This window comes from Hibiscus syriacus, unplaced genomic scaffold, assembly GCF_006381635.1.
Source record: "Hibiscus syriacus cultivar Baekdansim isolate YM2019G1 unplaced genomic scaffold, ASM638163v2 tig00112000_pilon, whole genome shotgun sequence".
Classification (NCBI taxonomy): Eukaryota; Viridiplantae; Streptophyta; class Magnoliopsida; order Malvales; family Malvaceae; genus Hibiscus; species Hibiscus syriacus.
This window is the reverse complement of record NW_024063235.1, coordinates 3265317-3337405: the sequence shown is the minus strand read 5'-3', so window position 1 is coordinate 3337405 and position 72089 is coordinate 3265317. Positions and strand designations below refer to the sequence as shown.

At 35.4% G+C, this 72089-nt stretch overlaps 1 pseudogene; it reads left to right on the top strand.

Annotated features, from left to right (window-relative positions):
• The first annotated feature begins 39125 nt into the window (after window positions 1–39125).
• Window positions 39126–40253, top strand: LOC120174079 (annotated as a pseudogene).
• The last annotated feature ends 31836 nt before the right edge of the window (window positions 40254–72089 follow it).

Sequence of the window (72089 nt, the reverse complement as noted above, 5' to 3'; positions counted from 1 at the left end):
AGAACGGAAGGGCCATCATTTCTTTTATTGTTTGTTTGAACCCTATTGAAAATCAGGCAGCGGTAGAGTTACATCGACACATGATTGAAAAGGTGGAGAGCGATGACTAAGGGGTTGATAGGCGAAGAAGATAGAAAATAGAAAATTTTAGGTGGGGCGTAAGTCACGTGTGAAAGAAATAAAAAGAAAGGGATTGAGTGTTTTGGAGATTTGGTTAAGTTTTAAAAATTGACAAAGGACAGAAGTGGAGCCCAGGGAAATTAAAAAATGGATAGGAGGGTGGTCGGTCAAACTTGTAGGGAATTTTAGGGAAATGTTTGGTTTTATAGAATGGAAATAAGACCAACGCTGCTGTATGAATCAGAATGTTGGGCAATCAAGAAGGATCATGTAAGGAGGATGGAGGCCGCAGAAATGAGAATGCTTCGATGGGCATGTGGTAGGACTCTGTGGGACATGACACCAAACTATGCTATTAGGATGTCCTTGGGGGTGGTGCATGTATCCAAAAAGTTGAGGGAGGGAAGACTACGGTGGTTTGGGCATGTCCTTAGGCGACAACCGTCGAATGCGGTCAGGAGGGTAGAGTCGATTACAGTCGACGGTGCCACAAGGAGATGACGGCCAAGGGCGAAAGTGGGAAGACTGCTTGAGATCTAATTTGAAAGATTTAGCCCTTACCGAAGACATGACCTCTGATAGGAAAGTATAGAGACTTAAGACTTGGGTAGCCGAGTAGTGAGGGTCATAGACATAGGGTGTAACATCTCTGTCTTCCTTTTAATGCATTTGTAATAATTTCCATGACTTCTACTTTATATACGTTTGTCATTAGAATTTATGAAGGCTTAGAACTAGGGTAGCAGAGTAGTGTTGCCTTAATTTAGGTTTTAACCCATTTGACTTTATTCCTTCTCCTAGCTTGCTATTGTTAACTTATGTGTATCCTTCTCTTTAGGTTTCCTCTTTTTAAATTTAGTCGGGCTTTACGTTTCTGTCTATATGCAGAGATTCTTTTGCAGGGATTTATTTACATGGATTACTTCCCATTACAGACGCACATATGAAGACTGCATATGAAGACTGTTCAACTATGTATTTATTTATTTATGGATACATGCATTGCATTTTATCTTTATTTTTAATTTTCTGACTGCTGGAGGTCTTCCACGGAAGCTGCTCTCAGTCCTGGCATTGGGGTAGCCTACTACCCTACCTCCCCCTTACCCTATTACATATGGGAATAGAGTTTCGTTGTTGTTGTTATTGTTGTTGTTGTTTGGTTTTGGGCAGCAATTGATGAAACAAAATTGGTGGGGAATTCTAACATGCGCCACTCTTATTTGGAGGTGTACTAACATGAGCCGTTTTGTTAAACGACACACTTTAATGCTGTAAGTAAAGTTGCACGACTGTTGTTAGAATTTGGTCTGAAAATTGGCTCTTTTTGGCTGAAATATTTGCTCTCGACTCCGTTCTAAGTTCAATAAAATGCATCACGTACCTGAAAATAAAAACAAAAAATTAGTATAAGTGAAACAATGAATAAAACTAAAGAACAAAGTTTAAATCGCAAGAAAATTAAAGAAATATAATAAATAATGGGTTGGCTCCCACAAGTACTTTGTTTAACGTCTTTTAAGCTCGACGACCTTTTTTTAAGCTCTCAGTTTCTCCAAATGAATTTCTTCAATTAATTTAACTGATGCATTCTCATAAAAAGGTTTAAGTCTTTGTCCATTTACTTTCAATCAAGCACCGAAATTATCTTCTACTTCTACAGGTTAATGAAGAAAAACATCAATCACTATCAAGGGTCCTAGCCATTTCGACTTAAGGTTTTCTACAAAAATTTTGAACTTTGAATTAAACAAAAGAACTTTCTGTCCACTCTTATTTGGAGGTGTACTAACATGAGCCGTTTTGTTAAACGACACTTTAATGCTGTAAGTAAAGTTGCACGACTGTTGTTAGAATTTGGTCTGAAAATTGGCTCTTTTTGGCTGAAATATTTGCTCTCGACTCCGTTCTAAGTTCAATAAAATGCATCACGTACCTGAAAATAAAAACAAAAAATTAGTATAAGTGAAACAATGAATAAACCTAAAGAACAAAGTTTAAATCGCAAGAAAATTAAAGAAATATAATAAATAATGGGTTGGCTCCCACAAGTACTTTGTTTAACGTCTTTTAAGCTCGACGACCTTTTTTTAAGCTCTCAGTTTCTCCAAATGAATTTCTTCAATTAATTTAACTGATGCATTCTCATAAAAAGGTTTAAGTCTTTGTCCATTTACTTTCAATCAAGCACCGAAATTATCTTCTACTTCTACAGGTTAATGAAGAAAAACATCAATCACTATCAAGGGTCCTAGCCATTTCGACTTAAGGTTTTCTACAAAAATTTTGAACTTTGAATTAAACAAAAGAACTTTCTGTCCAATTGAAAAAGACCTAAATGAAAATTTTCGTTCATAAAACATTTTTGTTTTTTCTTTAAAGATCAGTGCTCTATCATAAACATTTCTATAAATTTGTTCGAGCTTTTGGTGTGCAATTTTCATGCTTCACCCACCGCATCCATTTCCATGTTACATTCCTTTGCGGCCCAGTACGCCTTGTACTCAAGATCTACCGACAAGTGGCAAGGCTTTATGAAAACAAGCCGATAAGGTGACATCCCAATAGGTAATTTATACGCCGTGCGGTAGGCCCATAAAGCGTCGACTAACTTTAAGCTCCAATCCTTCCAATTTGGTTTGACAATTTTTTCAAGTATTGTCTTTATCTCTTCATTTGACACGTCCTCTTGTTTGTTTGTTTGTTGATGGTAGGCCATGGTAGCTTTTGCATCATTGTTTCGGGTAGTTTTTGCCTTTACCCATTTAGAGACATAATCGATTGTGAATATAATGTATAAATTTTTGAAAGACGAGGTGAAAGGCCCCATGTAGTCGAGTCCGCAAACGTCGAATATCTCGCAAATATGGATCGAATTGAGCGGCGTTTTGTTCCTTTGCTCAAATTGCCCCATGTTGGTATATGTCACATGCTTTAAAAAAAACGTAAGCATATCAAAATAAATTAGGCCAAAAAATCCGTACTAAAGAATTTTGTGGGCAGTTCGTTTAGGCAAAAAATGACCTCTGCAATAGTAAGAGTGACAAAAGGAAATGATTGATTTTACCTCGATTTCACTGACAAATATTCTAATTAATTGGTTCAAACAATGTTTCCAGAGATATGGGTCATCTCAAATGTAAAAGCGAGTTTAATCTTAGATCTTGGTAAATTAACTGGTAACTTACCCATGGACAAGAAATTAGCCATATCAACGAACCAAGGAAATGAAGCATGCCTCCATTAAGCTTTTATCCGAGAATTACTTTCAGATGGTGGTTCGATTGTGGGTTCGACAATCTGATGAGATAATCTGCCACCAAGTTTTCGCTTCCTTTTTTATCTTTAATTTCAAGATCGAATTCCTAGAGTAAAAGAATCTAGTGAATTAATCTTGTTTTCACTTCGTTCTTATTCATCAAATACTACAGTGTTGCATGATCAAAGAAAATGTAAAATTTTAGTGCCGAGTAAATACGAGTGAAAATTTTATAACGTAAAAACAATAACAAACAATTGTTTTTCTGTTGTTGAATAGTTGCGTTGAGTCGAGTCAAGAGTTTTTTATGCATAGGCAATGATGTGAGGTTCTTTTCTATTTCTTTGGTCGAAAACAACCCTGACACTTAAATCCGATGCATTATACATGATTTCAAATGGTAAATTTCAGTTCGGTGGTTGTACAATTGGCATGGAAACAAGCTTCATCTTTAGTATGACGAATGAATCTTTACAAGCTTGGTCTATATCAAAGACAACATCTTTTTGCAGCAATCTACATAAAGGTTGTGCCACTTTGGAAAACACCGAATAGAAACTTGCATGACCAAGGAAAGATCAAAATTACCTCACCAAAGTGGGGTATGAAAATGAGCAAATTACATCAATCTTCACTTTGTTAACATCGATTCCATAAGACAAAACAACATGTCCAAGAATCAAACCTTTGCTTACCATGAAATGGCATTTCTTATAATTAAGAACCAACTTAAATTCAATGCATTATTCAAGAACATAAGAAAGGTTAGAAAGGCATTGAGTGAAGGAGTTACCATAGACAGTAAAGTCATTCGTAAATACTTCAATACCTCTTTCGATGTGGTTGAAAAAAATACTTAACATGCACCTTTGAAATGTTGCATAACCATTGCAAAGTCTGAAGGGCATTCTATGATAGGCGAATATTTCAAATGAGTAGGTAAATTTCATATTCTTCTGGTCATCCGGTGCCATCGGAATTTGAAAAATCCATAAAAACCATCAAGACAATAGTAGTGAGACTTTCCCGCTAGTCTTTCCACCATTTGATCAATAAAAGGTAAGTGGAATGGTCTTTTCGAGTTAGATAATTAAGCTTCCTGTAGTCGATACAAACTCTCCAATCGTTCTATATTCCTGTCTGAACCATCTCGCCTTCTAAATTTTTTTTATCACCGTAACTTCAGTCTTCTTTGGAACAACGTGGACTAGACTTACCCAATTGCTATTGGATAAAGGGTTAATAATATCATCATCAAGTGATTTTCAGATTTCGTCCTTCATGACTTCCATCATCGGCGGGTTCAAATGGCGTTGGCCTTCTCTCATATGTTTTGCGTCTTCCTCCGTCTTGATTTTATGCATGCACGTGGATGGACTCAAGCCTTTAATATAGGCTATGGTCTATCCAATTGCTTCCTTATTTATGCGCAAAACAAAAATTAAATCATGCACCTCTTCCTTTGAAAGCTCGCTTGAAATGATAATAGGCAAGGTATAATCTTCGCCCAAAAATGAGAATTTAAGGCGCGACAACAGCTGCTTTAATTCTAGTTTTGATGCCTGTAAAATCGAAGGAAGAGATTTAGTTTTTGAAGGCATTAAACATAAATTAGAATAAGAGGAAATAGAAGAAATAATTTCATCAAGCTCCCTATTGTGGAATTCCTCTTTTTCCAATTCCCTAAAAAATAAAATAAAATTAGTTTCTAAAAACTCAGTAGCTAATGGATCAACTACATCAACAAAATTCAAGCTTGCCACATTATCTTGGAATTTCATGGCCTTGTACATGTCAAATTTGATGATTTCTCCATCAAATTCCATAGTCAAAATGCCACTGCGGACATCAATCTTTGTATGCATTGTGCTCAAGAAAGGTTGTCGAAGTAGTATCTCAACTCCAATATTGTTGTGATCATTCTCCATATCAGTTATGTAAAAATTAATAGGAAATATAATATCCTTAACCATCACTAAAAGATTTTTCTTCTTTTTTCTTTGATGATTCACCTTCTTTTTGCTTATCGAATTCTTCTCGGATTCTTTGGAAGTTTCAGGCGAGACGATAGTACCACTTTGAAGAGTGATCAAAGTTATATTTCCCTCGTATTTGTTTTGGTTTGTAAGGGTAATAAACCTTGAGACTCTAGGTGACCGATTGTTTGAGCTAATTGGCTTATTTGTTTATCAATTTCTTGAAAATGGATTTGTGTTTAAGTTTGGAATTTTTCTTGGGATATGGCCAATTTCTTGACAATTGTTTCAAGGGAAGTCTTTTGTGGCGTTTGAATAGGAAAAGGAGGTGGGTTCAGTTGATAAATAGAGTTTCTTTGGTTGTTTTCATAACTCAGATTTGGATGGTATCTCCAACCCAGATTGAAGGTATTATCGTATGGGTTATAAGGCCTTTCAGGAGGCTCCAAAATGTTACTTACGGTATTGAGTTATGCGATAGATTCATCTTGTAACAATGGGCATTAATTCGTCTGATGGTCCGGCATAGTGCAAAATCCATAGACCTTCGGGCTCCAATTTTACTTGTAACTATTGAATTGATAATGTTAGTCAATTTGTCTAATTTATTCTCAATTAAAATTGTACTTACTTCGTGAACCCGTCAACTAGGTTTACTCGATGATCTGAATTGCTGTGAGTTCGCGGCCATAGTAGAAATTAAATTTCTTGTGACTTCAGGTGTTATGTTGATGAGAGCGCCACCACTAGCGGCGTCCACCATTTTCCTATCAATCGAAAACATTCCTTTATAAAGATATTGAATGAGAGTATGCTTGGATAAGACATGATGCGAACAACTGGCACATGATTTCTTAAACCTGTCTTAGTAATCATAGAGATTTTCGCCATCTCTTTGTTGGAATCCTAAAATGTTTCCCCTTAGTTCACTCACTTTCGCCACTGGGAAAAACCTGTCAAGGAAAGCACATGATAGATCAGCCTAGGTAATAATTGAAATAGGCTAAAGATAAATAGATGTTTGCGTGTTGTGAGTACTATAAATTATACGCAAATAATGTGCAAGTATACACAATCGCGCAAGTAATATAATGATGAGTGAGTATCGTCTCCACAGGGATTGGGTGAAATTACAAAAGTCTAACCAAAGCAATGCACTATTCTATCTAAGTATAGTTAGTCTTGATATACACAAATGTCACGGCAATGTAAATGTGTATGCTGGTGGATATGGAGTGATGGTCTGATGGTGTAGCAAATGGAAATGCAATGGCAATGATGGATGTTTAATGTTGAGTATGGTGAAATCTCAAGGCAATGAAAAATGGTAAAAACAATAAATAAAAAGAAAATAGAATGTAAAGAAAATAATCCTCACATGACAAGTTTCCAATGGAATGAGTGGTAGGGATTGATCTAAGGATGCTAAACTTATTTCTCAAGTATATTTAAGCTACCTGGTCTTTACCTACTCGACAGAGCTTTCCTAAAGTGTTCAAAAGAACCTAACAGAATAGGATGCCAAGGCATCTGCTCTCACTCAACGATGTTGGCCAGCCTACCCTATTGATAAAGACACCCTTTATTGTCGTTGAAATCCTATCATAGTCTCTTCCGAGATCTAAGGGATTAAGTTATAATATTTCTAGGCCGGGTCAAAGCCCCTTGAAAACACTATAACCCATTGCTTATGAGGATCTTATCTTGCGTTTCTTCCGAATACTTACAAGTATTTTTAGTCTAGGATTCTTCCGAATACCTAACCTTCATCTAAGAAATGGACATTTCCATGCCTCTTACAAGCCTAGATGGTGAAGCATTCATAAGCAAAGCAAATAAAGAACCAAAATAAACTTAAATACACCATTAAAAATAAAGTTCAAACAACCATTAAATCAACCACCACCAAATAAGTTAGTTTATGGTGGGGTTCAAAATATCCAAACACAAGGTCATGAAAATATTTGTTCCAACAACCCACAAATAAATATAAAATAGCAGCAAAAAGGGAAGTTGAGAAAAAGCCTTCGACGCGCTACCAGAGGTCTCCTCTCGGCCACCGTGAACCACCTAGCGCGCTAGCTCCTTTCGGCGCCTAGCTTGTCACTCCTTGGAGCTTTATCAATGAAGGAATATCCCAAGGAAGAAGAAAGGAAAAAGAAAATAAAAATCTGATTTTTGATACAGTATGCGTGTTCGTGAATCCTCTCCTCCTCTCTCCCATGAGGTGTCATATATATAAAAAAAATATCTAGGGGCAATGATGATATTGTTGGGTGAAAAATACCACTCATACCCCTAGAATCACATGTTGAGCGTGAATCTTATCCTCCAAGTGGCAGTGGTCTTCTGGCGGCTCTGGTAGGCGGTTACAATAGTCCTTCACGTGCAGAGATAGCTGTCTAGTGCCAGCTGTCCTTGTGTATAAATATCTTTTTTTTCTTTTTCTGCGCCAGAAATGCCGAGGCATTTCATTCTGCTTTAGCAACGTGTGATGCCGCGGCATTGCTTCCCAAATAATCCTTTTTCTTGCTATTCCCTACACACCACGAACAAACTGCACCTTTCCCTCAAGCATCACTATTAAGAAATAAAATAACACTACCACCACAAATGCAACTATATGCAACTACATGATCCTAAAATGCCTAAAATGAGCTTTTAAACAAACAATAACTTAAGTGAAAAAGGCCTTAAAAGTAGCCTTTTTAGGAAGTTATCACACCCCCAAACTTAAACTATTGCTTATCCTCAAGCAATGGATAGCAATTACATAAGTAAAATGTCATGGCAATGTTCGATAGTAAGATAGTAGGATAAAATTGAATTTCAACCCTCAGAAAAAAAATAGGCTTCAACATGCTAGACTTATCAAGAATTCAAGTACTTTTCCCTAGGTCAAGATCCTTTGTGGTAGTGTGTGTGCGTGATTGTATCCAATCTATACTTAGCAAACTTAGATAATTTCTAATCTAGTCCTCTAGTTTTTGCCAAGGCATTTACTTATTCATTAATCACATTTTTACTCCCTTTTTTTTACTTGTTATTATGAAGGGAGTCAGCTCATCACACCTACTCTCCCACACTCTAGATAAAAGGGAGCATACATTCCACCCCTGAGCTAGTTAAGTAGAGTCATCCCGTGACTACTTTCATTCACTCATATGCACAAGGATGCCATTTATTAAAGAAAGTTCCAGGAAATGCCACGGCAAAGAGGAGTGACCCTCTACAGCTATGCCTAAGCATTTATTCACAGTTTCATTACCAAGGGAGTTGTTTTTGATTTTTTTCTTTTAAGCACAAAACTATATTTCAATGCCAAAACTAACTAGAGTTCTTTCATAAAAAATTTTCTAAATTTTCTAAGTATAAAAAGCATACAAATCGTGTAACATTTTCACAAAGCATCAAGCTCTAGAGTGAGTTCTATCATTCTCAACAGTCATTTACATTTAGAATCCAGTCTAACAAAAATCATCATCATCAGGTATCCTAAAAACATTCTATCTAACTATCCTACCATTTACTGATGCCATGTCATAATACTACGCTAATGCTATCATGCATATGACCTACCAAGAACAATACCTCCCCCAAACTTAAGGGAAGCACTGTCCTCAATGTTTATACTAAACTAAATATAAACTAAATGCCATGCAATAAAATGCAACTAAATTATAATGAATGCAAAGGAGGTACCTCAATGTTTACGTGGTGGTGGTGCCTTAGAGGTGCTAGCAGCTCCTTGCTTGGTGCGCTTGCGTATTGGTGCTGGGCTGGACTCGGAAGAAGTGGAGGAATGACGCGCAATGCGTCCAGCCATGGTCTTGGTGCATCGACCACTACGTGGTGCAGGAGAAGGATTGGGTGATGGGACAGGGTTGGGTGTTTCTTCGACAGTGACAGTGGGCGGATATTCAGGAGTTTCAGAACGGTGCAGAGCAGGAATCGGATCATCAGCGGGAGGATCGGCTGCATCTTGTGGAAAAACCACCGAGGCATTTACCGAACCAGGATGATGGGCAAATTTCTTCCACTTGAGCGGTGTCACAATGTCCATAACATCGAGTCCAAAACCACCATCGGTTTCCTCAGTAAAAATAAATCCTAACTCAAAAACGAGTTTTCGGTTCTTGAAGTTTTGGATCCGAGCCCTGGCCTCGTCATCTTCAAACTGTTGCCAAGCGGTAGTGTCGGTTGGAGCTGGTCTTGAACGTACCATTTTCGTATGTGTATGAAGCAAGAAAATGATAAAGGAAGAAAGTTTTGAAAGCTTTAAAAACTTGGATGTATTTTGGCTATTGAGAGAATAAGGGAAGAAGATGAGGAAAAGAAAGAGAAAAAGTAAAAGTTAAAATGAAAGAGAAAAATTAATAAAGAAAGAGAAAATAAAAAGTTAAAAATTTAAGAGGGAAAAGGTGTGATAGGACAGTTAAGAGAGTATTGAGTGGGTGGAGGGGGTTATGCGTGTATGGGGAAGGAAAAAAAACTGTCAAAAGGTAATGATGGTGATAGGACAAGTCTGTGGAAAGAGAAAAGAAATGTCAGAAATTAAATTAAATAAAAAGAAACAAATCAAAAGAATATCTCTCCAATTAATGCATTGTCCTTTCCTCCCTTTGGTAACCGCTCCTTGCACGGTTTGCAGCACTGTGGTCCCTACAAATCATATAAAAAATTAATTACAAAATGAAATAAAAATAAAAATAAAGAAAAACTTAAATTTTAAATTTTTATTTATGCACAGACACAAATTCCATGCCGTGGCATCGAATTTTGGTTCTCCTCTGGGCACGTTTCAGTATTGTGCAGACGTAACATGTCCTTGTTGTGTGGTGGTGGAACTCCATTGTAGGCTTTCAGATGCTGGCCATTAACCTTGAAGATCGTCCCATTGTCTATTCTCTTGTTGTCAACAGCTCCATGGGGATAGACATAATGCACCTCAAATGGTCCTGACCATCGAGATTTGAGTTTCCCAGGAAAGAGTTTGAGTCTGGAGTTGTAAAGCCAGACTTGTTGTCCCTCATGAAAATGCCATGGCATCAGTTTCTGGTCATGCCACTTCTTGGTTTTCTCATTGTATATCCGAGCATTCTCATATTCTTGTGCTCTAAACTCTTCCATTTCGTCAAGTTCAAGTAATCTCTGCTCCCCAGCTAGTTGAGCATCGAAATTCAATCGCTTGATGGCCCAATAAGCTTTGTGTTCAAGCTCAACCGGGAGATGACAAGCTTTACCATACACCAACTTAAAGAGTGACATCCCCAAAAGAGTCTTGAATGCAGTTCTGTACACCCAAAGTGCTTCATCCAACTTTGGCGACCAATCCTTACGCCTTGGGTTGACCACTTTCTCTAAAATCTACTTAATCTCTTGATTAGATATCTCTGCTTGGTCATTTGTCTGCGGATGATATGCCGTGGAAATCTTATGTCGAACTCCATATCTCTTCAATGCCTTAGCAATCAACTTGTTATCAAAGTGGGTTCCCTCATCACTAATGATAGCACGAGGTACTCCAAACCGAGTGAAAATATACTTGTGCAAAAACTTGAGTACGGTTTTGGAGTCATTCCTTGATGTTGCTATTGCTTCACCCATTTTGACACAAAATCCACAGAAAGCAAGATATATAATTTTTCTTCAAAAGATGGGAATGGTCCCATGAAATCAATGCCCCACACATCAAACAGTTCTATCTCCAAAATATTTTGCAGCGGCATTTCATGTCGTCTGGAGATGTTTCCAATCCGTTGGCATCGATCACATCCTTTGTAAAATGCTTGGGCATATTTAAACAGAGTTGGCCAGTAAAATCCTGATTTTAGGACCTTAGCAGCAGTCCTTGCTCCACCAAAATGGCCTCCAGTTGAGGCCGAATGACAATGGTACAAAATATCACTTTGCTCCTCTTCAGGTGCACATCGTCTAATGAGCTGATTGACACAATGGTTGAACAGATATGGCTCATCCCAAAAATAGTGTCTTGCATCGTGCTTGAACTTCTTTTTAGCCTGACTATTCAAATCAAAAGGCACAATTCCACTAACAAGAAAATTAACAAGGTCAGCGTACCACGGGATTGCCGTGGCATATAAAATTTTCTCATCAGGAAATTCCTCTTGGATATCTATAGTGTCATGGCATTCAGAATTGTTCTCTAGCCTAGATAAGTGATCAACAACTTGATTTTCAGTTCATTTTCTATCTACCACCTCTAAGTCAAATTCTTGCAAAAGTAAGATCCACCTAATAAGTCTAGGATTGGCATCCTTTTTGTTCACTAAGTATTTTATAGCAGAATGATCAGTGTGAATAATAACTTTAGTGCCTATTAGGTAAGGTCTAAATTTATCAAAAGCAAATACCATGGCAAGTAATTCTTTCTCAGTGGTAGTGTAGTTCAATTTTGCTTCAATTAAAGTGCGGCTAGAGTAATAAATAACATGAAACATTTTACATCGGCGTTGCCCCAGAACAGCTCCTACGACATAATCACTTGCATCAGACATCAGCTCAAATGGTGATGTTCAATCGGGAGGGACTACAATGGGTGCCGAGATCAGTTTTCGTTTCAGCTCAGTAAATGCGCAGAGGCATAATTCGTCAAACACAAAGGGTTGGTTTTGTTGAAGCAATGTGCACAAGGGCTTAGAAATCTTGGAGAAGTCTTTGATAAACCTTCTATAGAATCTAGCATGTCCAAGAAAACTTCTTATGCCCTTGACCAAAGTTGGTGGTGGCAACTTTTCAATCACTTCAATCTTCGCCTTATCAACCTCAATACCCTTGTGAGAAATTTTATGGCCTAATACAATGCCTTCAGTCACCATGAAGTGACATTTTTCCCAATTTAAGACCAACTCAGCCTCCTCGCATCTCTTGAGAACTTTTGTTAAATTTATGAGGCATCATTCAAAATCGTTCCCACAAACAGAAAAGTCGTCCATGAAAATCTCTAGAAAATCCTCAACCATGTCTGAAAATATGGATTGCATACAGTGCTGAAATGTTGTCGGGGCATTACAGAGTCCAAAAGGCATCCTCCTAAAGGAAAAAGTGCCATAGATACAAGTAAATGTAGTCTTCTCCTGGTCCTCTGGTGCGATGGCAATTTGATTGTACCCCGAGTATCCATTCAAAAAGCAATAGAATGCTTTGCCGGCTAATCGATCCAATATTTGGTCGATGAAAGGTAGAGGAAAATGGTCCTTTTTTGTAGCTTTATTGAGTTTTCGATAGTCCATGCATATCCTCCATCCGGTCACATTGCGAGTGGGTAATAGCTCATTATCCTCATTAGTAACCATCGTCGTGCCTCCTTTCTTCGGAACACATTGGACAGGGCTCACCCATGAGCTATTTGAGATAGGGTAGATCACTCCAGCATCAAGCCATTTCAGAATTTCTTTCATCACCACTTGCTTCATAATAGGGTTGAGTCTTCTTTGTGGTTCTATTGAATTGCCGTGGCAATCTTCAAGCAGAATCTTGTGCATGAAGATCGTGGGACTGATGCTTTTCAAATCGACCATAGTCCAACCAATTGTTTTTTATGCTGCATCAATACACTTAACAAACTTTGCTCTTGATTAGTAGTAAGGTTAGCGGAAATAATCACCGGTAAAGTCTCATCGCTACCTAAGTAAACATACTTAAGATGCCCTGGCAAAGTCTTAAGCTCTAGAGTGGGTAGATGCATTAATGAAGGCTTAGGAGGAATAAATTCATCAAAATTTAGAGGTTCAAAATTCATACCTGATCTATCTTGTAGTAAGCTAGATTTTTCCTCAAAAATTGGAAAGTTGTCGGACTCTACTAAGCTTTCATCATCCACCCAATATTCATTTTCTGCTAGCTGAATGAAATTGTTCTGGCAAAGATGTTCAGTCTCTTCTTCAATCACTGAGTTCAATTCAGAAATTCCTTGGCATTCTTCAATGTCATCAACATATTTGAGCATTCAAAAAACATTGACAGTCACACACTGATCAGCCACTCTCATGGTGAGTTCACCTTTTTCACAGTCTATCAAGATACGTCCAGTGGCTAGGAAAGGTCTTCCCAGAATGATTGGTGCCTTGGCATCAACTTCGCAGTCCAAAATTAAGAAGTCGGCTGGAAACACAAACTTATCCACCCTTACTATGACATCCTCGACTCTCCCTTCAGGTTTCACATGGGATCTGTCGGTAAGTTGTAAAATAACTGAGGTGGGTCTTGCATCTCCTATGCCAAGCTTCAAGAATATCGATTTCGGCATTAAGTTGAGACTTGAACCAAGATCACACAGTGTCTTTCCAACGAAATTAGCTCCAATTAAACAAGGAATAATGAAGCTGCCCGGATCATTTCTCTTTGGCGGCAACTTACTCAATGAAGAACAAAATTATATTGTTGTGGCAACAGTCTCTACTTTCCTCTTCTTGGTATAGATTTCCTTCAGAAATTTGGCATACATCGAAATCTGTTCAACAGCTTCCAAGAGAGGTATATTGATATGGAGCTGATCAAGAATGTCCACGAACTTCTTGAACTAAACTTCATCATTATGCTTCTTCAATCTTTGCGGGAAGGGTGGGGGAGATCTAGCTTCCTTAGCTGCAAGAATAGAATTTGCTTTTGCCTTGGCATCAGAATCTGGTATCTTAGTAGAATCCTCCTCCTTGTCCTTCTCAGTAACTCTATCATCATGTAATTCAACTTCAGTAGTGGGATTAGAATCATCATGTTGTGGCCCACTATCCTTGACTTGTCGATTGATTTGTGTTCCACTCCTAAGAGTTAACACATTGTAGTGCTCTTTTCTAGGTGTTATAATGACTTCAGTATCAATTGGAAAATGTCCTTGCTGACGCTCTTGCAATGCCGTAGTAATCTGACCAACTTGACCTTCCAAATCTTTCAGAGACGAGCTATGGCTTTGAAGTAAGGTGCCTTGACTATGAAGTAAAGCTCCTTGATTCTTAATTGAAGTAGAATGGTCTTGCAGCATTGTCTTCGTAGTGGATATGAACTCTTGAATTGTAGCTTCCAATGAACTCATGCTTGCTGAAGATGAAGCTCCTTTGTTAGCATTATGCCATGGCATAGCATTTTGGTAACCTTGAGGCTCATTGTGATTCTGCTGCCGAGTAGGTTGATTAACATTGTGGGCTCCTTGATTTCCCCATGAAAAATAGGGATGCTGACGCCATCCAGCATTATAAGTGTTAGAATAAGGATTGTTATTGCCTCGATTGTAATTACCTACAAAGTTGATGGACTCATGGTTGGTTGGGCATTCACTATCGTGATGATTGCCTTGGCATAACAGACATGCCAAGCTAGTTGCTTTCACTTCCTTCGCATCAGTGGAACGTTGTAAGTTCTTTAACATATTAGTGATGGCTCAGAGTTGAGCGGACACCGAATCCTTGGTATCTAACGCAAATGCTCCAGGTGTTCTCCTTCCACTCCCAAGCCTTGAGGAAGGAAACTGATAATCATTATTAGCAATTCTGTCCAAGATAGAAAATGCCTCAGTAGGTGATTTATCCAGCAATGTCCCATTTGCCGAGGCATCCAGTAACATCCTTGTGGGTGCATTGACTCCATTATAGAACATGACTACTTGAGTCCAATCATGAAAACCATGATTTGAACACTTTCGAAGCAAACTCTTTTAACAATCCCAACACTCATACATGGATTTGTCGTCGCCCTGGCGAAAAGATGATATTTCATTCCTTAGCTGCGTATTCATGTTTGGTGGGTTGTACCTCAATAAGAAACTCTTGCAAAGATCGGCCCATGATTCCATAGAACCGGCTGGTACACCACTCAACCAAGCCCTTTCTCAGTCACGCAATGAATACGGAAAAAGCTTTAATTTCAGAAAATCCTCATGCACTCCTTCTTGGCAAAAAGAATCACAAACTTCCAGAAAATTGCAAATGTGCTGCCTGGCATCTTCAGTTGGCATACCCCCAAACTGCCCAATAGAATTCAACATCTTGAACATGACTAGTTTCAGCTCGAAATGTGCAGCTTGAATTTCAGGTACCACAATCCCAGGATTCAGATCATCCAGAATCGGATTTAAGTGATCGCGAATAACGCGCGGCCTAACAACAGGAGCAACATTGTCTAATGCCGCGGCATTATGATTTCCGTCATCCTGACCAATGCCTTGGTTTCCAATCTGATACATATTTCTTTGAGTACGTCTTCTTCTTCTAAAGAGTCTTTCAATCTCAGGTTCTATTGGTTCCAAAGGCTCTTCAGAATTTCTTCTAGGCATACACTAGATAAACTTGAAAATAAAACAAAATATCAAGTAAACTATAAACAAATAAAAATGCAAAACAAAATAATATGCTCTGGCAAAACTAAATAACTTCAGGCTGCCAATCCCCGGCAACAGCGCCAAAAACTTATTCGCGTGTTGTGAGTACTATAAATTATACGCAAATAATGTGCAAGTATACACAATCGCTCAAGTAATATAATGATGAGTGAGTATCACCTCCACAGGGATTGGGTGAAATTACAAAAGTCTAACCAAAGCAATGCACTATTCTATCTAAGTATAGTTAGTCTTGATATATACAAATGTCACGGCAATGTAAATGTGTATGCTGGTGGATATGGAGTGATGGTCTGATGGTGTAGCAAATGGAAATGCAATGGCAATGATGGATGTTAATGTTGAGTATAGTGAAATGTCAAGGCAATGAAAAATGGTAAAAACAGTAAATAAAAAGAAAATATAATGTAAAGAAAATAATCCTCACGTGACAAGCTTCCAATGGAATGAGTGGTAGGGATTGATCTAAGGATGCTAAACTTATTTCTCAAGTATATTTAAGCTACCTGGTCTTTACTTACTCAACAGAGCTTTCCTAAAGTGTTCAAAAGAACCTAACAGAATAAGATGCCAAGGCATCTTCTCTCACTCAACGATTTTGGCCAGCCTACCCTATTGATAAAGACACCCTTTTTAGTCATTGAAATCTATCCTAGTCTCTTCCGAGATCTAAGGGATTAAGTTATAATATTCCTAGGCCCGTTCAAAGCCCCTTGAAAATACTATAACCCATTGCTTATGGAGGATCTTATCTTGCGTTTCTTCCGAATACTTACAAGTATTTTTAGTCTAGGATTCTTCCGAATACCTAACCTTCATCTAAGAAATGGACATTTTCATGCCTCTTACAAGCCTAGATGGTGAAGCATTCATAAGCAAAGAAAATAAAGAACCAAAATAAACTTAAATACACCATTAAAAATAAAGTTCAAACAACCATTAAATCAACCACCACCAAATAAGTTAGTTCATGGTGGGGTTCAAAATATCCAAACACAAAGTCATGAAAATATTTGTTCCAACAACCCACAAATAAATATAAAATAGCATCAAAAAGGGAAGTTGAGAAAAAGCCTTCGACGCGCCATTGGAGGTCTCCTCTCGGCCACCGTGAACCACCTAGCTCGCTAGCTCCTTTCGGCGCCTAGCTTGCCACTCCTTGGAGCTTTATCAATGGAGGAATATCCCAAGGAAGAAGAAAGGAAAAAGAAATTAAAAATATGATTTTTTCTACAGTATGTGTGCGCGTGAATCCTCTCATCCTCTCTCCCATGAGGTGTCATATATAATAAACAAATATCTAGGGGTAATGATGATATTGTTGGGTGCAAAATACCACTCATACCCCTAGAATCACATATTGAGCGTGAATCTTATCCTCCAAAAGGCAGTGGTAGTCCTTCACGTGCAGAGACAGCTGTCAAGTGCCAGCTGTCCTTGTACAGAAATATCTTTTTTGTCTTTTTCTGCGCCATAAATGCCGAGGCATTTCATTCTGCTTTAGCAACGTGTGATGCCGCGGCATTGCTTCCCAAAGAATCCTTTTTCTTGCTATTCCCTGCACACCACGAACAAACTGCACCTTTCCCTCAAGCAGTATCTTTAAGAAATAAAATAACACTACCACCACAAATGCAACTATATGCAACTACATGATCCTAAAATACCTAAAATGAGCTTTTAAACAAACAATAACTTAAGTGAAAAAGGCTTTAAAGGTAGCCTTTTTAGGAAGTTATCAATATCCATTCCTTAGCCGTTCTAACTAAGGAAAAAGGAAACGTGCTCAGTTTGATTTGATTCTCGAAAACTCCTTAAGGCTTCATACTACTGCACACCGTGAAATTCGGTGAGGTGTTTATGTGGACTCTCACTGGGATGACCTTTATAGTTAGGGAGGAGATAGATTAATCCCGTCTTGAGTTGAAAAGGGTTTTTCCATTAGGAAAGGCAATTCAAAGCAACTGTTGTATCGCGGGAGCTACAACTAGCTCTTTGATTGTCTAATTTACCATTGGTTCTGCTTCTGGCATGGATTTGAGATTGGTATACTTGGATTAAAGCCAGGTATTTACTCTTCTTGGGAATGAGCCTTTACTGAGGTCTTAGATGTAGACTCCAAATCTGATTATCACTCATTTTGCTCTCACTGTTACTTATTTTGTCGAAGCGTTTGTCTGTGGTTTATACGAGCACTTGCTTTGATTTTTGGGTTGAATTCTACTAAATTTATTAGGTTTCATGTGTCATAAAATAAAAAATTCAAAAAAAAATGATCAACAATTTGCCAAACTCCCCTGAAATGACGCCAATTTTGACAAGCTTCGTTTACTCATCAAAATAAAATAGTCCTCTTCAATAAAATAAATAATTAGTATAATAAAGAGGGTTGATCCATAGGAAATTTAAAATTTCTGATGCAAATGTATTTCGATTTCAGTCTAGTAAGGTGTAACAAAAATAAATAAAAATAAAAAAGGGAGGGTAGGCGAAATTGAGATGAAATAAATAAAAGAAGAATAGATTAAATTAGATAAAGTTAAGAAAATGAAAATAAAGTTGAAAAACAATAATGAGAAAAATCGCCTTGAGCTAGCTCTGTTTCAACTCCGTCGATCATTGAAATGGATTTTTGCTTTGGGATTCATGTCGGTTACAATCTACAAAGCCCAATCCATTGTAACTTACCCTTCTTTCACGTAACTAATCTTCCCAATTCTATCTTCTAAAGATGATTCTTGAGTGGACTAACCACAGCTATTACCGTTAAAATAGTCAGATTAAAAAATAGAAAAGCCCGACTCGGATTATGTTGTCTCGTCGAATTGAATCTGATTTCATTTTTCCTTAGCAGACCACCTCTAAGTGTGTTCACAGGAAGTCGAATTGCCACAGGTCGATCCTTCGTCCCAACTATATATTTAAAAAACGTCCAAATGAACGAGCTCTTTTTGATTTGAAAATGTTTAAAATTTGTAAGTAAGGCTGATTAACAAACCAAATAACAAGAAAAATGAGAATGTACCCCGAAGGGATTTAAGTGTTGTTCAATTTTCACGCATGGAATTGCTTCATTACTGGCTCTAAGGTTAAAAGAAGTTAGCTAAGCATGATATGATTGATCATACTTCATATATTTTTGCGAAATGATAAATACTTTGAAAAAAAGAAAGTGAAAAAGGAAATGAAACTTTAATTCAACAAAGTAAAAATTCAAGACAAAAGTTGATGATTCATCCCCCTAAGCCTTACTCATGAAGGGTATCTCTCCATATTTTTTGTTAACTGGACTCCTTACAGAATCTTCCAGGTTTAGTAAATGAAATTCATAAGATGTCTCTCTAGATTTTGTGTTGACTGGACTGCTTCCAGCGTCTTCTACAATCTACCACATTAGCTCCACTTCGTGCCCAACGTCATGCCCATGTCTTCAGCCACGACCAGAAAATAATAATAAAAAGTGCAGAATGTACCTTTTACTGTTAATTCCATCAAACAAGTCACTGCACAGAATATAAACGAAATGCATCCAAATTAACAGTGAAAAATTCACAAAGCAAGAGAATTAGCAAGCAAAAAGTGTCAATTTCAAGAACTCATCAATGATGTTCTATTTTTTCCACTAATACTTTTCCTCGTTACGACAAAAGTGAGTTTGTAGGAAAAAAAATACACTCACAAGGTGTTATAATATATGGAAAGTCAAAGGCAAAAGAAGAATGGATTTGGGATATTGATGACCTAATTTTTCCTTAAATAGGGAAACAATGTATTACCTTCTTCCCACTAAAAATGTCCCTTATTGATTTTTGAAAGTTAAAAACTTTAAGTTTTGAGAAAATTATTTTTAATTTTTAATTTTTTTATTAAGTATATATTTCAAAATTACTTGATTAAAGGTTTCTAAAATATTTTTTTATATTTTTATCAACAATAAATTTTAAATAATAATTAGTCGAAGTTGAAAACAATTGACCAAAAAAAAGTCAATACGGACATTTTAAATGGGATAAAGAGTATTATTTTTTGAACATTTATAATTTATGTCTATCGATCACAACGATCATGGAAGGAAATGTGTATAAAATCTAGAAATTATAAATAAAAATCATGATTCTTTCTGAAATGATTCTTTGAATGTAATAAGCATTGTTGTACGTTAGTCTCGGCTCAATCTACTTTATGATAATCCCTCGATAAAGTATGATAAATTGTTATACCACTAGAAATACTTCTTCATCAACAACAATTCTACCTGTTAAAGACTTTGGGGTTCCCAGTTAGTCACAATCTTTTGACAAGAGTAGGCCTATGAGATCTATTAAGGCCAAATATATCGTCGATCACTTGTAATTATTTATTTGCTATGTATACATACGAGTAGCAATCATGACCTTAGGTTTGACAAAAACTAAATAATGGTTAATATATAAACTCTTGTGTAAAATAGATAGGAGCTGAGCCTTCTAAATTGTTCATCTTCTTCATTACACTTATTTTTATTGAACTTCTTTGACTCTTGACACCAAAAAACTAGCAGTTGTAGCTCTTCGCCCAAATCAAAATGTATGAACCGCCTATAATCAACGTATAACATATAGGGATGGTTAAAATACCCAACCCTAATAGTTTTAGACCCGACATGACCATATAGGGACAATTTTTTAATTTGGGGGCTTAGGACAGGACGAGTCCGAGTTTAAGATTGAAAGATCACCATTCTGACCTGACTCGGTATTTTTTATATATTATATTTAATAGTTCAAAATTTTGTATTTTATATTATTTAAATATATTATTTAATTATTAAAATATAGAAATCATGATAAAATTTAATCGTTTAAAATATAATAAATAGTTATAAATATATTATTATAAACTATAATATTTTAACTATTTTAAAATATTAATATTTTCAAGTCAGGGTCGAGCGAAAAAAATCTCTCCACCTACCCCATGCCAAATACCTAATAACAAAATGTTACCATCAACAATGTTAAAAAGAATATTTTTATAGGCTTTGATCTCATTAGTTATAATGATATTATATTTTATAGGACACATTGACTTAATAAAGGTCAATATATTTATAGAGTGTGAGGGTGGTTCGTATTTGTAGAAAATGTTCGTTAATGATTCAAGGAGTTGAATTTCCAGTGAATATAATGGAGTTACCTTTCAAGGAATTTGAGATAATTCTGAGTATGGATTGGTTATTCCCCTCCTATGCCATAGTGGATTTTCACTTAAAGTGATTAATTTTGAAAGACTCAAAAGGTTCCGAGATCATAATGGTCAGCGAAGGGTAAATCCATTGCCTAATGTGATTTCAGTGGTGACTGGCAAAAAGTTATTGCTACAATGTTGTCAAGTTTTCTTAGCTAACGTGGTCGATACTCAAGCTTCAAAAGTTAAGTGGGAAGATATCCCAACTATCCGAGAGTATCCATATGTATTTACAAATTAGTTACCTGATTTACCTCCAGATTGAGAAGCAACATTTAAAATAGAGGTGCTACCAGGTACTACGCTTATATCTATGGCCCCATATAGAATGGCTCCGATGGAGCTCTAGGAATTAAAGACACTATGACAAGAATTGTTAGATTGGTGTTTTATAAGATCGAGCATGTCACCTTGGGGAGCCTTAGTGATTTTGTGAAAAAGAAAGATGGATCTATGAAATTATACATAGATTATCATCAGCTAAATAAGGTGATAGTGGAGAATAAGTATCCTCTCCCAAGGATCAATTATCTCTTTGATTAGTTAAAAGGTACATCAGTATTTTCTAAAATTGATCCTCGATCAGGATATCATCAGTTAATGATTAAGGAAGAATATATTCTTAAGAGAACTTTTAGGACTAGATATGGGAACTATGAATTCGTACTAATGCAATTTGGGTTAACCAATGCTCTTATGGTAGTTATGAATTTGATAAACTAAGTATTTCAGCCATAATTAGATCAGTTTGTGGTGGTATTTATCGATGATATTTTAGTCTATTCTAAGACTAAGGAAGAACTGATATTTATTTTTGTGTATTTCTTCAAACTCTACGTGAGAAAAAGTTATATGCTAAGGTGTTAAAATATGAATTATGGTTGTCTAAAATTACTTTCCTTAGCCATGTAGTTTAAGAAGAAGGGATAAGAGTGGATACCAAGAAAGTAAAAGCTATTATTGAATAGAAAACTTCAAAGAATGTTTTTGAGGTCTAATGCTTCTTGAGATTAGCTGCTATTATCGAAGGTTCATAAAAAACTTTTAGATGATCGCCTCTCTGTTTAAAAAGTTATTGAGAAATGATGTATTATTTATTTGAATTGATAAGTGCCAAGAAAGCTTTGAGATACTAAAGAATATATTAACAAAGGCCCCCGTATTAGTGCAACCAGACTATGGAAATGATTACGTTATTTATAGTGACGTGTCTCAAAATGGGTTGGGATGTGTATTAATGCAAGAAGAAAAAACGGTGTCTTATACTTCGAGGAATCTTAAGACACATGAGAGGAATTATCCTATTCATGATTTGGAATTGGCAGCAGTTGTATTTGCTTTGAAGATATGTCATCATTACCTATATGGTGAATGATGTTATATCTATACAGATCAATAGAGTCTAAAGTATTTGTTGACTAAAAAGGAGTTGAATTTATGGCAGAGAAGATGGAAATAACTTCTCAAAGACTATGATGTGGTTATCGATTACCATATAAGAAACGTTAATGTGGTAGTCGATGCATTAAGTCAAAAGATATTTTCTACCCTAGGAGCTTTGGATGTGTGATTATCAATGAAAGAAGATGGTTCTCTAATCGCAGAAATGAAATTAAAGCCTAAGCTATTGGATCAAATAAAAGATCTTCAAAGAAAGGATGAGAAATACATGTCAATAATCAAACAAGTGGAAAAGGGTGAAACTAGAGATTTTGAAGGTGAAACTAGAGAGTTTAAAGTTAAGTTTGATGGATGTCCATACTATCAAGGAAGAGTTTATATTCCAAATGATGAAGAATTAAAGAAAGAGCTTCTCTCTAAAGTGCATTATAGTCCAAGATGAACATAGTTCAAAAGAGTCGGTATTGGTGGCCAAGCATAAAAAGAGCTATAACTGAGCTTGGTTCTAAATGTCTGACATATCAGCAAGTTAAAGCAGAGCATCAAGTCCCCCCAGGATTATTACAATTGATTTTCATCCTCAGTGGAAATAGTAAAGAGTTACAAGGATTTTGTCACATGATTACCTTTTACACCAAATATAAAGGATTCAATATGGGTGTTTGTGTATTGATTGACCAAATCAGCTCACTTCATCCTAGTTCAAACTGATTACTCTATGAATAAGTATGTTGAACTGTTCAATAAGAAAATTGTTTGACTACATGGTGTACCTATCTCTATAGCATTTGACAGATATCCAAGGCTCATTTTGAGATTTTGGAAATATTTGCATAAAGTCTTGAGGACTCAAATTAACTTTAGCGCTACTTTTCATGCTCATACGGATGGACAATTAGAGTAAACTATTCAAATTTTGGAAGATATGTTAAGAACTATGCACGAAAACACATTTTATATGTTGAGATCACAAGCTCAGTGCTACAAGAATGGCCTTAATATACTACATGCATTCAACATATGAGCATGCTACAAGTATGGTCATGAACATTTGCATACATTCACACAAATACCAAAGCAAGCATCATGATGTAGCTCGGGGTCACTTAGCATCACAAACCTCACACCACTCTTTGCTTACTTAAGAACTTTAGGCTAGACATGGGTTACACAGCATCAGTGTCTCCCTATACCTCGAGTTGAGTCAGGGTCACATAGCATCGGATGCTCACCCGGCTAGTCTACTCCTCTAGAGTACTTGGGATTTACCCAGTTCACATAGCATCAGCACAACATCCAACTACCGTCTAATGTGCACCAATATTTAATTGGATATATTCGGATAATCCTTATATCATCACACTATTATCATTTAAGTAACTCGGTTGTCATTGTTTTTTTCCGAGTATCAAACAAAGGCATAAGTCTTATGGAATCTTACTCATTAAGACCTTATATTATCACACAACTATTGGGGTTCCACTTGTATTTTTATGGAAGAGTATTTTCTCTTAGAAAAATCTCAATCTTCCTCCTCTAACTCAAAACAATCTAACTGCTCAAAATTCAAGACGGTACCGATACTCCCCCTTGGGTATCGGTACTCATCTCCTATGGTATCGATACTCCCCCTGGGTATCGATACCAAATTTTCTTTTGATGTTTGTAAAATGATCTTAGTATCAATACCCTCCTAGGAATATCAATACTCACCCTCCTCAGTATCGATACCAAAATTATATTTGATGTTATCAAAAATACCCCAGTATCGATACCTTTATGGGAAGTATCAATACTACCCTCTTGGTATCAATTGTCCCATGAGTATGGTACCAAGATATGCTATTGGAATCCGATTTTGGTCACTGAGTATCGATACTAGCCCCTGAGTATCGATACCTCATGAATAATATTGATACTCCTATAGAAGTATCGATACTCCTTTAAAAAAAATCCATTGATTTTTCTCTTTCACGACGAGTAGTATCGGTACAGTTCTTACAGTACTGATACTCTTGATCCTGAACCTTTATTTTCTCTCATGAAAACTCTCCCAAATCACTTCTAAAGTTATCCTAAGGCCCCCCAAATGGTGTTTAAGGTTTACGCATAGTAAAAGGATCATGAAAAAGCCATTACTTTAAGCATGAATAACACTAAATCCTATTTTTATTATTTTAAACCCCCAAGTGTACCAAATGGCTCGCATACACTAAACAAGAAACATGTCACACATGTTGAACTAGAAGCGGTAGAAAAGAGTTAGAAATATGTTACTTTTTACTTAAAAGTTGTAAGAACAACTTCAACCTAACCCAAGTGCATCTTTCCCATTTCCTTGACCCCTTGAGCTTTCACCCACTTTTCTCACTAAAACAAACAAAAAATTTGAGTTACTAACTCACTTAATAGTTAGAAATGTTAGGAATATGACTCTTAAGGTTTGGAAACATTTTAGAGTCACACTCAAACTCTAAAACACAAAATCCTTCTAAAACCCAACCATGGCCCAAATCTATGATTAAGAACTTTATTTGAACCTTTACAAGAGATGATTTAAAAACTTACCTTCACATTCTCGAATTAGGGATGCACACTAATAAGTCTTCACATTTGATGGATGGAAGATGAGAAGAGAAGAGAGAATTTTAAATTAGAAAAAGAAATACTGAGAAAAAAGATATGGAATAGTTTCTTCCTCTTTAGTGTATCCCTTGCCGTGACCTCATCTCACAATAAAGGGGGATCGACCTTTGAATATATTTAGTGGTAAATTACACCCGTAGTCTCCTTCTTTTGTGCTCGCTTTAAAAACACTCTTTTAAGCTTTAATGGGCTTAAGTCCAAGCCAAAACAAGATATCATTTAGCCCATTATTCCAAAATGGTTTTCTTGGCCCAATTATTATTCATTCGTGTTTACCCAAAATCACCAACTCAAAAATTAGGGATTTACATCCCCCTCCCTCGTAACCGAAGCTAAGTATCTCTCCTTCCTATTTTCTATTTTTTTGTGAGTTTTTTATTATTTAAAATCTCTGTTGTTGATCATGTTTTCTCATTTTGTAGGGATATTTTTATACTGCTAGGGGGTTCTTTTAATCGGAAAGATATGAACCCCTCAAAATCTATTATGACTTTGGTTTGTTGCTCCCTTCAGTTTTGTTGTCCAATACAACTATAAAATGGCATGAAAATAAAGGGGAAAAAAATCATATTTTTCATATTGGAGGATGCTTCGACCTTTGAGGATTATAAAACGACCATCCTCCATACTTTTCACACCTTTTTCTTCAACATTTATTCAACTCCATTTTTTTTCTCTTTCTTCCACTGGCCATGGAGGTTTGAATTCACCAGGGAAGTGTAACAACAACTGGAGGAGCAACACCATGTAGTAACGGTGATTAATCAGAGTTCAAGCTTTATTTAGTTCCTTTACTTGAAAGAAGGAAGAACTTTTTAAGTTTGAATGATTTATTTTTATGGTGTTGCTTGGATTCGAACATAAGGTGATAGAAGAAATGCTTGTTTTTGTGATTTTTTTTCTTGAAACAATACTCTTATGTGCTGGAACTTCATTTGATATTTTTAGAAATGAAAATATCTTTATGTATGTATGTTAATCTTAGTTATTTTTAGAAATGGAAGTCATTAAGGTTGCATGCGACTTATATACAACATTGGTATTTGCAAAGGTGAGTTTAAGCATATGGAGATATATGTTACCGATTGTTGTGGCTTTGTTATTGCTTGATTAATGAAGTTGGTGAAAATTGATTTTCATTGGTTAAATATTTAATCTTTGAGAGAGGTTAATGTGTTAATCGTTGCAAGTCACGTAATCGTATTGCCACATCATAATCATATTGAAAACTGCTAGATGACATCAACAATGTTGGTCCATTGATCTTTTTGATTTCCTGAGTGCTACTACATTACCTGCCTTTACTATTCTAAATTCGTACTTTTGCTATACTCTTGTCACTACTTCACTCCAAAATTATCTTTTATAAAGAACTAACAATTCTAACATGTGCGTTTTCAGCTAACATTCCATTCCATTCGATGGAATACAAAATAATATTTTTTACATTATTTATGTTGAGCACACGATTATTTTATTTTGAATTTATTATTAATATATAATAATTATGTTTGTATATGATTATATTTATATCTTTATTATAATTCAAGTTAATTTATTTCATATATCATAATATTAACGAAATTAGATTTTATTTAATTTGTTTTCAATTTAAAATATCATGTCTAAAATAGACATTTTATCTTTGCAAGACTATTTTTTTTTCATGTTCTTTCTTAGCCAATGACAATACATAAACAACTTGCAAACGTAATTATTCAAATCTAAGATTTCTAGAATAAAATAACACTCTCCCTAATCACTAAAGTCACTTGTTGTTAGGTATGGCTCATAAATATACCAGTAAAGAGGACATGAGATGGAGCGAAGCGAACATCAACTGTCTTTACAAAGAAAGTCTCGTTGTGGGGTTACAAATTATGTGGGTTGAGGGTGCGGGGGCGTAGCCCCCGCGGTACGGTACAGGGTTAATTTTGTAATTATGTACCAGGGTTTTCTATTATAAATAGAGATGTAACCTAGACCTAAAACATCATTGAATAAAACTTCTAGGGCCGCCTAGGCACCGAGGACGTAAGCACATTGCCGAACCTCGTAAAATTCTCGTGTTCTTTCGTTTTCTTTACCCGTTTTCGTCAACAATTGGTATCAGATGTCAGGAGCAAAATTCGAAGTCGCGAAATTCGATGGTCAGGGTAACTTCGGATTATGGCAAACGAGGGTGAAGGATCTATTGGCGCAGCAAGGGATCTTGAAGGCTTTGCGACCTACAAAGCCGGCGTCGATGGATGAGGAAGATTGGGAAGAATTGCAGCAGCGAGCGGCAGGAACCATACGATTATGCTTGGCGGACGAGGTCATGTATCACGTCATGCATCTATCGTCTCCAGACGAAATTTGGAGGAAGTTGGAAAGTCAGTTTATGTCCAAATCCTTAACGACAAAACTGTATCTGAAGCAGCGGCTGTATGGGCTGAAGATGCAGGACGATCACGATTTGGCGCAACATGTGAATGTCTTCAATCAAATCGTTTCTGATCTGGCTCGGCTTGATGTGAAATTGAGGATGAAGACAGAGCGATGATTCTGTTGTGTTCGTTGCCTTCCTCTTACGAACACATGGTGACTACTCTTACATATGGGAAAGAGACTATCAACGTTGAGGAGATTACTGCAGCCTTGTTGGCTCACACCAGCGGAAGCAGAATGCAGGGGAAAACTCTCAAGCCGATAGCTTATATGTCAAGGGTAATCGAGATCGTGGACGAAGCCAGAGAAGACAGGGTCCGGGAAGCGGAATTCCAGATCCAAATCCAGGGATAAGAAGACGATTCACTGTTACAAGTGCAAGGAGGCGGGACATATGAAGCGAGACTGTCCGAAGTTGAAAAAGCAGACTGATGAGAAGCGTGATGGCTCATCCAAGTCTGTGAACGTGGTCGAGGATGATACTTCTGATTGCAGTGAGGGTGATATGCTTTCTATTTCAACGACACAATTGACGGATGCTTGGATTCTTGATTCTGGATGTTCTTATCACATCACGCCAAATAGGGGATGGTTTTTGACATACAGGCCGGTTAATTCTGGTTCGGTTTATTTGGGTGATGATCGATGTTGCAATATTGTTGGTATTGGTGATGTCAGAATTAAGATGCACGATGGCTCCGTTCGGACGTTGAGTGGTGTTCGACATATCCCAGACTTGAAGAAGAATTTGATTTCCTTGGGCACTTTGCACAAGAATGGTTTTATCCCTAAGGCTGACGAGGATAGGGAAACCATTCGATTGTTAAAGGAGCATTGACTGTGATGAAAGGCAAGATGACTGCAGGGAATATCTACAGATTGTTAGGGAGTACCGTTGCAGGTGGAGTTCACTCTGTTGAGTCCTGTGATGATACGACAAAATTGTGGCATATGCGCCTTGCTCATCTTAGTGAACGTGGTATGGCAGAATTACACAAGAGAAACTTGTTGCATGGTGTCAAAAGCTGTAAGCTCGATTTTTGCAAGTATTGTATTCTTGGTAAACAGACTAAAGTCCGTTTCAAGACTGCGAAGCACACAACTCAAGGGATTCTTGATTATGTGCATTCTGATGTATGGGGGCCTTCCACGACATCGTCTTTGGGTGGATCTAGGTACTATGTTACTTTTATTGATGATTTTTCACGGAAAGTTTGGGTGTATTTTTGAAACAGAAATCTGAAGTTTTTGAGAAGTTCAAGCTGTGGAAAGCTGAGGTAGAAAACCAAACAGGACGAAAATCAAGTGTTTGGTCTGACAATGGTACGGAGTACACAGATTCACAGTTCCTACAATTCTGTAAGGAGCATGGGATTCAGAGGCATTTTACAGTGCGCAAGACACCACAACAGAATGGTGTTGCAGAACGAATGAACAGGTCGTTGAATGAAGAGCCAGATTTTGCGGTTGAATGCGGGGCTTCCCAAACACTTCTGGGCTGAGGCTGTTAACATGGCGTGTTACCTTATCAACAGATCGCCAAGGGCATCGCTGGCTGGGAAAGTTGCAGAAGAGGTATGGACTGGTCATGATGTTAGTTTTGATAACTTACGGATTTTTGGTTGTCCTGCTTATGTGCATGTACCTGCTGATGAGAGATCCAAACTTGATGCAAAATCGAAGGAGTGCATTTTCTGGGTTACAAGAAAGGTGTCAAAGGATTCAAGTTCTGGGATCTAGTTGCGAAGAAAGTTGTGATTAGTAGAGATGTCGTTTTTGATGAACAGTCTATGTTGCAGCAGAAGCAAGACACGACAGTGGTAGATTTCGAGCAGTTTCCAGTTGAGAAACCAGAAACTTCTCAACCGACTTCTGGTGGTTCCACTACGGATGATTTGCAGGATTATAGTCTCGCCAGAGACAGGGTGAGACGGACGAATATAAAGCCTCCGAACAGATTGGGTTTTGAAGACTTGGTATTTTGCACTTACTGTTAGCAGTGATGATCCAGTTACTTTTCATGATGCCGTTACTAGTCAGGAAAACGACAAGTGGATGGCAGCCATGGTTGAGGAGATGGAGTCTTTGAATCACAATCGCACATGGGAGTTAGTTCCCCTTCCTGAGGGTAAGAAGCCGATTGGTTGCAAATGGGTGTATAAGAAGAAACCAGCAGTAACAGAAAAAGAGGGGGAGAAGTTCAAGGCTCGTTTGGTAGCGAAGGGTTTTTCACAGCAGAAAGGAGTTGATTATGATGAAATCTTTTCTCCTGTGGTCAGGCACACTTCAATCCGAGCAGTACTTGCATTGGTGGCTAGTTGGGATTTGCATTTAGAGCAGATGGATGTTAAAACTGCTTTTTTGCATGGTGATTTAGAGAGCAGATCTACATGCGGCAACCTGAAGGTTTCACTCAACCTGGAAACGAGCATTTAGTTTGCAGATTGAAGAATCTTTGTACGGGTTAAAACAGTCTCCGAGACTGTGGTATAAACGGTTTGACTCCTATGATCAAGATTGGCTACAGCCGATGTGAGTATGATTGTTGTGTCTATGTTAAGAGCCTTGATGATGGTTCTTTTATTTTCTATTACTGTATGTTGATGATATGTTGATTGCTGCGAAGAACATAGATGATGTTATCGGTTTGAAAACTTTATTGAGTCAGGAATTTGATATGAAAGATTTAGGTGCTGCAAAGAAAATTCTTGGAATGGAAATTTGCAGGGACAGAGACTCAAGGAAACTGCGGCTATCTCAACGGGGTTATGTTGAGAAAATGCTAGAAAGGTTTGCGATGAGCAGCGCGAAACCAGTTAGCACTCCATTGGCGAATCACTTTAAGCTCTCATCAGAACAGTGCCCTAAGACAGATAAGGAAGCTGAAAATATGGCAAAGGTTCCGTATTCTAATGCTGTTGGCTGCTTGATGTATGCGATGGTATGTACTCGTCCTGATTTAGCTCATGTTGTTAGTCAAGTTTGTAAGTACATGTCTAAACCTGGTAAGCAACATTGGGATGCAGTCAAGTGGATCTTTCGGTACTTAAAGGGTACTGTGGGACATGGAATTGTTTTTGGGAGTCAGCGGGATAATCCTTTGGTTGTAGGATATGTGGATTCAGATATGCAGGTGACTTGGATAATAGAAGATCTACGACAGGGTATGTGTTTACTCTTGGTGGAGGGCCTATTTGCTGGAAGTCTACTGTTTAATCTGTCGTGGCACTATCTACAACTGAAGCTGAATACATGGCAGCGGCTGAAGCTGCAAAAGAAGCTTTATGGCTTATTGGTTTAGTGAAGGAGTTGGGTGTTCAACAAGGTGGAGTTCAGTTGCTTTGTGATAATCAAAGTGCTATTCACTTGGCTAAGAATCAGGTGTATCGTGCTAGAACTAAACATATTGATGTAAGGTTCCACAAGATCAGAGAGTTGGTTGCATCTGGAGAGGTTTTGTTTCAGAAGGTACATACTGATGAGAATGCCGCTGATATGTTCACCAAGCCAGTTACGACATACAAGTTCAAGCATTGCTTGGACTTGTTGAATGTTTCGAGTTGTTAAAGAAACAAGGTAACCCAACCCACATTGAAGTTTCCAAGGGGCAGGATATTCGCCAAGGTGGAGATTTGTTAGGTATGGCTCATAAATATACCAGTAAAAGAGGACATGAGATGGAGCGAAGCGAACATCAACTGTCTTTACAAAGAAAGTCTCGTTGTGGGGTTACAAATTATGTGGGTTGAGGGTGCGGGGGCGTAGCCCCCGCGGTACGGTACAGGGTTAATTTTGTAATTATGTACCAGGGTTTTCTATTATAAATAGAGATGTAACCTAGACCTAAAACATCATTGAATAAAACTTCTAGGGCCGCCTAGGCACCGAGGACGTAAGCACATTGCCGAACCTCGTAAAATTCTCGTGTTCTTTCGTTTTCTTTACCCGTTTTCGTCAACACTTGTGATAATATGTTTTAAAATGCATAAAACCAAAATAGTAAGAAATTAGGTAAGCTCATATTTGATTAATTTTTACACTTGTCTCGTTTGTTGTATAATAATAATTACTATAACGCTTTTGAAAAATGTAAATAAGAGATGAATGTTTTGAGAAAAAAATTAAATTGGTCTTATTTTTTGTTCCAACATCTAAAGTGGCATCTCCTTCTTACTGTACTTCTAGGTAGAGATGTTACATAATAGTTCTAATTTTATTAAATAAATATTTAAAATTAAATGAGGAGTCTACAAAAATAAAGGTAATCTTGTAACCAAAAAAGAAAGTAAAGGTAATCTAACCATGTAAACTTAATATTTTTCCTATAACTAATGAAGTGCACAAACTATCTAAGAATAAAAATTGATTGAATAATAAAATTATTAAAAATTCAATAAAACAATTAAGATAAATGATAGTTACAAATAAAGATCATTGTTATTATTGAAAGAAAACACCATCAACACTAATATGAAATACATATAACGATGATTTGTTGGCAGATTGACATTATTACATCTAAAATCATAATTTATCTTCTATGATTATTATTATATTAATATCTAGTTTAAATATTCAAACAAAGATAACTCGATAAGATAATAAAATAAATGTCATTTGATTATGAAGAAACGACATCAATTTAACCCTGAGAAGAAAAAAAGATAAAACATGCTAGAGTAGGGGTGAGAAAAACTCAACTCTACTTGACTCGAAAGATTAGATTTTTTATTTCGAGTTATTTGAGTTAACTCAAATTATCCATTTGGTTTTCGAGTTCGATTCGATTTGAAATTTAGAAATTTCAAGTTACTCAAAAACTCAAAAAATTGACTAAGTATCTTGATAGTTTTACGATTTAGTCCCTGATTTCATTATTCATTCAATTCCTCCTTCATTTTTAAGTCCATTTTTAACCAAATTTGAATTGTATGCTCCTAAACCATCTTAGAATACATATGAACTTTCAATTTCTCTCTTTGATAACAAGTTTTCTATTTTTTAATTTAGTCCCTCAATTTTTCATAATTTTCTTATTTCTTCAATTCATCCTTTATATTAAGTCCGTTTTTTACCAAATTTGAACCACGTGCTCATATATCACTATAGAATACCTATTTAACTTCAATTCTTCTTGTTTCTAAAAACGTACTCTCTTTCTTATATTTAGTCCCTTCACTTTGTATTTTACTCAATTTAGTCTTTTGACAACAATTGTTTACAAATTCTTTCTTCCCTTCAATTCCTTGACTCCTTTATACTCTCATCAATATTTTTCCCTCAAGACACTTTCTTTAAAATATAATATTATTTATATATTTTATAATTTTAGATTGTATTTGATATATTAAATAATATTATAATGTGAAAAGAATATTGCATATATCTTATATGGTTAGAGAAAATAAAAAAAAATACCCAATAATATGAGCAAAGGAATGACAAACCAAGTTGGAAAAGCACTGAGGAGTCGTGAATTCTCAGTTAAGTACGCCTATGAAATGATAACGAAAAAGGATGAATTAAGGCAAGACAAGGTTTGGGAAGTCATTGCCAAGCATCGTTGTATTCCTCGGATTAAATCTTTCCTTTGGCTAATCTGCAAAGAGAGACTCCTAACGAACACAGAGAGAGAATCAGAAGACACATAGCACTAGATCAAAGATGTTGGATTTGTAACGCAGAGGTAGAAGACACAAGCCTCGTATTGCGAACATGTCCTAATACGTACTTGACCTGGAAGAAACTAATTCCCATAGAGAAGATCAATGATTTCATGAATTGTGAAATCAAGGATTGGATCCAAGAAAAACTAGTCGACTCTTTCAACCTGACGAGAAACGGTGAGGACTAGCGTACGCTGTTTGGAGCTGTCACCTGGTCTTTGTGGATAAGAAGGAATAGAGTATTGTTTGAACCAGACATATGAGAAAATTAAACAACCCTATGAGATGCCAGAAGGATCGCACAGTAGATAATTAAAGAAAACACAACAACCAATGCTAATATCAATAAGAGACAAGAGAAAACCAAATCACATGGATCCCACCAGCGCTAGGATAGTGCAAACTAAACTCCGATAGAGGGAGACTGATGCAGGGGATCCGAGACAGATGATGATGAGCTGTCAGATTGCACCTTGATGGCGCTGAGATACCATGAGTTGGCAGATCAGCGCAAAGGCGGGAATTGATTGTGATATGTTCCTTATTGGGGCCATTTTGAGTGTGTTTCAGTCTTTTGGCCATAACTTTGACTACGGGTGTCAGAATCGCGCATAAGACCCCAATCCGAAAAGCTCTTTTCGACGCGCACGCTATCCACATGAGCTGTGCACCATGTGGCCTTTTTTCGACCTCAAATTCTGCCATTTTCCCCTCCAAATCACTAGATTTAGATATTTTTTACTATTTATAGTAATATTTCGATTGTCAATTAGGAAGTCATTTTAAATCCGATTTCGGTCGGATTTTTTTTCAGATTGCTTATTTTATTTTGAATTTCAATTTAGAGTGATTTTCGGGATTTTGCTATTTTTGGTAAAATTTCAATAAATAATATTTTTTGCTATATCAGTCCGGCTTGTGGACTGATTTTTGAAAGATTTTTTATTTGATAATATTTTATTAAACCCTAGAGATTTTTTTTCTCTGGTTTTAAGGCGAATTTTCTCTTGTGAATCATTTGCTGAAACTAGCTTGCAGGATAATCGTTATTCTACCTGGCTTCAGAGACATCCTAACTCAGGCGCAGGTACATGTGGAGTAGTATTACAAAATCACAATGGGGACTGGATAATATGTTTTGCATAGAACATTGGGATTTGCTCAATGCTAAAAGCAAAACTATGGGGAATACATGAAGGATTGTGGAGAGCATGAAACCTCGGTATGAAACAAGTTATCGTAGAAATTGAAAGTAACACAACTATTAAACTGATCAAATGGACTCAATCAATAGGGCACCTAAGCCTAATTCAGCATATTATAAACCTACTACATCAGGAATATGATGTCAGATTGGAGCAAATTCCCAGAGAAATGAACAAGGTGGTCGACACCATTGTTAGATAAGCTTGGACAACTCCCTATAGACTTTGTTAGCAATATTAGTATGTTAGCAGTAGGTACACATGTCAATGTATGGTGGTTGAGATTGTTATATCGTTAGGGAGTCTGTTAGGGTTATGACAGATTGCACTGACAGCAGCACTGCATGCATGGCTTGTATATAAAGCAACGTTAGTGTACTGAGTGAAGTATGGATACTTTTCATAAATAAACACCATTATATTCTTTTAATTGTTGGTAGTTTAACATAGTATCAATCGCTACCGGTCTTACACATGGATCCCTCTTCTGGATCTTTTTGGGGGTTTATCAACAAAAAGGTAAATATGGTTCTGGATGAATCAAACTTCTTGTTGTGGAAACAACAAATCTTGCTCACGATTAGAAGTCATCGTCTGGAGCGACTACTAACCGGTGTTGTTTCTCTTCCGTCGATGACTGTTCTTGATGCAAATGGTGAGATTGAACCAAACGAAGCGTATGATGAGTTCGTTGCACAAGATAGTGTGCTTGTATCCTGGTTACTATCCACAATCTATGCATCTTCTACCCCAATTTATTGGAGCTGAAACTGCTGCTACAGTTTAGGAGATGGTGCTCAAGTTTTTCGTCAATCGTTCTACCATGACTGTTATGAGTCTTCACTACAATTCGCAATCTATAAGGAAGAGGGCTCATATCATGCGTGTGTATCTTACACGTATCAAAGAAGTCTGTGATACTTTTGCTTCTTGTAAAAGTGTTGTTCCTCACGTTGAGTAGATTGTCAGCATCTTGAAGGGGCTTCCTCGTGAATATCAGCCGTTCATGGTTGTTATCTGCACCATGAAAGAGCCACTCTTATTAGACAATATATATACTATGTTAATGGATGCAGAGGTTTATATGGCTGGGTTTAATGAGCAGCAGGACGCTTTTCCCATAACGGGTAATTTTGTTCAAAGTGATGTTGGACGTGGCTCATTTCACCATCAAGATAACATATCTAAACGCTCTTCTTCCAGGTCTGGTGCTCAAAATGGTGGTCGAGGGCGTGGTCGTACTTGTGTGCATTTTCAACTTTGTGGGAAGTTGAGTCATTTAGTTGATCATTGTTGGCATCGATATGATGAGGATTTCTCTTGTATTTCGGGTAACAATCATGTTGCATCCAAGGATGGTTCTTCTAATGTGTCCTACTCCTCGTCTAGTTCTTCCTCTGCTGGTGGTTGTTCAGGTTACGAGTACTGCTCCCATGGGAGGTTGGACTCTCAAGGCACCACGTAGCCTCAAGTTAATGTTATTGTTGCTTTTGATCGTTAGGTGGTGGACTCCGACGCCACTCATCATGTCACTCCTGATAAGACAAATTTGGTGAATTCTTCTGAATTACATGGTCCAAGTAAACTTATAGTTGGTAATGGTGTTTCTTTAGATATTAGAATGATTAGTGATTCAGTTCTACCTTCCTCCTCTAGAGCTTTATTGTTACATGATTTATTGCATGTGCATCACATAACAAAGAACTTGCTTTCAGTCTCTAAGCTTTCTAGGGACAACAATGTGTTCTTTGAATTTCACTCAAATATTTGCTATGTTCGTGATGAGGCTACTAGACAAGTGTTGTTGACTGGTGAAAAAGATGATGGTCTTTACTCCTTTATGATAAATAAGGTTGTAGGTGGCGGATGACATGCTAATGTTAACCTTGCATCCAATCTTCTACCTAATGAAATGGATGAGTTGTGACACCGCCGACTTGGTCATCCCTTTAGAAATACTTTAGTACAAATTACTAGAAATCTTGGTGTAAAGATTACTTTAGATATTAATAAATTTTGTATTGCTTGTCACATGGGCATTTAAATATAGTTTATGATATTCCTTTCCAACTTGTGTATACTAACTTGTGGGGACCTCCGCAAGTCTCTTCTAATGGATTTCGGTTTTATGTTTCCTTTGTTGATGCGTGCACTCGGCATACATAGGTTTATCTTTTGAAGTATAAGTCTCAAGCCACGGCGGCATTTCCATTATTTCAGAAAATGGTGGCTACTCAGATTGATGCTACGATCAAGGAAGTCCAAAGTGATTGGGGTGGGGAATTTTGTAGTCTCTCATCAGTATTGGCTAAGGATGGTGTCATTCATAGGGTGTCGTGTCCTCACACGTCCGAGCAGAATGGTGTTGTTGAGCAAAAACATCGACACCTAGTTGAATTGGCTCTTGTGTTGCTGGTACAAGCTTCTTTTCCCCTTGATTTCTGGTCCTATGCCATTGTTTCTACAGTTCAGTTAGTTGATAGGCTGCCCATCAAGGTGTTGGATAGTGTTTCTCCGTTTGAGAAGTAATTGGGAAAGAAGCCAATTTATAGTGAGCTAAAGGTTTGGGTGTCAGTGCTTCCCTCACTTGCGACCCTTCCAATCTCACAAACTTGCATTTAGATCGCAACCATGTACATACATGGGAGTTAGTCCACAACACAAAGGTTTTCAATGTTTGGCTGCTGATGGGAGAGTATATATTTCTAGACATAGTTTTTAATGAATATATATTTCCTTTTGCAGGAAAAGTTCATTTAGTCAATCCCTCCGTGGTTAAGGAGCAACAATCTCAAGCTCTTGATATAGTGACAAATATACAATAAGTCCCTGGCCTTGGTGCTCACTACAGTTATGGAATGGATGCACAATGTGGTGTAACTAGTTTTCCAAGTTCTATGTCAGCTTCTCTACAGTAGTCTAGCCAGAGAACTATTCCTAGTATGACTAGTGACAATACTGCTAATATTTATGGTTTGGATTCATTTGAAGATGATGTAATTGGTTTCTCTAGTGCATCCACTCATAATGGTGTTGCTGCAGTTGAATCTACTGTTGGTCCTGCAGTTATTTTTTAGGGTTAGAAGTGAAACGGTGTTCTGGCTCCTTGCTGCTCAGTCAAAAGAAGTTCATTATGGAACTTTTGAAGAAGGTCGGCATGAAGGGTTCTACGCCATGCGTTACGCCTATGGTTCTTACGTCCAAACTAGCTTAAGATGGTGAGTTACTTGTTGATTCTAGTATGTATCGTAGCATTGTTAGGTCTTTGCTTTATGTTTTTCATAGTAAACCAGATCTTGTTTTTAGTGTTGGAAAGGTAGCTCAGTTTATGCATGTTCCTCGCGAAGGCCATTTGGTTGCTGTGAAACTCATTCTCTGCTATCTTGCTGGTACAATTGACTACATGTTGATGTTTTCAGCTTCTGATTCAGGGTTGACAGTATTAGTATTTGCTGATGCAGACTGGGGAACAAGTGTGACTAATCAGAGATTGATTTCTGGTTATGGTGTATTTCTTGGAAAACACTTAGTTGCATGGACTTCCAAGAAATAGAAGCGTGTTTCTCGGTTCACAATGAGGCCAAATATAAGAGTTTAGCTGATATTGCTGCAGAAGTTACTTGGGTGAGTGCACTTTTAACTGACCTCGAGTTGAAGCAGCGCGGGAAGTTAATTGTCTGGTGTGATAATACAAGAGTTGTGGCAATGAGTGTCAATCCTGTTTATCATGAACAATTGAAACATGTCGATCTTGATGTGCATTTTATCCATGAGAAGGTGGTTGCTGAGCAGTTGTGTGTAAATTATGTACCTGCAGCTCATCAAGTTGCAGACGGGTTTACCAAGCCTTTGTCCAAAGTAACATTTGAGGTTTTTCGTGAGAAAATTGGGGTGTGTTTATGCTCAAGAACATAATACCGAACAAAGTAGGGGGAATGTTAGCAATATTAGTATGTTAGCAGTAGGTACACGTGTCAATGTATGGTGGTTGAGGTTGTTAGATCGTTAGGCAGTCTGTTAGGGTTATAACAGATTGCACTGACTGCAGCATTGCATGCATGGGTTGTATATAAAGCAACGTTAGTGTACTGAGTGAGGCATGGATACTTTTCATAAATAAACACCATTATGTTCTCTTAATTGCTGGTAGTTTAACAGACTTCAATAGCTAACTCGCCCCTAGAACCGATAAAGGAGATAGTACATACGGAAAGCACAAGCATAACTAGATAAACTTTTGTTTTTTGTTTTCTAGAAAAAAAACCAATCATTGTCATAATAATATAAATAATTATAATAAAATTAATATAAAAATTTGAATCACTAGACTAGAATTTCTTAAACTCGACTCAATTCGGAAAAAAATTAAATTAAGTTCGACTTATAAAATAAGATTCTTCAACTCGAATAACTTAATTTTTTTTTAATCCAATTCGACTCGATTCGATCGAATGTTCAACCCTAGACAAAAGAACATAATAAAAAAATAGATAAAACCATTCATAACTTCATATGAAAAAGAAGAAAAACGAATTAAACAAGAATATAGTATACTTCAAATTATGAGGAAAGATATGGAAGAAAAAGGAGTTCAAAGCTTGTGACGTAAATATATATCTGAGACAGAGAAAATAATTTAGAGAAATAAATTACAGAATATATTAGTGCATGATATATTGTCCAGAGTGGAGCTAGTGGTGAACGTGGGTAGTCCATATCCTCTTCTTGCATCTCTTTCATGGCAATCATCCACGACTTCCATTTCCCAGTTTCAACCGTTGGATATATATATTTCCATTTTCAAAAATCAAATGAATATAAACTATTTGACACATTCGAGAGAATCAGCATTATGTTTGCTACGCAACCATGGCCGTCCACTGTCTAAGCACAGGAACATATATTCATTTGAAAACCCAAATCTTTTTCAGTCCCAAATTAAAGGCTTCTAGTGCTCTTAATAAACCCAGAAAAGTCCCTTCTTAGTTCGATCAATGGGTTCTTCTGCTTCTTCCCAAAGACCCGACAACGTTCAAGGTATTTCCTTTTCTTTGAATATTTTCTTTAGGGGGGAAAATCTGAATTGAGTTTGTTGCTTCAGATATTGATGGTCCATCCCTTTCAGAGTCCTCTGCAGTTGACTATGCTTCTTTAAGTAACGAAGAATGGAAGAAGAGGCTTTCGCCTGAGCAGTTTTATATTACTCGACAGAAAGGGACCGAAAGAGCTTTCACGGGGTATGTTCTTTCTGTTCATGGAACATTTACTGCTTTTCAGGTTCAACTTCTGCATCATTGTTTTCGATGCAGGGAATACTGGAACACGAAAACATCCGGAACCTATCACTGCATATGTTGTGACACACCTCTTTTCGAGTAAGTCTTGGTTTATTTTAAGAATTACTGAGGAAAAATACGAATTAAACCTATGGCACCGTGATCCTCAACATCCAGATCATCGACAAAGTTTGATAGCGGAACTGGCTGGCCCTCATATTATCAACCTATAGGAAAGAACGTCAAGTCAAATTTAGATCTGTCCATAATTTTTATGCCTCGCGAAGAAGTTGTTTGCGCTACTTGCAGTGCTCATCTTGGCCATGTCTTCGACGATGGTCCGCCGCCTACGGGAAAGCGATACTGCATCAATAGGTAAAATCAGTTGCAGGTTCCATTTAAGGTTTTGATGTTTATGCAAATCATTTTACGAATTTGGTTGGTCTGCAGTGCTTCGCTGAGACTGAAACCTGAGTAAAAGAAACGGCTGCGAGCTTGGAATTGCGGTTGAGAGCAGATGAGGCACTTGTGGTTCACAAAACTCAGAATACTGTCGGTTTGATTGGCTTTGGCGTTATCATTTTGAAGTAATAAATGACAAATGGATTCAGAATCTGCAACAAGTTATGAAAATCCTTTAAAAAACATATTAGGATATATGAAAACTAGTTAATGAAAATCATCTTTATTTTAAGTGCATTTTATTTTATAGGAATGAAGGCCTCGTTAAAAAACCCTCATCATACTCAAATAAAAAGAGTGCCAAAAAAAACTTTTATTAAAATTTAACAAGAAGCCAAAGGTAACTTACAACCAACAAAGCCTTACTAGATGTCAGAATGATCTCCTACGACCCCTGCAATACACTATAAATACCCAATGATAATTCAGACTTACAAGAAAAAATCCACAGTTAGCCTATTCCCTGTTTCGTGAGTAAATCAGCTTCTAAATTACACACACTCTTGAAATATGCCATAGGATGACATTCTTAGAACAAATGATTTCGGCAATACCTCGAACTAGACTTCAAAACCTGAAGGGCAAGTATAGGTTTTGAAAACCCATTCCGCCTCCAGCTTGCTATCGCGCTCTACAATGAGTCCGGGAATGGGATCTCTATTGAGGAGAAAACACAAATCCAAGTCATATTTTGACTCTGGGAGTTCTGCTAGTACTAGAGGGCCTTGGTCGACTGGTTCCAAAAAAGATCCAAGGATCGATCCATCCTTATTCCTAAATATCCCCCAATGCCACCAGCTAATCCACTCTTTAACATCGCTCCGTGCACATTTAGTTTGATAAAGCTAGCAGGGGGAGCTTTCCAAGATGTAACCACGTTGGATTTGAGTCCAACAGAAACTGTCTGGCAAGGGTGGGTTAGCAACTATATCCTCCACAAATAAATTGGCATTCGGTTGCTTCACTTTAAACCAAGTAGCTAGCCGGAGTTTTGCTAGGAATAATAATTGGTGGAAAGTTATTCGGCTATTTCAAAAAACCGTATCATTTCTAAAGAGTCACACTGACCACAAGATAACAAAGGGAATAAGGTGCCAAATAGAACCAAAATGAACGGCAAAACTTACCTCATGCCATGAATGACGACTTCGGTTCTTTAAAAAGCTATCTTCTTATACTGATGTTCTATGACCAGCCCGAAGCACCCTTTGTTCCCAAATCTGTAATACGACCATCTTTCTTATAGGAGAGTGAACAAATACGTAAGAATTTTAGTTCCAAAGAGGTATCGAACAGCAATGGATCATCCCAAAATAGTATGGACCTCCCATCACCTACTTGGATAATGAAGTTCTCTCTCAGGCATCTTCATATATTATCTTCGCCAAAAAAGGATTTTACCACACCTTTCCACACCCACGATGTTCGGTTTTGAAAAGGTAAAGACGGTAAGAGGCGATAAGTTTCATATTTATACTTACAACTAATTACACGCTGCCACAGGCTATCCTTCTCGTTGTTGAATTTCCAAATCCACTTTCCTACTAGAGCACTATTTTGGACAGCTATATCTGCTATTCCCAGTCCGCCCAGATTCCTCGGAATGCACACTTTAGACCATTTTACCCAATGGATTCTTTTCTTTTCCACGGATTCACCCCATTAGAAATTTGACATGAAGCTCGTCAATTTCCGATACACTACCTCTGGCATCTTAAACATGGAGAGGAAGAATAATGGAAGCGATAACAGCACAGACTTCACTAGAACCAAGCGTCCTCCAATAGATAGCTCATTTGCTTTCCAACTGGCTAACCGATTATTGCACTTTTGTATCACTGGTTCCCAGAGGGCTACTGAGTTTCTTTTTGGATCGAGAGGATGTCCCAAGTATTTAGCCGGGAAATGACCCTCATCACAACCCGCAGAATTTGCCCAAGAAACTAGCTCGTCTTTTGGAACATTTATCTCGAAGATTCTACTTTTCTTTAAGTTTAACTAAAACCCTGGAGCTAGTTCGAAAACTCGAAGGATCTTCTTCAAAATTTTGATCTGATCGAACAATGCTTTACAGAAAATCATTAAGTCGCCCGCAAATTGTAGATGTGTAATATTCACTGATCTATCTCCACTACCCACCATAAATTTGGAGAAGAGGCCTTCCCTAGATGCTTTAGATAGCATTCGTTCACCAACAATATTAAATAGTAAATAATGAGCAACCTTGCGTTAAACCCTGAGCAATCGAAAATCTTTCAATTAGAGACCCATTTACCAACATTGCTATTGATGCGGAGGAGATACATCTGAATATCCAATCACACTATCTATCTTCGAAATTTATTTCCTTCATTATTCGAATTAGGAAATGTCGGTCCATTGTGTCGTAAGCTATTCTGAAACCAACTTCAAACATTATACCCTTAGTCATCTTCTTTACTAATTCGTCAATACATCCATTCGTAATGAAGGAGCAGTCTAAAATTTATCTCTTTGGTATGAAAGCGAATTGAGATTTGTTGATTATATTATTTGCGCAAAAATGGAGTCTTCCAGCCAAAACCTTCGACAAGATTTTATAAATTCCACCTACCAAACTGATAGGCCAAGAGTCATCAGATATTCCAGATTGGTCTTCTTCAGGATTAAAGTAATAAAGGAATAGTTCACACCCTCCTCCCACCTTTTCCATGGTAGAAATCTTCAAAAAAATCAATACGAAGGCCTTTAAGTAAGGCCAGAACCTTTTGAAAAAATACATATAGAACCATCCAGGTCAATAGCCTTGTTATTGTCTAATGACTAATCGGCCTCGAAACTTCCTCTTCTAAATAGGCGGCTCCATCGTCGATTTATACTCTATTGATATTTTTCAGACGTTTAGATTTATACTTTTCACCTCCCAAACATTCTTGGAATTGTAGGATTTGGAGGGAAAAAAATCATAAGCACTAGTCTTTAATCCCTTGGGTTTGAAATGATTGCACCCTTATTCCTAATACAATTCAGCAAGTCTGCCCTACACCTATGAGAAGCTGTGATATGGAAAAATCGGGTGGTCCGATCTTCACCCTTGAACCAACGCAGCCTGGTATTTTGTAGCCAGGCCCTTTTCTCATTTCTTAGCTCATTCCACAGTTCTGATCCTATCAGTCCACACTACACCTTATGTTCAGTGTCCTGATTTTTTTTCCGATTTAGAAATGAAGTCTTTTACACTTACCTTTCTAGTCTTTGATTGCTTTTTTGGAACCTTTGAGGAGCTTCATCACCCCAACCTTGTTAGTTTTCTGACATTTGAAGCTCTCGATCATAATTCTCGTGAAACCCTCTTCTTCTATCAAGTAACTAAAATTTTGAAAGGCTTGAGACCCCAATCATAACCATCATTCACAAGCGTTATGGCATTGTGGTGAGAAACTACCCACTATCCAGGAAATGGCTGACTCTCACCATAATTGATGGATCACGGTGGTTACTCCAAGTGAAAGACCCCCTCTAAATGGAAGGTCCACTAACTAAGCATCCTAGATGAATTTTCTAAAACATTCCATAGTAGCCAAGTTTACAGAAAGCCCTCTCTTCTCTTTCATATAAGAACGACGTTGAAATCCCCTCTCAATATCTAAGGGATACAAAACTTTTCCAAGAATATAAGCAATTCCTCAAAGAATGTCTTCTTTTCTGACTCCACCAAAGTCCCATACACATTCATAAAATCGTACTAAAAGTTTCCAGATTTCAGGTGTCATATAGCAGTCGTAAACCTCTACGATACAAATTGATTCGAGGTTACAAAAATTTCTCCATCCCACATACAAATAAGACCTCTTGTCGCACCATTGGATGGAGAGGAAATTTTCCCAATTCTGGCCTTGTTCCATAATTTTCGAAAGAAAAAAGGAATTTCGCAATTTTAGTTTCCTAAAGAAATATCATCATCAGTTTCTATTGAAAAATAATCCCTCTTAACTTTATTTCTACCTAACCCCCTGATATTCCATAAAACATTAGATAGATTCGTCATAATTGAAAGCTTAGAAGAACCCTTAGGAGAACAGACTTGTTACCTATTGCTCTGAAAGTCCTCTTCTATTTCACACATTCTCTTCATGACAGCCTCCCTACCCTTTTGAAAGAAATTTCCAGGATTTTACTTATCTCCTAAACTGCCGTAGCTTCATTCTCTCTACTCAGATTCTCTAAAAATGGAGTTGAAGTAGCTTCATGCAGTGATTGAATCGATTCTTCAAGGGATTCTCAAATTCGTCTTCTTAGAATGTGTCTGTAAGAAGGTTTAAGACCTTCAGCGCCTATTGATTGAGATGAGGAGATTCTAGGTAGAGAAATTTCATCAGACAATAAACCGTCCTTTCTAATTGAATTTTTTAATCTGTTTTCAGTTGGTTGAACGACTATCATGCTCGACTCTGCAAAACTATCAGGAACCATCTCCGCATTAGGATTGATATTTTTTAATTCCGGGGGTTTTTCTTGAGGATTAACTCACAATACTCTTAACTTGTTGGCCCAATAGTTTTTATTGGCTCCATGTGTCCCCGTTTAGCATGGTTTTCAGAACCGGACCGGTTAGCGAACCGGTCATGCTATCGGTTCACTGGTTCAACCGGTCGAATTGGTCTGACAGGTCGGAAGAACCGGACGACGTCATAATTATTTAAAAAAATTAAATAAAAATATCAAAAATATTTAATAAAAAATAATTTTTTATATCACAAGTCATATTCAAAGCAAGTCATAACATATATAAGTTAAAAATCATAAAATCAAGTGAAACAAAATGATTCAAATTAACTACAACATAATATTTAAGGTAGAACATATTAAATAATAAATAAAATTATATAACTATAATTAAAAAATAAATTTGGGGTTAAAAAATCATAACAAAATGATATTGTTTGATTTAATTTTTTTTAAACAATCCCACATAGCTAAGAAACATAGAAGAGCATCCCAAAAGTCTAAAGAGTAAAAATATGAGAACAAAACAATCTCACATTGCTAAGAAACATAGAAGCCCATCACAACTAACTTCTATAAATAATAGAGGTAATTTGGCATTCAAAATCATGGAGTCTTTTGGTGAACATTGAGTGAACTATTCTTTCACTTCAATCAAGCTCGAATTTTAGGCTTCAATCGAGTTTCTAATTTTTTTTTTGAGTTCAAGCCTTTTTGAGTTCAAGTTTCAATATTATATTTCGAGTTTGAGTTGAACTTGATAATTTTTAGCTTGTGAGTTTGAGTTGAGTTGAGCTTCCTTTTAAAGTTTTACAGTTCGAGTAGAGTTCAGCAATACTCGAGTTCGACTTGGCTCGTTTAACAAACGATGTTGTTTGGTTTATTTTTTTTTAAAAAAACAAAAATCCCGATTTTTCTCGGTTTTTTTTCGGTTTTCATCCGGTCCAGTTCGAACGGTTCTGCAGTTCTGGCCGATTCACTTATAGCAGTTCAACCGATTTAGATTGAACCGAATTAAGCAACGATTTCCGATTGAACCGGTTGAACTGACCGATCCGATCCGATTTTCAAAACAGAGCCATTTAGAGAACGATCCATTGGACGAGAAGTTGGATAAGCCATATTACCATCGTATTAATTTAATGCCCCAAATCTCACGAATTCCCAGATACGTCAGCTTGGCTCATAATGATATTATCATTCCCATACACGTGATTAATATGATTCTCCCTAGAGATATCACTTTCAGGAATCTCCCTAATTTCGGGAACCGAAGCGTTATGCTGGCGGACGCTGTCATTCTCGGGGGGATTCTCCTACCGATGATACCACGGTATGCGGTACGGCGTCTAAAAAACGGTTAATATATGACGTGATCGGTTAAATAAGTGACCGGTTAAAATTTAGATCGGTTATGTTATATTATTTAATCGAAAATATTATAAAGTATAATAACATACTAGGTAGCGCTTATATAATGTAATATGTAGCGCTTATATTAACCTATTTTATAAGTAAACCGATATATTTATACCGATAGCATTGCAAATTTACCTATTACATTATAATATGTTGAAAGTGTTTATACTTTCTTATAAAAAAGATCGATACTTTTTTTAAATTTATGTAATTTATGTTTCAATTTTTTAATAGTGTTTCATGTTTTCCACCTACAATATTAATTTAATAATTTCATTTGCACAAAAAATTATTTGATTGTTTTGATATTTTATAAAATAATATTTAGAATTTAAATTTAACAATATTAACCAAAGATAATAATAAATATGTAATATATATGTTTATTTTTTTTAATTTAATGATAATATATACCGTAACATAAAAAAATAAATCATTAAATACATATAATTACTAAATTGATATCTTAAAACTCACTCAAAAGATAACCTTAAATTAATATTTTCCACAGTGAAATAAGTATGGACACTTTTATAAAAAGGATAGATACTTTACAATATAAGCACTACCTATTACATTATATAAACGCTACATATTACATTATATAAGTGCTACCTATTACATCATATTTTTACCTATTATATTGAAAGTGTCCATACTTTTTATAAACAGGATCGATACTTTTTTTAAAGTTATGTAATTTATGTTTCAATTTTTTTTAATAGTGTTTCATGTCTTCCACCTACAATATTAATTTAATAATTTCATTTGCACAAAAAATTATTTGATTGTTTTGATATTTTATAAAATAATATTTAGAATTTAAATTTAACAATATTAACCAAAGATAATAATAAATATGTAATATATATGTTTATTGTTTTTAATTTAATAATAATATATATCGTAACGTAAAAAAATAAATCATTAGACGCCTATAATTACTAAATTAATATCTTAAAACTCACTCAAAAGATAACCTTAAATTAATATTTTCCACAGTGAAATAAGTATGGACACTTTTATAAAAAGAATAGATACTTTACAATATAAGCACTACCTATTACATTATATAAACGCTACCTATTACATTATATAAGTGCTACCTATTACATCATATTTTTACCTATTATATTGAAAGTGTCCATACTTTTTATAAAAAGGATCGATACTTTTTTTAAAGTTATGTAATTTATGTTTCAATTTTTTTAATAGTGTTTCATGTCTTCCACCTACAATATTAATTTAATAATTTCATTTGCACAAAAAATTATTTGATTGTTTTGATATTTTATAAAATAATTTTAGAATTTAAATTTAACAATATTAACCAAAGATAATAATAAATATGTAATATATATGTTTATTGTTTTTAATTTAATAATATATATCGTAACGTAAAAAATAAATCATTAGACGCCTATAATTACTAAATTAATATCTTAAAACTCACTCAAAAGATAACCTTAAATTAATATTTTCCACAGTGAAATAAGTATGGACACTTTTATAAAAAGAATAGATACTTTACAATATAAGCACTACCTATTACATTATATAAACGCTACCTATTACATTATATAAGTGCTACCTATTACATCATATTTTTACCTATTATATTGAAAGTGTCCATACTTTTTATAAAAAGGATCGATACTTTTTTTAAAGTTATGTAATTTATGTTTCAATTTTTTTTAATAGTGTTTCATGTCTTCCACCTACAATATTAATTTAATAATTTCATTTGCACAAAAAAATTATTTGATTGTTTTGATATTTTATAAAATAATTTTTAGAATTTAAATTTAACAATATTAACCAAAGATAATAATAAATATGTAATATATATGTTTATTGTTTTTAATTTAATAATAATATATATCGTAACGTAAAAAATAAATCATTAGACGCCTATAATTACTAAATTAATATCTTAAAACTCACTCAAATGATAACCTTAAATTAATATTTTCCACAGTGAAATAAGTATGGACACTTTTATAAAAAGAATAGATACTTTACAATATAAGCACTACCTATTACATTATATAAACGCTACCTATTACATTATATAAGTGCTACCTATTACATCATATTTTTACCTATTATATTGAAAGTGTCCATACTTTTATAAAAAGGATCGATACTTTTTTAAAGTTATGTAATTTATGTTTCAATTTTTTTAATAGTGTTTCATGTCTTCCACCTACAATATTAATTTAATAATTTCATTTGCACAAAAAATTATTTGATTGTTTTGATATTTTATAAAATAATTTTTAGAATTTAAATTTAATAATATTAACCAAAGATAATAATAAATATGTAATATATATGTTTATTGTTTTTAATTTAATAATAATATATATCGTAACGTAAAAAATAAATCATTAGACGCCTATAATTACTAAATTAATATCTTAAAACTCACTCAAAAGATAACCTTAAATTAATGTTTTCCACAGTGAAAAAAGTATGGACATTTTTATAAAAATGATAGATACTTTACAATATAAGCACTACCTATTACATTATATAAACGATACCTATTACATTATATAAGCGCTACCTATTACATCATATTTTTACCTATTATATTGAAAGTGTCCATACTTTTTATAAAAAGGATCTATACTTTTTTTAAAGTTATGTAATTTATGTTTCAATTTTTTTTAATAGTGTTTCATGTTTTCCACCTACAATATTAATTTAATAATTTCATTTGCACAAAAATTATTTGATTGTTTTGATATTTTATAAAATAATATTTAGAATTTAAATTTAACAATATTAACCAAAGATAATAATAAATATGTAATATATATGTTTATTGTTTTTAATTTAATAATAATATATATCGTAACGTAAAAAATAAATCATTAGACGCCTATAATTACTAAATTAATATCTTAAAACTCACTCAAAAGATAACCTTAAATTAATGTTTTCCACAGTGAAAAAAGTATGGACACTTTTATAAAAAGGATAGATACTTTACAATATAAGCACTACCTATTACATTATATAAACGCTACCTATTACATTATATAAGCGCTACCTATTACATCATATTTTTACCTATTATATTGAAAGTGTTCATACTTTTTATAAAAAGGATCGATACTTTTTTAAAGTTATGTAATTTATGTTTCAATTTTTTTAATAGTGTTTCATGTTTTCCACCTACAATATTAATTTAATAATTTCATTTACACAAAAAATTATTTGATTGTTTTGATATTTTATAAAATATTATTTAGTATTTAAATTTAACAATATTAACCAAAGATAATAATAAATATGTAATATATATGTTTATTGTTTTTAATTTAATAATAATATATACCGTAACGTAAAAAATAAATCATTAGACGCCTATAATTACTAAATTAATATCTTAAAACTCACTCAAAAGATGTACATACCTAAATATGTAGTTATTGTACATACCTAAATATGTAGTTATTGTACATTCCTAAATTTAATGATAATATATACTTGTAGTTATTGTACATACCTAAATATGTACTGCGAATTTAATGTTGTACCCACCCTTTAACTACCACTACCAATACCACATCCTATTGAAAGCAGCACGACTGAAACATGTTCAAAATGAACCTTTGCTTACATCTTCATCAACTCCTGGACCACTGAACTTGCACAACAAAATTTTTGCCATGGATAATACTGATGTAGACATTGTTAAGCCAACCGAGGAATGCCATGAAGTACATAATGTTGATGAATCTGACAGATTGGTTGGTCAGCTCTTCTGTTCACGTGATCAAGCTTGGTACTTTTACAAGGGATTCGCACGGGAACATGGGTTTAGTGCACGTAAGGGAACAACACGGCTTGACGTGGAAGGGAATGTGAAGACACAAGAATTTTGTTGTTCCAAAGAAGGGTTTCGAGTATCAAAAGTCAATACTGTTGATCGTCAACGTGCTCATACGCCAGTCACAAAAACAGGATGTAAGGCTAGAGTCGTAGTTACAGCAACAAATACAAACGATCAGTGGGTTATAAGTAAGTCTGATCAGAAACATAATCATGCATTGTGCACACCTGCTATGACACCATTTATGCGTTCTAATAGAGCTGTAAGTAAGGCTGATATTGATGAGGCAACAACATTGAAAGAGGTCGGTGTTGGCACGTCACAAGTAATGAACTATTTAACGCAGTAGGCAGGGGGCTATCATAATGTTGGATTTACACATAAAGACCTCTATAATGCACTTCAAAGAGGTAAAGCAAAGGAAATCGTCGATGGGGATGTGAATGGGCTTATTGCCTACTTTGATTATAAGAAACATGATGATCCCGGGTTTTTTATGACATACTCGGTAGACGAATCGGGGGCATTGTATAATCTTATTTGGTCGGATTCTACATCGAGATCGGATTACACATGCTTCGGTGATGTAATTGCGTTCGACACAACGTACAAAGATAATTTGTATGGTCGACCAATTATGCCTATTGTTGGTGTCAATCATCACCATAACACAATTGTGTTTGCCACTGCCATAATCGCTGACGAGACGTCTCAATCTTTCGAGTGGGTGCTACAGAATTTTTTAGAAGCCATGATGAATAAATCACCTATTTCAGTTGTCACCGATGGGGATAGGGCAATGCAGAGGGCTATCAAATCTGTTATCCCTTATGCTAAGCACATATTATGTTCTTGGCATCTTTCTCACAATGCACAAGCTAACATTGGTCACCCAAAGTTTACAGCAGCATTATCAAAATGCATGGCTTCCTGGTGGACAACAAAGGAATTTGATATTCAATGGCGTTCGGTTATTTCAGAATTCAACGTCCAAAAGCATCCATGGGTGATTGAGAAGGGAAATACACGACACTTATGGGAACAAACATATCTAACCGGTCATTTCTTTGCCAATATTCGCTCAACACAAATGTGCGAGTCTATGAAGCTTCACTAGCTATTGCACTGAAACACAAGAAGACATATTTAGATGTTGTTCGTGCAATTGAAGATGGAATTAGTAGAATGCGTATGAACGAGTTGAAAGCGGATTACTTAAGTTCCCATACGAAGCCCTTCCAGATCACAAAACTGGTCGACCTTGAAAGCCATGCCGCTGCGATTTTTACCCACGAATCTTTTCGTGTGTTCCAAGATAAACTTATACGGGAGACATTGTACCGGATTGAGGCAGAGATTAAGTCCTTATCAGATGAATGTCAACATTATATTTTGTCAAAGTACGCAGAAAAAAATAGGAAATTTGAAATTAGTTTTGATTCTCGTACGAAAACTCTAATTTGCTCCTGCAAAAAATTTGAGACCGTTGGACTTCCGTGTCACCATCAACTTCACATTTTGAAGCACTTGGACTACACATATTTGCCCGGGAATTTGATTCAAAGTAGGTGGACTAATGATGCGAAGGCTTCTGCACCCAGTTATGTTGATTTGAATGTGTCTCCAGAAGTGATGCAAATGGCAAGGTTCGCTGCTCTACGTTCAACGTCAAGTAGGTTATGCTACATTGCATCAAAGACAGACGAGTCTTTCAAAACCGCAAGAGATGAGATGAAAAAACTAATAGAAGAATTAGAAAACTCGTTTGGTTTGAATGATTCAGTCAACCAGAGCATTGTAGTAAACAACGTTCGTGACCCTCAACGAAAACAACGCAAGCGAAAAGAAGTGCCGAAGAACAAGGTCGAGAAGAAAATTAGGCGATGTGGGTACTGCAACGGTGAGGGACATAACAAACTAACATGTCCTCAAATCAAGCTCAGTTTGAGTACAAGCACACATCCTACATCAACTGATTTTTTCGAAGACGGAATGGAATGACAACGATCTCCATATATCGTAAGTATCAACATGACTCCTATTGTATGTACATATAAATATTTTGAATGAAGGAAGAAAAACCGCGTTACTTAAAATTACCGACACAATATTAAAAATTGTCGATATAGGTTGTAGACCTATTCACTCATAAAACCGGTATATTTATACCGGTTATATTACAAAATTATCTATTACATTATAATTCTGGGTTCCGATGTGTAAATGTCGACACTTTTTGACAAGGTATCGACACATTTTTCTTCCAATCTAGACATAAAGTAGCGACACAATATTAAAAAGTGTCGATATAGGTTGTAGACCTATTCGCTCATAAAACCGGTATATTTATACCGGTTATATTACAAAATTATCTATTACATTATAATTCTGGGTTCCGATGTGTAAATATCAACACTTTTTGACTAGGTATCGACATATTTTTCTTCCAATCTGGACATAAAGTACCGACACAATATTAAAAAGTGTCGATATAGGTTGTAGACCTATTCGCTCATAAAACCGGTATATTTATACCAGTTATATTACAAAATTACCTATTACATTATAATTATGGGTTCCGATGTGTAAATGTCGACACTTTTTGACAAGGTATCGACACATTTTTCTTCAAATCTGGACATAAAGTACCGACACAATATTAAAAAGTGTCGATATAGGTTGTAGACCTATTCGCTCATAAAATCGGTATATTTATACCGGTTATATTACAAAATTATCTATTACATTATAATTCTGGGTTCCGACGTGTAAATGTCGACATTTTTTGACAAGGTATCGACACATTTTTCTTCCAATCTGGACATAAAGTAGCGACACAATATTAAAAAGTGTCGATATAGGTTGTAGACCTATTCGCTCATAAAACCGGTATATTTATACTGGTTATATTACAAAATTATCTATTACATTATAATTCTGGGTTCCGATGTGTAAATGTTGACACTTTTTGACAAGGTATCGACACATTTTTCTTCCAATCTGGACATAAAGTACCGACACAATATTAAAAAGTGTCGATATAGGTTGTAGACCTATTCGCTCATAAAACCGGTATATTTATACCGGTTATATTACAAAATTATCTATTACATTATAATTCTGGGTTTCGATGTGTAAATGTCGACACTTTTTGACAAGGTATCAACACATTTTTCTTCTAATCTGGACATAAAGTACCGACACAATATTAAAAAGTGTCGATATAGGTTGTAGACCTATTCGCTCATAAAACCGGTATATTTATACCGGTTATATTACAAAATTATCTATTACATTATAATTCTGGGTTCCGATGTGTAAATGTCGACACTCTTTGACAAGGTATCGACACATTTTTCTTCCAATCTGGACATAAAGTACCGACACAATATTAAAAAGTGTCGATATAGGTTGTAGACCTATTCGCTCATAAAACCGGTATATTTATACCGGTTATATTACAAAATTATCTATTACATTATAATTCTGGGTTCCGATGTGTAAATGTCGACACTTTTTGACAAGGTATCGACACATTTTTCTTCCAATCTGAACATAAAGTACCGACACAATATTAAAAAGTGTCGATATAGGTTGTAGACCTATTCGCTCATAAAACCGGTATATTTATACCGGTTATATTACAAAATTATCTATTACATTATAATTCTGGGTTCCGATGTGTAAATGTCGACACTTTTTGACAAGGTATCGACACATTTTTCTTCCAATCTGGACATAAAGTACCGACACAATATTAAAAAGTGTCGATATAGGTTGTAGACCTATTCGCTCATAAAACCGGTATATTTATACCGGTTATATTACAAAATTATCTATTACATTATAATTCTGGGTTCCGATGTTTTTTCAATCGACACTTTTTGAAAAGGTATCGACACATTTTTCTTCCATTCTGGACATAAAGTACCGACACCATATTAAAAAGTGTGAAAACTTTATTGTGGATATCATGGAAAACAATGATATAGTAATGTGTTTCGATACATTTGCAAGCAGATGTAAAATACATTAATAACTAGTATTGATATTTCAACAATCCTCAAATGTATATGTATACAGAGAAGCAAATATGGAATAATTAATGAAAATATACACACAATATAATCACACCAAAATATACATACACAAGAATGTTCAAATAATGTACCGACAAACGAAATTAATCCGATGAAAAAGGGTTATTTCTAATGAAGTCCGAAACATTAGAGGCCTTCAACAAATTTTCCAAATACTCTCGTATGTTTCCACCTTTTTCTGAGGACATACATAAATAATTTCAATTATCAAACTAATGAGGTGCAATTTTACTAACAATAAACTAAATTCGCATAAGCATGAATAAATTTATGTCATACCTAGAGCATTGTCGTTCGAATGGGAAGCAGCGTCAAAGGTATGTGGACATATATAATTGTATTTCTATATAAACACATAAGTTGTTAAAATAATCAATGTCTGAACAACTGTTCAACTGGAAAAACATATTGCATAAATGCAACTTATCGGATTATAAATCATTTTTTCCGTTGAATCATCGACCAAAAGTGTATTTAGCTCGTTAAAATCTGGACACGCGTTCCAAACATCATTGAGATCTTTACAGTAGGTAACAATATCGTATGTTTTGCATTTTTCTTGATCCTGTTCACAAACAGTCGAACATAAATATGTAGGAATCATAGACAACGAAAAGTCAGCAAACTGTAATGACATTCATCTTACCCACACGAATAGAAAATGCTCAGAAAATAAAGGTAGTTTCTCAAGTACACGGTCGACGTTATGCCTGAGATTGTAATCAAGTTTGAATTTTAACATTCAAATGTATATTAACGATTTTGACTACAGTAATTCAATTGCTCCAAACATGTTCTAACCTCATCTTTGAAGACCAAAGGGCAACAACAAAATTGTCGACACAAAATTGCATAAATTCAAATAATCCTGTTCTGAGGAAAACATCTACAACATGAAGAAAATGAGATTAAAGTTCTACGCTTATATGTTAAAATAATGGATACAAAAGAATAGAATTAAAACCTGCAGGCAGTCTTGGGATGTAGGCAAGGACACCATTGAGATCAAAAATTAAAAGTTTTCTTGAAGGCGGCGTTGCAGACACGATATACTTGTTTGGATCATCATCATCATCATCATCATCATCATCATCGTCATCTTCATCTTCATCGTCATCTTCATCTTCAGCTTCATCTTCATTGACCGCTTGGTTGTCCACATCTGTTAAAAGAAAATAAAATACAGTTCAGAACGTGTAAATGTTTAGAGACATAAATAATGAATTACCTAACTCGTTTGATGTCGTTGACGTAATTCGTCACGCAACATGGAGACTTCATGTTGCAATGATGAAATATCGGATCGCATTCCACTCACAAGGGAATCAATATGCTCCCGAAAATTGACCATGTATTCCATCACGGTCTTAATTGTGACATCCTCTGCAACTGGAGCTTCTTCCATCATTGCGTCTCCACTTGGTTGCTCTTCTTCATGGCCAACGGGGTCCATTTCCTCCCTCTTTTGATCTAATCCGACCTCCTTGACACGCTTCCAACTGAGTTTTTCAACAAAATCATATCCCGCTTTTTTAATAAATACCATGTCAATCTTGCGGGTTAATCGAACAGGGGCGTCATGCGAAAAATCAACTTCCTTCTTCTTCAACAGATGGGTGATGACACATCCATATGGTAGTGTAGTTGAAATTGTTGCTCCCTTTGTGACCATATATACAATTGTATTAAATATGAGTTTTGCAATGTTTGGAGTCATTTTGGATTTGGATTTATACTTTGCTATCTACCAATAATCGTTGTCTCAAAGCGTTGAATGTTTTCCCCCACTAGGCCGGATATACCATGTGAGCATTTTGTGAAACACTCTCGACTCTACATCGAGGTGAATTGGGCTATTTCTAGCAAACCGTTTAATTGTAGACCAATCTACACCATTTTCATCTGAATCCCCTTTATTTGCTACACCTAAACCCTCCGCAATAGTTTCCGAAGATATATATATCCTTCCCCATGACATGTGTATTAATTCCTATTATATTAGTCTTATTAAGCTCGTGCTGTAAGGAAACATTGTTGTAGAAGACTCTAATTAGGTTGGGATAATATCTTGGTTCTACACCAAGGAATTCAAGCCAACCCCAAGATGTAAATGTAGATTTAAAACTAAATGCATATTTATCATCAAACAAGAAACCCATGTCAATGACACGTTCGGGACGAATCTTCCTTACTTTAAAACTCGTCTGCCATCTTTGTTTCTCCATATCGGATCTAAAGTTCAGAGTTTCGAAGGACCTGATTTCCTCAGAAGAATCGTTTGTTTCAGAAGGAGGTTGTGGTTGAGAAGAACTAGGTTGAGAAGAGCTTTGAGAAAGACCGCGCTTCTGACGCTGACGTTTTGGAGCCATTTTGGTTGGATGCTATTACAATGGAACCCAAACACATTCAAGAAAAAAACTCCAATATAGAAATCAATCAAACCCATAAAATATCGATAAATTTACCTGAATATCTGATCGTCACTGTTATGATAACGCTAGTATTCTTCGGAGAGGAAGAGTTATCTTCTGCCTGCTTGCCTTTATGTTTAGGGTTTTTCGATTTAGAGTACTATATATAATGAACGGTGGAAAAACACTTGATATTTAAATTAGTTTCGATAAAACATTAAACAGTGTCGATACATATTTTATACCAATTCTCTCATAAAACCGGTATACTTGTACCGGTTAGATTGAAAAATTGCCTATTACATTATACTTATGGGTTTCGATGTTTATGGGATCGACACTTTTTATATATGGATCAACACTTTATTGTTGCACCCTATTTGCCATTCATTCTGGACCAAAAATATCGACACAAACTAAAAAAAGTGTCGACACATTATTTAGACCTATTCTCTCATAAAACCGGTATACTTGTACCGGTTAGATTGAAAACTTACCTATTACATTATACTTATGGGTTTCGATGTTTTTGGGATCGACACTTTATTGTTGCACCCTGTTTTCCATTCATTCTGTACCAAAAATATCGACACAAACTACAAAAGTGTCGACACATTATTTAGACCTATTCTCTCATAAAACTGGTATACTTGTACCGGTTAGATTGAAAAATTACATATTACATTATACTTTTGGGTTTCGATGTTTATGGGATCGATACTTTTTATATATGGATCGACACTTTATGGTTGCACCCTGTTTTCCATTCATTCAGGACCAAAAATATCGACACAAACTACAAAAGTGTCGACACATTATTTAGACCTATTCTCTCATAAAACCGGTATACTTGTACCGGTTAGATTGAAAAATTATATATTACATTATACTTTTGGGTTTTGATGTTTATGGGATCGACACTTTTTATATATGGATCGACACTTTATGGTTGCACCCTGTTTGTCATTCATTCTGGACCAAAAATATCGACACAAACTACAAAAGTGTCGATACATTATTTAGACCTATTCTCTCATAAAACCGGTATACTTGCACCGATTAGATTGAAAAATTACCTATTACATTATACTTTTGGGTTTCGATGTTTATGGGATCGACACTTTTTATATATGGATCGACACTTTATGGTTGCACCCTGTTTTCCATATTGTAAATTTTCCTTTTACTTTAAAGTGTCAACATGACCCTTAATGTGTATAAGAAACATGTACAACAACATACTGCTAACTTTTCTCATCTCATTCATAATTATATTCACATACAAAATTATAAATCTTATACAAAATTAACCCTACATTTACATCATTGCATCCTTTTGTTATTCTTATGTATCATGGCAGCTTTTGTTATCTCCTGTCTTCGTTGATTTTGATTGTGGCTTACGAGATCGTTTAATATTCGCGATCGATCCCACTCTCCAACAACCTATATTCAAATTGTCAGAACGTTAAGTATTGTAAACTATAGCATTCAATCTACGACTTTTAACAATTTTACCACAAACGAATTTTTCTTTCCACTTACAAAATCACCAGTTTCCCCTGTAGAACCGATCGATTCCATCCACATCATCACATACATGCCACAATCATGTCTGTTACAAAATTTGAAAACCACACATGTCAATTATGATGAATACTGCATAAATTAAGCTTTCTATTTGTGATAACATCTCATACCCATTCAATTGCTTATTCTTCTTATGCTCCACAAATTTGAAATTTTTCAAGGGATACTTTCCTAGAGATCCACAGGATTCAACCCAAATGCATTTCTTATTATAAAAATCTAATATTTTAATCTGCATTAAAATAGAAGAAGTTATGATCCAAAAAAATTATGCATTATAATTTACATAATGTCCTTTCATACATACATACATACATACCAATCTCTTAGCATCCTTCACTCTCTGTTTAGCTACTTCAGTTGTAAACATACTATCATATATTGTTGCAACATGATCTACCATATCCAACACCAACAGATACCAATGTGAATTATGGTAGTTTATTGTGTCATGATCTGCAACAAATTTCACACCCAATTTGAAAAAATTCAACATTCTATATCCGAAAACATCATTTGCAATTGGTATAGTGTCTCACCTTCTCACAGTCGGTGAATTTCACATAGTTATTCAGTATGGGACCCCAGAAGGTAGCAATACTCTCAACACTTTCTTTGCTGTTGGCATCCAACGCCTGCTGCTGCAATTACGCAACAAACATTATTAATTTACCGTCTATAACACTACTTATCTCCATTTATTAATTTAACTCACCGCTAAGTGGTATGGAAGGTAGCCAATCCTCCGGAGTGACTTCTGAGAATCGTAGCATACTGTCCAGGCGAGCAAATCAATAACCTAACAAAATTAATTACAAAATCAGAACATATTCAATAAGTTTTAACATTTTCTACTTTCTACTTACCACACCGCCAACCCATTCCGTAGGCTTCAACGTTGCAACGTCGTATACACTAGCGAATTGATTTCCCATTGAGATTACAGAATATCTGTATGAATCATTAGGATTAATATGTTGTCATGAAATATTTAAATATAACTCACAAAGCAATATATTTCACTTACTCCGATTCTAACTCACTATTCCATAAATAATCACAAATTGCAGCTTCGATGTCATCAATTCTGCTTGGAATATCCGCTTTTTCAACCTACAATTTTGCATACAAATTTTTGTCACAATAACATAATAAAAATCAAATTAAGTTTTCTTTTATTCAACTTACCTTCTGCTTCTTCTTCTGGGGTGCAGGACATTCCGAATCCAAATCTGCTGCTATAACACTCTCCGGTGTATAAATGACATCGACTTCCTTCCTCCTCATTTCTTCCATCTCTTCTTCTTCCTCCTCCCTCTTTTCTTCTTCATATTTTTTCAGTTCATCGTATTTTTTTTTCTACATAGCTCTTCATCTCTTTTATTTCACCCTTCAATTAATCTCCTTCATCCAAGTATTTATCAACCACCCCCTTCACCCCCGTAAGTTCACTCTTCAATTCCACAACCTCCTTCACCACTCCCTCAAATTTTTCACCCGTCACCATCTTAATATCACCCCTTAACACCCCAACTTCTTTCACCACTTCACCCCTCAACACCTCTACTTCTTTCACCACTCCATCGATTTTTCCTTCCACTACCCCCTTATGCCTCTCAAGTGTATCTTCGACTCTCTCAAGTTTCTCTTCGACTCTATCAAGTTTCTCTTTGACTCTTGATTGTCTTTGCATGATATCAAATTGGATTTTTTTGATATCAGCCAATTCATACATCAAAATGTCGAAGTTACTATGTTTCCCTCACCGTCGTCCCACTCACCGTCATCCCCCAATACAACCATCTCTCCTTTCTTCTCCTCTGCCTCCTCTACATCCTTGCCAATAACCTTCAAAATTAAATTACAATATTAAGACATTGATTATATTCTTAATATTATTTAATTACATTTATTACCCTTTCTTGCTTATTCACTCTATCCAACTTCAACTTCACCATCACTCTAACCACCTCTTCCTTCCCCCATGCACGGATGCGTGCCACTCCGGTTCTTTCATAAGCCGGCACTGCCTCACAGCCCGACCAAAAATCGAACAGTGCAAGCTGCATTTATAATAAAATTTATATTTTTATATAAAAACACAAAAAAGTTCTTCAACTCATTTACCTCTAAGATTGCTATGCACCCTTTGAGGTATCTCTGGCTGCCCTTTTTAAAGGTGATTATTGATTCAATCAATCTCAAACGGATATATTCAGCCCAATTGAATTCACCCTTCAAGCCTTCATCGCAAATGAGCTTCATATGTTCCTTGTTCGTTGACGTATGACCCGTTGGACAAAGAAAGATACCGACAAGGTATAATACAACTCTGGCCTTCAGCTCATCCCCAACGTAAGATCCACTTTTTATTTCCTCTTCAATTTCAGTATATGTCACCTTCTGCTTCAAACCATATTTGAAGGCAAGTGCTTTCCAGTCCTTACTCTTACAGACATCTACAACACTTTTTCCTTCATTTTCTACCCCCAATACGGCTGCAGCACATGTGATCCCGAGAGGAAATGAAAAATCACCATACTTAGCAATACATTGTCTGACATCAAATTGCGCCATCAAGGATCGACACAATTCCCTCCGAATAGGTCGATCCCTTACTCCTACCAACGATCCAAAACCTATTTCTCCCAGCACATTCAACTGACCCTTCTCTTTAAGGTGTTTAATTAATGAATTCTCCCTTTTAATGCTGCATCTTATCGACACTTCCTACATTTGTTAATAATATATAATGTTATAGTTCTTATATATTTTGTATCAATGTATTTACAAGTTTAATGAATACCTTATTTTCATGTGCTTTCCTCCGTTCTTTGATTCTTTACTATCATTCCTTGACTGTGTGATGTAAGGTTCCTTTTCAGCATCACTCATTGAATTCCATTTGGACCTCACATCTTTTGTCACCTAATATTAAACATAAACGTTTCTTAATCAATACATTAACACTAAATACTACTCAATGTCAATTTCATTTTACATACCAAACCGCTCTGTGTGCCATCTTCCTTCATCCTTTTGCATTCGGCCATACTGTCAACATTTAAAATTTGTAATCAATTTAAAGTTTATCAATACTTTAATCCAATTACCATTTCAACAGTAATAATAAAAAGACATTGATACTTACTAGAAGTACATATATCCACCCTTTGGTTGCTTTCAAGTCTCGACCTCAATTTCAAAGTCATATGCGCCACCAACAATTTTCCAACCCATTGACTCCATTTTTCCTTCATATATCAGTTTACGCAAATCAAATTATTTAGTTACATACACTTTATTCAATATACAAATATAGATAACAACTCTTGTGGTAAAACGGTTTTCTTCAAAAAGAAGTTGAATGGCCACACCAAAATGTGTCGGCACATTTATACAACCTATAATATCATTTTCTACCTATAATATTTAATAAAAGTATCGACATTTATATTTTACCTTCAATATCACTTTCTACCTGCAATCGGTCCCAAATGCTTCTTTACTCCAAAACCCCAAACAACACATAAAAACCCTATTCGTGATTACTGTAATAATAAAAAACTAGGGTTTCGACAACATACTTTTTGATTCGACTGCATCAACAACAAACAAACTTCGCTTTAGAAACGCCTTCTAAAATGCAGCAACAATTACGCTTCGATTTCAAAAACTCGTCCGTTCTATCGATTTTCAGAGGATATTTAGATATGACCTTTATATTTTCATCGGATATGTTATTTATATTTAATCGATACAAATACAAAAGTGTCGATACTTTTATGTCAGGTGTCGATACTTTCGAAAGGATAATTACCTATTTCTTTGAAAGTGTCGATAATTTATTACACGTACTTATGAAAGTATCGACACTTTCAATATATCCGGTATCATTTTACCGGTTTTATCATTTTGATACCGGTTTTATCATATTTTTACATGTTATATCGTTGTGGATCGATATATTTTTTTAAAGTATCGACACATTATAGGCGCTAAAACTGCTTCTCTTTTAAATTCACAAAGTGTCGATCCTTATATAAAGTATCGACACTTTTAATATATCCGGTAACGTTTTACCGGTTTTATCATTTTGTTACCGGTTTTATCATATTTTTACCTGGTATATCATTTTGGATCGATACATTTTTTAAAAGTATCGACACTTTATAGGATTTAAAACTGATTCTCTTTTAAATTCACGAAGTGTCGATCCTTATATTAAAATACTGACACTTTAAATGTATCCGGTAGCGCTTTACCGGTTTTATCATATCAATACCGATTTTGTCATAGTTTTACCTGTTATATCGTTTTGGATCGACACATTTTTAATTTGGATCGACACGAACCGACAAGTTAAGTTTGTCGGTTGCACAATTTTTTAATATTTCTTCATGACTTAGACCTACTACATTATTATTAGTCAACATTTCCGGTAGCGCTAAACCGAATTTGTTAAATATCTTTTAATGTATCCGGTAACGCCGTATATTAGCCGTATATTAACCCGCCTTTCCTGAGACAATCCCTGATACCACGGTCTGTTGGAACTATCTTATCTGAAAATGTATTTTCTTTTGAGTTTTCATCTATTTTTCCTCGCTTGAGAGCCACACGTCTGTAAATGTCTCATCTTCTAATCCATTATCACAGTTGGATTGTTCCCGAGAGTACTCCTCCATTCCAATCTTGATAAGGAATTTATTGTTGCGGAAGATGGCTATCGAATAGAGCAAAATCACAACTGATAATTTTAGAAAATAAAAATGAAAATAAAATAGACACAAAATTTACGTGGAAATCCCCTAAATAATATAGGGTAAAAACCACGGGCAACGGTAGAAGAATTTCACTATGATAAAAATAGGAATTAAAACTTCTCTCGATCTACCAAGGAGAAAACAATGATAATTCTCTCTTGATAAAAATAAGAAAACAACTCTAAAGAAACTCTCTAAATTCTCTAGTATTGAAAGAAAGCCAGAATGCTTTGGGATGATTTTGAAGTTAAATGGGCTAGGGTATTTATAGTTGAAGCTTAAGGACTAATCTTGAAAATACCCTAAAGTACAATGACTAAATGTGAGATTGTATCATTTCCAAAAAATCAATAATTTCCAGCTACCTTTTCGGTGCATTAATTTTGCACCTTTCGGTGCTGCAACTTACACCAAATAATTTCAATAATCTCCCACTTGAAGATTTGATTGGAAATATCATATCTTGACATCATTCTTTCTACGTTGTACCATCATGTTACTTACGTTTCTGACAGGCCATAGGAGGATCGACACCAAGTAAATTTATCAGCGTTGATTGCCTTCGTCATGAAATCTGCTATGTTGTCTTTGGTATGGATTTTCTACATATCTATCGTCCATTCTTCCACCTTTTCACGAATGAAATGGTAATGAACTCGTATGTGCTTTGTCCTTGAATGAAATGTTGGATTCCTTGCTAGATGCAAGACGCTTTGACTATCACAAAATAGAGAGACATACTCTTGATTGTGCCCAAGCTTCTCCAATAGCATCTTCAACCAAATTGATTCTTTATTGGCTTGTGTTGCTGCTACATATTCTGCCTCTGTTGTGGATGTAGCCACAACTGACTAAAATTTTGAAACTCAGCTTACAGCTCCACCAGTAACTTTAAACACATATCATGTAGTATATTTGCTTTTATCCAAATCCCCTGCATAGTCAGAATCAACATACCCATTGATAAGTAAATTTGATCCCCCGTAACATAATGCAACATTTGAGGCCACTTTGATATATCTCAAAACCCTCTTTATTGTATTCCAATACTCTTTGACTGGATTCTCCATATACCGACTAGCCACTCCCACTGCTTGTGCAATGTCTGGTCTTGTGCATATTATAGCGAACATTAAACTTCCCACTGCTGATGCATACGACACTTGAGACATCTCCATTGGTGTCTTTAGCTTTATTGCAATTGATGGAGTTTGGTTCACCAAATAATAGGCAGTATTGACTGCTTCTGCCCAGAATGATTTTTCTAGGTCTGCATCCCTCAACGATGCTCTTGTTCTTTCTAATAAGGTTTTTTCATCCGCTCTGCCACTTCATTTTGTTGAGGAGTGTTCGCCACTGTGAACTGTCTTTTGATGCATTCTTTCGTGAAAAAGTCATCAAATTCTTCACTTATGTATTCTCCTCCATTATCTGTTTTGAAACACTTGATCTTATTTCCAGAATCAAGTTCCACCTGCGCTTTGAAATTTTTGAAAGTTGAAAACACTTCTGACTTCTTTTTAATATGGTACACCTAATATATCCTGGAGTAGTCATCAAAAATTGAGACAGTATTTTCCTCCGCCTAGGGATATAACTGGTGCTTGCCATACGTCAGAGTGAACCAATTCTAGAACACTTTTGCCTCTAGAATTTAACGTGTTGAATTTCAACCGGTGTTACTTACTTGTTATGCAATGCTCACACAAAGGAAGTGATACCTTTGTTAACCTAGAAGTAGTTTTTGCTCCACAAGGACTTTCATTCCTTGTTCTGACATGTGTCCAATTTTCTGATGTCATAACATTGCAGAATCTGAACTACATAAGACAACAGAGGCTTCTGCTTCTAGCAAAGTCTCTCCCTTCAACATGTACAAGTTTGTTGCTATCTTTTCGCCTTTCAGCACTACAAGCGCTCCACGGAACACCTTCATGATTCCTTTCCGTGTTTCAATCTTGCTTGCATTATTATCCAACAATCTGTAGGATAATAAATTTTTCTTCAGGCCTTTCACGTGCCGCACATCTCAAACAACTTTAATTGTTTCATCATACATCTTCAATTTGATGGTTCCCACGCCAACGATCACTAAGGCATGATCATTGCAACTATACAAAGATCCTCTTGAGACAGGTTCATAATGATGGAACCATTCTCTTCTTGAGGTCATGTGATATGTTTCTCTCGAATCAATGAGCCATATATCTGCAAATCTTTTTCTTCCTTCCATGGTGGTTAACGCTTCATAGCATAGAGCATCTCCATCATCTGAAGTGTTTGCGGTATTCCTTGTGGATTGGAGTTTTTATTTAGACTCCAACAATCCTTCTTCAAGTGACCCTTCTTTCCATAGTTGTAACACTTTATATTCTTCTTGCTCCTCGACTTCGATCTACCATGTTTGAGACTGTTGCTTTGGTCACATTCTGTTGATCTATTTCTCATCGTTGTCAATACTTCTGCTTGTTGCAAATTTACTTGTATGTCTTCCTTGTTCTTGCACCGATTTTATTCTTGTAGAAAAGCAGCTGCAACGTCATCAAAGACTAGACTGGTGACATTAATGTTAGTCAAGTTGATGATGAGTTGATCATACGAATCTAGTAGACTTTGAAGTAGAAGTTTAGCACATTCTTGTTCTCATATTTTACAGCTTAAGGATGTAAGCTGAGAAAAAAAAAAGTGTTCAGTGTGTTTAAGTGCTCCGTAACTGAAGTAGATTCTGGCATAGGGAGAGTGTACAATTTCCTCTTAAGGAAAATTTTATTGTGTAACGATGTGGCCTCGTACAATTTGGTGAGATGATCTCATGTCTCCTTAGCTGTCTTCTTCTCCTCGATGCTTAACAATACTTCATCTGCTAATGCTAGATGAAAGTTTTCCATAGCATTCACGTCCATTTCGATCCATTTATTATCATCTGTGAAATCCACCGGCCTTTCACTGATAGTTTCTAGACAACCATCTTTCCTCAGGATGGGCTTCATCTTCAATTTCCACAATGAGAAATTTCTCCCATTGAATTTTTCAATATCAAATTTCGTTGCCATAGCTTCTAATACAGATAGATCCCACTATTTCACTATCATGAATAGTTCTCTGGTACCTTCAAAGAATGGGTAATAACTTCTTACTTTCTTAATTTGAAGGATCCACCTTTTGGTGGTAACCACAAAGACAATAAGCAGATATTACACACTCAAATCTGGCTCGGATACCAATTGTTGGGGAAGACGACTATCGAATAGAGCAAAATCACAACTGATAATTTTAGAAAATAAAAATGAAGATAAAAGAGACACAAAATTTACATGGAAAACCCCTAAATAATATATAGTAAAAACCACGGGCAACGGTAGAAGAATTTCACTATGAGAAAATAGGAATTACAACTTCTCTCGATCTACCAAGGAGAAAATAATGATAATTATCTCTTGATAAAAAGGAGAAAATAACTCCCAAGAAACTCTCTAAATTCTCTAGTATTGGAAGAAAACTAGAATGCTTTGGGATGATTTTGAAGCTAAATGGGTTATGGTATTTATAGTTAAAGCTTAAGGACTAATCTTGAAAATACCCTAAAGTAAAATGACTAAATGTGAGATTGTACCATTTCCAAAAAATCAATAATTTCCAGCTACCTTTTCGATGCATTAATTTTGCACCTTTCGATGCTGTAACTTGCACCAAATAATTTCAACATTGGTGACCCTTAGAACGAACTTTTACCGAAATGGGAATATTGAAAGAGCTCATAGCCCTAATTATCACTCTTATCACCGAGAAATTTTCCTTATTTCTCGCGGAGGTCTCTACACCAATAAATGAGCTTCATCTGTTTTCCAATTCTAAAAAGAAATATTTATACCGAAGGTGCAAATGGACGCCAATTAGAGAACATGTATAGTACGATAAGGGAGTTCCCATTTCATTTGTAATGGGAGAATCATAATCAAAAAGCTAAACAATCCCTCTACTTCATCCAGTTTTCTTCTTTATCAGTAATACTATCAAAAGTTATAATGTACGAGCAAGGCGTATTGCCTCATTTGGCTACTTTTGTCGAGATCCTATCCTTCCCCAAAGCTCTCTGTACGAATTCTATTTCAAACAGTTTCCTAATCATCCTTGCCAAAAACACTCTATCCAAGTCGTATCCTTAGTTGGAATATGAATCTCCAGTAGGCCATTCAACTTTTCTAACCTTTTGTCTTCTTAAATTCCATAGCTATCATCTGTCATTAATGTTTCCAATGGCCTTGGCATGCCAAGTAATGTAACACCCAAATTTTAGGTTAGTAGTTTTGGGTTTACCCAAGAGACATGTGAGCCACATGGGGTTCATAATTTAAGTCATTGGACCAAGTTAGCTTAATTGGGACGAAATTGAGCCCAATTTTTCATAAAAAAGAGATTTTTGCACAGTAGAAAGTTCATAATGGCCAAAAGCATAATTAGTCCATTTTTAAAAAATGAGAGCTTTTTTATGTCTTTTTTCATCTTCTTCTCTTCACATTCTCCAATCTCACTTTTCTTCTTCCTTCTCTTCCACTCCAAGTTTCATTACTAAGGGTAAGTCTTTTGAGCCATTTCATACTTTTTTTAAGCTTCAATTTCATCCTCAATCCCTCTAGCAAACTTGTTTTTATAATTCAAAGCCTTGATTCTTTATTGCTAAAGAGAAAATAGGGGGTTTTATCCAAATCTTGAAGGAATGGAGTGTGACTAAGTAAGGAGTTCCATTTCGGGATCATAGCACCAAGGTAATGTATTTCTAATCTTTTGTGGTGTTATGATTTTTATAATCATGATACTTGTTGAAGATTTGAGTATTTGAGTATATTAGGGTTTGTGTTTAATTCTTGAATTTGATGATGTTTTTATTAAAAAGCTAATATTTTTATAGTGCTAGATGACCCTAAATAACTTTTATAAACTTTAAATAAATGTTTGGGGACCTTGAGAAGGTTTTGACTTTTGAGAGTGATTTGGGGAGTTTACTAGTGAAAACAGGGCAATCTGTGACAGTGGTTTTGAAACCCCCTAACTGGTTTTGAAACACCTTGTCTAGTTTGTAAAAATAGCATTTTGGTTTTGAAACCCCTGCCTAAAATGGCCATCTAGGCCTAAAATGTTACCTAGAAGACCATGAACTTATATTATGATCATAAATGGGATTGATTATGTGTAAAACACTAAAATAAATGTTAAAGAATGTGTTTAGAGGTGGGTTACCTTTGAAGTAATCATATTAGGTGTAATACTTTAAAGTTTCTTCAATCGACACATATTGAGTAATCACGAATGAAGGATTATCGCAAAAGACAAGTCATCAAGTGAAACGATGAATGATTTGATAAGTTATATAAAGGGAATCGATTAACACATGAACACCTACAATCAAATACGAGCAAGTTACCTTATTGGTTCAAGAGTGAACCGATGGGAAGTGCGATAAGAGCGACTAGGGAGTCGTTATCAATTAACTTACCCCGAATCGAGTATTGGGATAGTAATAATATACAAAGTAGGTAGCAAGGAATACTGATTTCCTTTAGTGCATAAAACACTAAAAGATTAATATGCCCTTTCATAATGTTCTAAATGAGATAATGAGTGAGATAGAGTCGAGTGAGAGGATGACCTCACTTGATCATGATGAGTTCGATGGTGAGTAGTCGAGTTACTTCGATAGCCTTTGTGTGGCATTGGTTGATGTTTTTTGAGACGTTAGCTCTAGAAAAGAGCTTTATAATAATAACGAGATAATAATAATGTAAATTATGTGATTATCATAAGAACCTTATAAGACTTATACCTTTATTCGTCGCTAAAGAAATGATGAGGACACCCGAGTTACTCATGTGTGTAAGTGATGACATGTCCAATCGTTTGAGAAATATCTAGATATATCCAAGTCAGTGTGAGAGAACTTTAAGTGCTAGGTGGATATCGTTCTGATGTTATGTGACCCAGGCACATTCTGTGTACTCAAGCGGAGTAGACTAGCTAGACAAGGTACTGATAATGAGTGACCCATACATAGACTAAGATATGTAAAAGGTATCAATGTTGTGTGACCCGAACCTCGCTTATGATACTTGGGAGATGCTGATGCTATGTGACTCAAGTCTTACCCAATGTACCTTTAGTAAGTAAATAAGGGTGTGAGTTCCATGATGCTATGTGATCCCGAGCTACACCATGATGTTTACTTGTTGTTGTGTGATTGCATCTGACGTCTTTGTGATATCGAGTATTATCATTATGTGTTACATGATAATGCATTGTAGTATGATACTAGGGTTAGAGACCTAGTATATGTTTACTCATGGCGAGGCCCATAGTTGAGACTAGGGGAAACGTAAGGTTTACACTAAAGAGGTAGAATTGTTGAACCTTAAGTATGTAGCACTTGATTATGATCATGCATGTGCCTACTATTTATTACCCTATGTTCTAGCATGCTTATATTTATGAGATTTATATACTACTATAGATTAACGATTATACTACTAGACTTTGTAAGTTTAACATTCGGATATTTTCGTTCTCAATTTAGTATATTGAGTCATTCGAGGAGCACCCTTGCAGTAGTATTTCCAGCATTCTTCATAGAGTACTGTTTTGTTACTTGTAGTGGGAATATGTTTTCATAGGACCCTTACTTATGTATTGGGATTTGCAAACTTTGAGTTGTATTATTTGATTTAAACTATGTGTCATGGAGCTCTGACTTATAAAAAGTATTTTATTACTATCTTTAAACTATTGGTTTAAATGATAGATATGGTTTTGATTTAAAAAATGGTTAGCCACATTGGTGGTTCCGTGTAATATTATAATCCTAGGACCTAATGGTATCAGAGCGTCAAGTTGTGTCGGTCCTAGGACCTAATGGCCAGTTATAGTAAAGTGTCAGTGAATACTGTAACACCCATAGCCCATATACCTCTCAAAATATGACCTAAAGATGTCACATCAACTTTACAAACATTCATTCATCATAAATGCTTAAAATTTTGTTCCGTTATAAAAAATTTCATTATTAACTTTACAATTATTCCATTAATCGTGTAAAATCATAAAATAATAATTATCATATAAATCAAGCTTAGTGTTAGGCAGAAGTTTCGTAGTTCAATAGTAAACAATACTACTTAAAAACTGCATAATTTTAAAATATTTTTTGTCCTCGTAAAATATAATTTTTATCTAAAATATAAAACTTAGATTCATATTTATAACCCTAATAATATATCTTAGACATTTCTTATTCAGATACATGCCATCTAGAAAATTTAAAATAGTAGGATGCCATTACATGATACATGTAGTTGTTCTTTGTTGATTGATGCCAACTTGACTCTTTACATCACTTGCCCTTCTTTACCTACGCATGAAAAATCATCACATGCTAAGTATTTACTTGCTAAGTATTTACTTAGTGAGGCATTATAAACAAACTAAGGTGACATAAAATATTAAACAACTTAACAACATTATAACATTATTTTTCTTTGTATAAAACTTAACTTAAAATACCATAACAGTTCAAAACATTAAACTTAAATTCAAATAAAATCATTAAATATCCAAACCAATTTATTCAAGCCTTATTTCCTCATCAGAGACCTGAAGATCATCATCTCATGATTTTTTCAAAAACCATGATAATCAATTATAGACATAACAATCATGTCATAATCTATTTCATTCAAATACTTTTTAGAACTTTCTTATTTTATTCTCATTTTTCACTTTCATATTCATTCATATATTCGTTTTTCATATTCCATGTTCATAATAAATACTTTAACATTTCATAATTTATTTTCTGAATCAGAATTTATTTCCAGATTCATAACTTATTTTTAGACTCATAGCTTATTGTCAGATTCATAACTTATTTTCAAATTCATAGCCCAATGCATATTTATGAGAATGCAAGGTACATGAGTAGAACATAAGGTGCGCACAAGGCATATCATGGTGCCAATCTTAACAGAAACATATAATGCACTCCAAGTTCAATCATAACATGAGCATCAACGGTGTCAATCTTAACTGAAACATATAATGTACCACAACTTAATTTATAATTAGAAAGTACTCAACTTAATGGCATGCCAAATGTACCTACGACTCTCAATGAAACATACATTGAGCTTTTCCATTAATTATAATATATTATTTAATTATCAAAGATATCAATATATCAACATATCCAACTCTTCATATCATAACATGATGGGCAGTTCATACCCTAAACATTTCATTTCCACATAACATTTATATATCATAATCATCATCAATTATAATTCTTTAACATATGAACATCATATTCATCATGTAAAAAATATCATAACTATCATACCAATTGTAATAATGTTGACTTATTTTGAGAATTTATAATAACCTATAACATAGGAGTAACATGAAAACATAATTTATGACAAGTTTTATATGTTGGCAGTATGCACTACTTGCAAAGAAATATTATTCTATATTAATCTACACACATAAAAATTATTCCATTTAGACCACTAGAAACGATACTCGAATAGGAATCTAACTATATAAGGAACTTTTTCTAGTTCATTTTATACAATTTATTATGACTTTTTGAAGTTGACTTACAGAATCTACTACCCTGCTTTCTGACCTATCCTCAATTAAAAGTTTATATCTTTTTGTATACCTATAGAAATCAGTATACGTTTGTTTTAAACGAAACTATACTGACATAAGAATCCAATGGTGTAAACATCGTTCTCTAATCATTTATGTATAATTTATGATGATTTTCTAAACTTACTGTTTAGAACACAGATCTGGGCAGATTTCACTAACTTATATTTTTAGCTTATTCACTAATTCTATTAGCACATTAATTGAACATATATGTATGAATCACAATTCACATAATAGTTAGAAGCTACTTCTTACCATAGTAATTCAATCACTGGCTCATCGCAAGCCAATGTTTGCTCGATAATACATACGAATTAAATATGCACTTACCTAGTGTCTTTAGTTTGTAAACCTTCCTAGCATTCACATTACGTCCATAAGCTTATCCTTAGCTTTAACATTGCTTGATCTTGATTTCAATCATAATCTAAATGAACACTATTTACATAACATATACATTTCAAACTATATGTTAGAATCTTACTAACATAGGCACACAATAGAAATTAAATTCCTAAAAACCTTTCGATGCTCATTCGATACAAATTTCATATCACATCATCAATATTGACCTTAATACTTCAAATTGACCAATAAATCCCTTTATATCCAAATTCACCCAAACTTCACATAATATTTTTCAACTTTCCATTTTAACTACCATTTATGAATTCTTTTAGAATTCATATCAACTTTCCATTTTATTCCAAGTAGCCCTTTGCCTTTTAGCTTCAATTCAAGTTTCAAACAACTTAA